General features: G+C 45.9%; 1 protein-coding gene across 1 annotated transcript; it reads right to left on the minus strand.

The window, feature by feature from the left end:
- Window positions 1-26294: 26294 nt before the first annotated feature.
- On the minus strand, window positions 26295-45412 carry HS3ST1 (heparan sulfate-glucosamine 3-sulfotransferase 1). The gene is made up of 2 exons (XM_048510217.1): window positions 45277-45412; window positions 26295-27517 (listed from the first exon to the last, which is right to left on the minus strand). Exon 2 carries the CDS (start codon window positions 27389-27391, stop codon window positions 26456-26458), a length of 936 nt encoding a protein of 311 aa, XP_048366174.1. The 5' UTR covers window positions 27392-27517; window positions 45277-45412; the 3' UTR covers window positions 26295-26455.
- Between the last annotated feature and the right edge of the window lie 26677 nt (window positions 45413-72089).

Here is a 72089-nt window from a genome sequence, read left to right on the forward strand (position 1 = left end):
GCACAAGAATTCAATTCAGAATAAGATATGATATTCCTTGGGGAAGGAACTTATTTTGTTTCCATTACTCAATAAATGACAAGACTACACAGATGATAACCCCCAACCTCTTAACCTTTTTTAAACATCCCCCTTCTACTTATAGAACAGGTAGAAAATATTTGTGGGACTCAACTGTGTTCCTTGGGGAAAATAGTAAATTAATTGAAGTAGACTATACATAATTGATTCCTCCCCCCACCACCCTTCCATCTAAAATCTTGAATACCATATATACTCGCGTATAAGTCGACTTTTTCAGCACATTTTTTGTGCCGAAAAAGCCCTCCTCGACTTAAGATTAAGCAATCTTTGTAGCACTGCCCTTTTAAGAAAATCATAGAGACATCCTGCCCGAGCAGCATGTTCCCTGAAGCCAAGCCTCAGAGCCTGTGGGGAAAGGAAAATGTGAGTGAGTGAGTGAGTGAGTGAGGGAGGGAGGGAGGGAGGGAGGGAGTGAGGGAGGGGGACAACAGGTGGCGGCGGCAGTAGGGCGGTGGGCAGGACCCTGCTGGGCACCCCACAGGCATGCGCCCGGCATCATGGGTGGCCCCGGCTCTTCCCTGCCCCTACCTGCTCTGGCGTTTCCTTGCTTGCAAGCAAGCAAATGCCAGACAGAGCAGTCATCTGCTTTTTGGGTTTCCTTGAGCAAGGAAACCCAAAAAGCAGGTGAATGCTCTGTCTGGCGTTTCCTTGCTTGCAAGCAAGGAAACGCCAGAGCAGCCAAGGGCTGGGCCTGCTGGGGGGATCTGGGAGGCAGCGGGAGGAAGAGTGATCTGGTGGGGAGTGGGCACCCTGGCTCTTCCCTGCACCTGCATGCTTTGGAGTTTCCTTGCAAGGAAACACCAGACATAGCAGTCATCTGCATTTTGGGTTTCCTTGAGCAAGGAAACATCAGACAGAGCAGTCGCCTGCAAGCAAGGAAACTCCAAAGTAGGCGGGGGCAGAGAAGAGCCAGGGTGGCCGCTCCCAGTGGCATACCTAGGCAAACTGGAGCCCTGGGCAAAACCTGAGTTTGATGCCCCCTCCTTGGGCAGCCACCCTCCAAGGGCTGGGGCTGCTGTGGGGATCCGGGAGACGGCGGGCGGGGGAAAATGATCCGGTGGGAAATGGGCACCCTGGCTCTTCCATGCCCCCGCCTGCTTTGGAGTTACCACCCTAGATTTATACACGAGTCAATACGTTTTCCCAGTTTTTGGTGGCAAAATTAGGTGCCTCGACTAATACATGGGTCGACTTTTACACGAGTATACACGGTACCTATTCTGGACACTGTTGTTTTCCGAGGCTGGTGGGACAGCTGTACAAACACAAAATAATCAAATAAATACAAAAGCTCTCCACACATCAACAGGAAGGTTTTAGGGTGGGAGCCTTGCTTTGTCTGCTGTCTCCTGATTTCGCTACCATGATGAATTCATTGTTTTGCCGTCCTGTTCGGGTGTTCTGCTGAAAAGAATCCTCTTTCCACTCTGCTCTTTCAGGAGGGCCCGTTTCATCCTGCCGGTCTGTTTTTGCTGCCCTCAGCCATTGTGGCTTTTTTTATTTGATAAACAGCCCAGAAACTGAGCACAGGATTATGGTCTTTTCCGCCCGAGTTGCTCACAATGCATCTTGCCTCCCAATGCTATTTTTTTTTGTTTTAATTCCATATGTTTTTCCCTCCATTTGGTTCCAGAAACATCTCCCTGTCATTGTTCCTCCACTCTTTTCCTGAGCACTGTTAAAAGGCAAAGGTAGTTCAGGGTACTCATTTTGCCGAGCTCAGAAGGATGGCAGGCTGAGTCAGCCTTGAAGAAGAAGAAGAAGAAGAGGAGGAGGAGGAGGAGGAGGAGGAGGAGGAGTTTGGATTTATATCCCCCTTTCTCTCCTGCAGGAGACTCAAAGGGGCTGACAATCTCCTTGCCCTTCCCCCCTCACAGCAAACACCCTGTGAGGTGAGTGGGGCTGAGAGAGCTCCAAGAAGCTGTAACTAGCCCAAGGTCAGCCAGCTGGCGTGTGTGGGAGTGCACAGGCTAATCTGAATTCCCCAGATAAGCCTCCACAGCTCAGGCGGCAGAGCTGGGAATCAAACCCGGTTCCTCCAGATTAGATACACGAGCTCTTAACCTCCTACACCACTGCTGCTTGAGTTAGCTACCTGAGACTGACTTCCATTGGGAATGAACTCAGGTTGTGAGCAGTACTGCATCTTATTATTCTGCTCCCACCAGGCTCTTCAAGCACTTTTACCGTGATTTTTTAAACATCTGTACCCAAGCCAGCTTCCCTTGAGAGTTGAAATGGTCTTTATTTCTCTGCCCCACCGAACACCTCCCCCCCTTATCCTTGCCTCTTTGTAGTTGTCCAACTTCCTCTTCAGTGATTTTCTCTTCACCCTTCTGCTCCATTTTTTTGGAAGGAATTTTAGTCTTTTTTTTCTCTTTGTCACATCACATTAGCAATGTGAAGTTAAAGTGAAGACACACTTTGGCCATTTCTGTATGGGCCAACATCACTGGTGTTGGCTCAGTAAAAACACCATGGGGGGGGGACTGTGCACAGCTGTCCCCTCCAAATTGAGGTGCTCCAAATTGAGCTGCTCTTCCCCCCCCTGGTGTTTTTTTTAGAAAACAGCGGCTTCCACCCAGTACCGAGTGAACAGCACCAGGTTGAAGGCGCCGTTTTTCGGCCCTCCGCTTTTGTTATTAAAACTTACCCCGTCTTCCTGCATCGCTCCATGGGGACAAGGGGACGTGCTTCCTGTCCTCCGGTCCCCGGGACATTACCTGGGCCACAGGGGGGGTGTTCCTTTATCCTGATGGAGCGATGCAGGAAGATGGGGTAAGTTTTAAAAACAAAAGCGGCACGCCTCATGCAGAGGTGCCAGTGCGGAAGTGCTGGGGCCGCAAGCGCACAAGTGTGCAAACAGCTCCAGGCTGGCGCCATGTCATGTACACCGGCGCTCCCGCGCTCCCAGGTCCCATGCAGAAATGGCCTTTGTATCTGCAGTTAAGAGCCAATGAGATTGACACGGGAAGTTACTTTCCAGGAGGAAATTGACAAGGGACTGCCACAGTGTAATTGTGAATTCCTTCAGGTCTCATTCGGCTGGAAAATGTGTTTCTCTTCCTTCAGGAAATGGTTCCTGAGCAGCAGTGGCGTAGGAGGCTGAGAGCTCGTGTATCTAATCTGGAGGAACTGGGTTTGATTCCCAGCTCTGCCGCCTGAGCTGTGGAGGCTTATCTGGGGAATTCAGATTAGCCTGTGCACTCCCACACACGCCAGCTGGGTGACCTTGGGCTAGTCACAGCTTCTCGGAGCTCTCTCAGCCCCACCTACCTCACAGGGTGTTTGTTGGGAGGGGGGAAGGGAAGGGAGATTGTCAGCCCCTTTGAGTCTCCTACAGGAGAGAAAGGGGGATATAAATCCAAACTCCTCCTCCTCCTCCTCCTCCTCCTCCTCCTCCTCCTCTTCTTCTTCTTCTTCTTCTTCTTCTTCTTCTTCTTCTTCTTCTTCTTCTTCTTCTTCTTCTTCTTCTTCCTACTCAAGTAGTTTTTTGTTGTTTGTTTCTCGTAGTTTTCATTGGAAAAACTGGAGGCTGAGATATTTTTGAATTGCAGATTCAAAATATAACTGCACAGTAATTCTAGAGCGTCTGCGCAGCAGGGGAGAAGATGGAGCATTGTTCCTCGTGGCATAGATTTCATCCCACCACCATTAGAAATAATATGTTTTCAGCAGGGGCACATGGAATAAATGCAGCTGAAGAGGCAAGGAGAAAATTGAAAAGAGCAAAGGAAGTGTATAGGATGACTTCACCAAAACCATTTCCAAGACACAAAGTTTTACCACTGGAGAAATCTGTGATAAGCTGCGCATGTGAAAAAGACCCATGTTTAGAAAACGGAAACATTTGAATTAAAGTCTTCCTTCTGGATTTAAATGTAAAAGGCTAAAAAAGACAGTGAAACAAATTCAAAAGACTGATTAGAACAAGAATAAAATATCCAAACAGTCAAAATTGTGGCTGGTTAATTCAAGTCAATACTTGGCATATAGAGAAGTTGAACACAAACATGATCACCAGGCAAAATTACTACATGTGCATGTAATTTAAGTTCTTTAGAAATCAAGTTCACACCTTTATCTCTTGTTTCCATTTGTTAGCCTGTTTCCGACTGCCTTACAGTATAATCTAATCTAATTTTTCTTCTCATTTCGTAATTCAGACTCGCTGTTCCTTTTAGGCATTTTAAGACTGCGCACTCCCACACATGCCAGCTGGGTGACCTTGGGCTAGTCACAGCTTTTCGGAGCTCTCTCAGCCCCACCCACCTCACAGGGTGTTTGTTGTGAGGGGGGAAGGGCAAGGAGATTGTAAGCCCCTTTGAGTCTCCTACAGGAGAGAAAGGGGGGATATAAATCCAAACTCCTCCTCCTCCTCTTCTCCTCCTCCTCTTCCTCCTCCTCCTCCTCCTCCTCCTCTCCAGAGCTGTTGACTTCATTGTTTTCTGCAGGACTAGAACTTCCCTTATCCATTATCTCACCATAATAATAGTTCGCCACATTTTTAAATCGCTGTAATAGCAAAGCCATGCAAAGATGTTTCCATTTTCATCTTTCTTTTGTTCTTCCAACCAATGGCTGGTGAATTGTATGCACATGAAAGCATATTTGTACAAGTCCACAGTAGTATTATTTTCTTCTCCCAGGAGGCTGTAAGATTAGCCACAAATATTAACATTGCCATGTTTTCACTTAAAATGCGTTAATCACGACCCTAAGTATAAGGGCTGGATTGTTTTCATTTATGGTGCTATGTTGATGGATTCCATTCAGCATAAATGTAACAGGCTGAACACATTACAAAAAGCACTTTGGAGAAGAACTTTACACTGTTCTCTCACCTAAAACAACTCCAGCACGTTCTTTTTCTTTCAACTCGGCTTTTTTGAAACTAGAGATTTTTTTTTAAAAAAAAACCCTGCTTGAAGATGCTCCCGGTGATCACAGGCAGGAGATACTTTATTTTTTCCTCCCGTCGACCAGTTTCCCCCTTACCCTCTCTTACTTTCGTTTCTATTGCTGTCCACCATGTCAGAATGATTCTGTCTACCCACCATTTTGTGCAGTTCACCCAGCACCCAGTTGTAGCCTGCTTCTCTGTCTACCTACCAGTTTACAAAGTCCCCCAACCATGGGCTTTTTCGCACACACGGTTTGTTCTTGATTTAATATATGAGGTCGTCATGGTTTCTGCCTTTTTTTCGCACACACTTGAGCCGGAATGTGGCCCGACCCCTAATCTGTTGCTCATTTCAGCCTTTGTCTCACATTTTTTCTGTCGCTCGATAATTGTGCAACTTTCTTGGATAAAACGGATTCCCCCCACAATCTGGTGCCTAGGTGCAAAACGCAACTGAAACAAGCGACTGCAAGGGATCACGCCCACTGTGTGATGCGATTTCCTCCAACCAATCTGGATGCGGTTGAGCTTGCCAGTTGCGCACGCATATTTCACTGTTTCATTTCCGTCTCACTCTCCTCCCGCCCCTCCTCGCGGTCGCTCATGAAGTGCATTGTTTCCAACACCGCCCAGATATCTCGAGATAGCGAGTTCCCAACGCAGTGGTACACTGAGATAGTGAAATCACGCTGACTCGTTAGCTCATTAGCTCGTGATGACGGGGGCCAAGTGTCACACGGAACACGCCCTTGGACGGCACAACAGCCAATTGGAACTCTCGTTTGTACTGCATTCCAGGGCAATGCAAAACATAGGGGTTTCTGAAGCAACAAGAACATCCACAACAACCTGGTGATGTGTGAATGATCTCGAGCAACGAAACAGCAACAAAAAGGTCAGGATGTCAATGCAGATTGCCTTAATTCAAGAACAAACCATGTGTGCGAAAAAGCCCCATGTTTGCTCCCCATGGCAGTGACTATTTCATATAGATCTACACTAACACATTCCTTATTGCCTGGCCATTGAATGAAAGTTCCTTTCACTCCCTATATCTTTCTTTTTTAACTTGTGTGTTGAAAATGTGAAGCTACTCAGAGGCACGTGATTGTAGCCAAGACTGTGTATTAGTTAGGTGGACAAGCCAGATTCTCGGATTCACAATCATCACATTTTATTACTGACTATATTGGAAAAGGCCAGGCAGTGGAGAATTGCTTCCATTTTGTAATAGTGGAGAAATAGAAGGGGGAGGACTTTGAAACGTATGACTCAACCCCGCTGTGAGGTCCCATGAAAACAACGGAGATCAGGAGCGTCGGATATGACCACTCAGACTGCGGATGAAAAGGAACAGCCAATCCAAATGCAGGAAAATCAACAGGGCTTCAAGGATTAGTGTCTGTATGACTTTGAAGCTACTCATACGTTGTAGGAAAAATGTGTTTTCGTGCAAAGGGTCCAAGGATTGTTTTCATGAGCTCAAATGGCTTCCTGGATGGGTAAAAGGCACACATGTGAACATAAGCAAGGGCACAGTTTCACTTGTAATTATTGCAACTCATTATAAATATGCTGTGCGAAATCCACCTTTTTCTGTTAATACAGATCAAGTTTCAAAGAAACAGGAAGCTATATTGAACAAAATAATTGTAAGCTGTCTACAGATTTCTGCTCACTTAGAAAACAAAAACCCTGTTTATTACCTTTAACTCCAAAAGAACTTGATGTCTGCTCTTTTGCAAGGGTGAGCTACACAATCTTGCAACTGATTTGCTGAGGGCATTGTTGAGTCTTTTGTGTTTTTAGCTAAACAAGGATTAGCTCTTGTGGATCTGTATCTCTGATAGATGCACTCAATTTCTTTTCTGTGGAGATGTGCCAAATCTGTCTCAAACATTTTGCTAGTTCGACTGAAATCGCTGTAACTTCCCTCACAATTTCTCCACAGCTTCATCAGGGTCAAATCTGTGAACTTCTATGGCTGCTTAAAGATGTTTGAAATTGCACCCAGTTAACAGAGATTCTTTTAGGTTTCTTTTGCACACTTTGCCTAAGCATATTCACACTGGTTTTGCTTGGGTAAAATTTGGTGGCAGCTCCATTCTTGGATTGGGGCCTGTGCTGTATTGTTGTTTGTAGAAATGAATATGAACATCTTTTAGACTCATTCAGAACTGACAGTTCTTGGCCTGTTTCGTGCCTCTTGATGATCATCTGCCAACACCAGATATTTTAGAACAGCTATTTTTGGTCGTTGGGTGCATGAGCTAGTCATGTGATTTCAGCAAATAAATAATGACTTACAAATGTGCTATTGAGCCAAATTTTTATAAACGCCTACCAATTTATATGCACGTGATCTTATTTGACATAGAGGATGCTGGAAACAGTGATGAATTTTGATTCTGTAAATGAAACATGCATATTCAGAGTTATGGAGAAGTATCTAGAATTAAAAAAACACAACAGGTTTCTGAACAGTTATAGCAATATGGGGAAGCAGAAAAATAATGATGCAAAGATGTTGTACAATTAATACAATGTACAAAATGTACCAAAAAAGGCACAGTCTTTAGGGTTACACCGTACAAAATGTACAAAAAAGGCACAGTCTTTAGGGTTACACCCTCCTGACTCTAAATCCATTGAAGAAGGGTGGTTGGTTTGTACTGTAAAGCTTCAGCACTAATTGAGGTTGGGTATAAATAAAAACCAGGTATGTCTTTTTTTTTAGAAGCGAACCATCTGCAAAAAAGGTTCTCCTTTCATATTCCCAGAACAACTGTTAAAAAATGTGAGAGGAAAAAAAGAAATAGAAGGTTAACTACTCATTTCCAAAACAGGAACCAGGCATAATCAAACTGAGTCACTATGCCCATAAATATGGATTATGGTTGTCAACTCCAGCTTGTGAGGTTCCTGGAAATATGGAGGTGGAGGCTGGGAAGGATGGGGGGTGGGAGAGGGGGTACTAGAATCAGACTAGGACCTGGTAAACCCAGGTTCGAATCCTCACTCTGCCTAGAAGCTTGCTGGGTGACACTGTTACCCACTGCCAGGGGTAACTAGAAAGTGATTTCAGAGTGATTTCAGCTTTATCAGCAATGAGCGATAGTGATTTCAGAGTGATTTCAGCTTTGGCAGCAGTGAGTGGACGCAGAGGCAGGCTGTCTTCAGAGCAGAGGTTCTTTATTGTGATTTCAAGCTCTTTCCAGGCCAGACTGCCCCGTACAGAACGAAACACAGCCCTTTTTATACAGTTTTTCACCCAATCAGAGGAGGAAGGGGGCAGTCCCCTGCCACATAATACAGACAATCTAAAACAAAGAGGAGGAAGACAGTCTTTTGTTTTTGCTGATGGGATTAAGTCCCAGAAGAAAAGGCTGCCAATGAATCTTGAGATACTAGAAGTGGAAACTTCAATAGTCCAATGGGTCTTGAGATCCTAGAAGTGAAAATTCAAATAGCCCAATGAGAAGTAGGGTGATGTCCTCCAAACGGCCAAGGCACTCCTTGTAAGTCCAAAAAGGTCTTTTGTTGAGGTTGACAAACTTATCAGATTGTAAGAAGGAGTTGTCCTTACTTTGCATTTTCTGATCTACTTCCTTGTTACCTAGCTAAAATAAAACTACTAAAATCCTAAGAGGCTTCTTCTATTAATACCATAAAGTAAGAAGAATATTTCTAATCCATTTCTCTTCTTGTCTATCACTTAAAGTAACTCTATAGAATCTCTTAACCTTATAACAACATGCTTATATATTGGGGAGAGATAACACCAGCAATACATTTTTACTACATACACGCATGGGTAACAAGCAAAACAATATCAGTATAATATCAAGGAAACTACAACATAACTTTCAAGCTATATCACACATCATAGAAATGGGATGAAAGCTCTATCTAGGATACATGCAAGGGTTTATATTCAAGAATTAACACAATCTTTATTCTAAAGGAGGTTCACAAACAGTTTGAGGGGGATAAGAAGGGGAATCATAAACTTCACACATTCTTTATTGATACCAACATATATCTCTATTTAAGGCTTAGCCAGGCATATTCCATAGGAAAATGGATTTCTGGGAATCCATGGGTAACAACCTTGGGCAGTTGCACACTCTCAGCCTTGGTCCTGATGAGTATTTGGATGAGAGGCTCCAAGGAACACCAGAGCATGACCCAAAAACACGCAATGGCAGACCTCCTCTGAACACATCTTGCCTTGAAAACTGTCGCAGGTGGCTATAAGCTTGACTTGATGGCAAAAAGGGAGGGCAACTCAGTGGAGTTGTGACCCCACGTCTTTCCCCCTTTGAAGATGTTATTTCCTCCCGGGTAACTGATCTCTGTGATCTGAACATAAGTTGTAATTCCAGGAAGAAACGCAAGCCCCACCCAAGGAGTAAAGCCCTGTCAACTTGGTCTCTGTTCCTTTCAGTGTGGGGCAGTGCACAGTTTTGCCAGGATCCAGAACAAAATATTATACACAGTGGCCTGCAGCTAGAAAATGGCACGAGGGAAAATAGGAATATGGCACCCCTAGGCTCCCCAAAAGGGCACCCTCTCCCCAACATTGCCCCTCACCAGTGGGCAGGTGGGAGAGCAAGGCAGCAGGCGGGCAAACTGGCAGGAGAGCGACGTGGTGGCTGAGAGAACAAGATGGTGGGCCAGAGAAGGGGCCAGGCAGCACTTGCTCACCTGTTGCCTCCCTCTCCCGCCTGCTGTCTCACTGTTTGGCTGGCTTGCTCACCCACAACCTGGCTGTCCCCTTGGCTTGTTTGCCCGCTGTCTCACTCTCTCACTCGCCTGCTGCTTTGGAGAGGTGGCGTGCAATGTTGGGGCAGGAGAGCAAGGTGGCAGGAGAACAAGCAGGCCGGAGGGTGAGGGGGGAAGGGAGGGGTGGGTGGGTGTCCAAATGTGCCCCCCACGTGATTGAGGCGAGGGGTGCCTGGGTCGCGAGACCCCCTGCCCCTCCCCCAGGATACACCCTTGATACATTTTGAAACTGAGTATCTCTTTTTGCAAAATGTATTTGTGTGGCGGTTATAAATCCCCAGACAATAGTTCAAAAGGGGGTGCGGGTGGAGATGCTTTTCTTAGGGAAAAAATGTTGCAACTTTCTCAGGCAAAATGGAATGCGAAGGAACCAGAGAAGCCTGGCCTACTTTCAAGCGTGATAAAATAAAAGCACATGGAATAAAGAGTGAGTTTCAAAAGTAAAAGCATGGAATTTAACCTGAAGTAGATGGTAGTAGAGAACACCCTCTGTGAACATCTGGAGGAACAATTGGCAATGGGCAAAACATCCCAGTTACTTCCCCATATATATAAATTATCTCTCCTAACTCAAGGTGTTACAGTGCAATCCTAAATCCATCAAAGCCAGGAATGTTTAGAAGGGTGTATGTCTGCTTTGAATGGCTCTGTACATGTTCAAGACACTTGTTTGCAAAAAGAGATATTTGCAAAAAGAGATATTTCCTAGGTGTTTTTTTAGAGACTGAAGCTTTATTCTGAGCTCCCACCCGGAGGGATTTTTCTTTCTTTTATTTTACCTTTGAAAGAAAGGACTTTGAGCAGAAGGCAAGAACAGGTGTGTGATTCAAGGGGCAGTTACTGCACTCCAAAATATAATTAGTAAGATACAGTGGAAGTGAAATATTTATTAGCCCATCTAGTTTGTTTGTTTTTTTGTAGATTTTAAAACTGGACCGAAATGCAAAGCCGGGGAAGGCTTCTTGGATGTTTGGGGCAAGTTCTCTCCAGTTTATTGATGGATTGTTTATACGCATCATGGACTTCAGTTTTTGCAAAACAGGCAAGCAAATGAAAATGATGATACAAGAACAATGGACACCATCCTAGCTATGAAGTCTCAAGAACGGAGAGAAAAAAATATTGATGCTGCAGTCTTGTATACACTGAACTCATTTACTTCTGGATAACATCATTAAGTCAGAGCTGTATGTATTCTAAACAGCCAAGAAGATATTTCAAAGATAGAACTGCCTACGTTTAGAGTATTATTCTTTTTCTCACTGGGCGAATCCCCACTGAAAATTAAATGCAGAGGCAAATCAGAACCTTTTTATCCAGGTTTCTCCCCCTCCTCAGCAGTGTATGTTCAGTGTTGACATGCGCGTCCATCACACATTCAAACAATGCCACCTTCCCCTCGCACACGTGTTCTGCTTGGCGGCAACATTCTGATTGTCACGTTGCGTTGGGGTGGTGACTTTTTCTTTTAATTTTTTTTTCTGTTGGATGATGTCAGCACGTCGATGCACATGTAAGGTATCCCCGCCTATTCCCTTTTCCTCTGATTGGGTGCTGTGTCTCATTGGGGCGGGAATTTTTGGTTCCAGTTGGTGCGGTAGTGCATGCAGATAACCAGAATGGACTGGGATTTGACAGTGCCAACCATTATTTAGGAGTGGGGTGGGGGGTGGGAATTTTTTCAGACAAAGAAAAGTAGGGAACTTGGAATGCACTCTTGCATATCTCTCTGCAGCAAGGCAAATCCCCTTTAAGTGACTTGATGGAATCTTCTTGGATAGCCATTGCCAATAATGATCATAAGAACATAAGAACAAGCCAGCTGGATCAGACCAGAGTCCATCTAGTCCAGCTCTCTGCTACTCGCAGTGGCCCACCAGGTGCCTTTGGGAGCTCACATGCAGGTTGTGAAAGCAATGGCCTTCTGCTGCTCCTGCTCCCGAGCACCTGTAAGATCGAGTTACTCCCTAGGGCTAAACTGCCGAAAAGCCGTCTTTACCCCATGTGTCCATCGGAAGCCCAGGCGCTCCAGGAGTTTTTGGACAAAAACCTGAAATGGGGCTTTATAAAATGGGTAACCAGTGACTTTGCCGCATCTGTCCTGTTCGTGTGGGGAAAGGATGGCTCCTTGCGCTTGTGCACCAACTACAGGGGACTGAACGCGGTTTCCGCCAGTAACAAGCATCCCCTCCCCCTAATCAAGGTCTTACTTAGTTGCTTAGGCGAGGGCAAGATATTCACTAAGTTGGACTTGCAGGAAGCCTACTACCAGGTGCGGATTGCCATGGGCTACGAGCACCTGACGGCTTTCAACACGAGACTGGGCCAGTTTGCCTACTGCGTCCTCCCGTTTGGATTATCCGGGGCTCCGGGGACTTTCATGTGTTTGATTAATGAGGTGCTCCAGGACTTTCTGTTCTAGGGGGTGGTAGTGTATTTGGACGATGTACTGATTTACTCTCAGTTGGAGGAGGAGCACGTCATAGAAAGTGGGTGTATCCAGGGGGAGTTTTTGCCCAGCAGAGCTTCTAATTCACCATTAGAGATCTGTCAGATCAGCATTCCTTAGCTAGCTTGATATGTATACATATGTTGGATGTATGCAAGAAAATATTGAAAACGATATGTTCATTTTTGTTTTAAAAAAGCATCCCGTTAACAGAGCTTCATCCTGAAAAGCTGGAGAACTAGTCAGGTTTATGTGTAACTTTAGCCCTTCACATTCTGTGGTTTGCTCCACCTCCAGCAGTTGTCTTTGTATGGTTGGGGGTCCATCCTGCAGGTGTCATTTTGTGGTTGTGTCCACCATCTGTTGTCAGTGTTCCAAAGGCGGCCAGAGGCTTTAAAAAGGAGAGTGTGTCATCCATGAAGGCTTCTGCATGAGTGCAGTTAGATTCTTAGCTTGGATAACTTTCTGCCATTCCTTGCAGGCATCAAAATTTTATGGAATATGACCCTTAAGCAACAAAACTAAGGAAAATGCACAGGTGTGCTATAGTGGTTAATGCAGATTACAATAAATGCACCATGATGCAGTTCCAGAAATATCTTCAGGAAAGTTTTTCCTGGAGTTCTACTGAAAAATGCCTCCTGATGCTGCCCATCACTGCTTTTACATAGGGACAGGATACACACACACACACACACACACACACCAGGTGTATTCTAATCTGGAGAACCGGGTTTGATTCCCCACTCCTCCAAGCCAGACTGGACAGGGATCCTGGAAGTTTTTTGCCTTTCCTTTGGACATAGAGGAGGGGTGACTGGGGAGTGGAAGGGGAGAAGTAGTTGTGAATTTCCTGTGTTGTGCAGGGGGTTGACTAGATGACCTTTTAGGTACCTTCCATCATTGTATTTCTACATTTCTTAGCACATGGACAACAAGAAGAGTTTGGATCTATAACTTACCATTCTCTCTCATTAAGGAGTCTCAAAGTGGCTTATAAACTTCTTCCTTTCCTCTCCTTGCGATAGACACCTTGTGAAGTAGATGGGGCTGAGAGAGGTCTGAAGAACTGTGATAGCCCAAGGGGACCCAGCAGGCTTCATGTGCAGGAGTGGGGAAACAAATCCAGTTTACCAAATAAAAGCTTATGAGACATGTGGAGAAGTGGGGAATCAAACCAGGTTCTCCAGATTAGCATTCTACCACTCTTAGTCACTGTATCATATGTACAACGATTGGCTACCATTCCTTCAGTTTTAAGTGTCACATCTTTTCTGAGGAATGGAAAAACCAGCTATTTTAGCTAGCATTCTTATCATGTTTTGCTTCTTCTGAAATGGTACATCTCAGCCAGATGATAACATTATTAACAGACATTCCAAATACGTCTTTCTATTTTTCTACAACGAACTTCACTGACAATCTCAGCTCTGGTGAAATTACTCCTTTCTTTAACTTCCACTTAATATTTTTGTGAGACCTGTTTTCAAGGGCATGAGATGTTTTTGGAAGGTTTTTCTGCCTCCTTGCCCTTTTATTAAGCTGGAAAGAGTGATTGAAAGGAAGGTTTTGAGTTGGGTTTTTATTTTAATAGTGTGCAATAAGCTCAACTCATTTCATTTGGCAGGTATGTGCCACTGTGGATTCCACTTAGGATAAATTGATTTGGGATTTCCAACTTGCATTGCATATCAGTCAGCCATAGGGGTTACACTAAACTTTCATGGTTTAAATTTTATATGCTTTTTATAAAAGGAACAAATGCAGTATTGAAACACCCTTTTTTTAGAGTGCATCACAGAAGTTAAGGCAGGTCCTTCAGCTTACAGGAGATGGAGTCATCTCTTGCTATTGAAGTTTATCAACCCCTTTTTAAATTTCATATCAGAATGTGCAAAGATCTCTTAGAATTAGAGTGGGAACATACAACCATGGCCCCAATGCTGTAGTGCAGGGTTGCCAAAACCTTTTGAGGTAGTAAGCACACTTGAAAGTTTGAAAAGTAGTGTTGAGAATCATCCTAAAATGGTTGCCATGGGAGGTGGAGCCATAGGCATAGCTGGGCAAGACTGTGCCCAGGACGGCCTGCCAGTTTTCCACACACACACACCCATACACCACCCATACACCAATTGGCCATGCTGGCAGGGGCTGATGAGAATTGTAGTCCATAACATCTGGAGTGCCAAAGGTTCGCCACCACTGTTCTAGGTTAATGGTGCGGCATGGGGATCCGGGGGGGGGGCAGAAAATTTGGAGGCCGCCATCCCCCCTCTGCCCCACAGAGCATGGGGCAGCGGGGGCTTCTCTGCCTGGCACTGCTGCCTCCCGCAGCGCAAGAGGTGGCAGCACTGGGCAGGCTGCAGCCGTCACCCCCCCTCAGCCCCACGGAGCAGGCGGTTGCCTGCTCCACCAGGCAGAGGGGGTTTCCCTTGCCCGGTGCCTCCGCCTCCACAGCGCCAGGGACTATCTGCCCCGGATGTCCCTGTTGGTGCAACGCTTCTGGGTGGAGCCAAACCCAAAATGGCTGCCACAAGAGGTGGAGCCAAATGGAATACTTCCCTTCTTGCTTTGCAAACAAGTCATAGAAAGGAAATAAAAAGAAATTAAGATGGGATGAAGGAGAAAGAGGGGAGAAAAAGATGGAAGTAGGGATGCCAGCCTCCAGGTAGAACCTAGGGATACTCTGGAATTATACCCAGTGGGGTACTGCCTATAGGGACATGGGGACACCCATGTCCTCAGGCACATGCCTTTTGGTCATGTGGGGGGAGCACTGGATGCAGACTGGGTCCGTGCACCTGGCCTCTCTGGCGGCGTAGTGACCTGGCGGGTGCTTGGCAGGTTCCCCCATGCTGCATTGCTGCTAGCTGGTGCCCAACGCTGGGCCCAGCCACACACTGGGGAGGCCTCTCCCCTGCTGGGGGATCACACTAGTGTGCGAGGCCGGGCTCAGCCACGCAGCCGTGAGGCCTTTCCCCACCGAAGAATCACACTGGGACCAAGGCCTTCCCACCCCAGGCCCTTGGGGGCAGGGCTCAGTGGGTTGGGGTGGCTCAGACGGGCACCCCGGCAGCAGGCCACCTGCCCCTACCTTCCTGCAGGCCAGCTTCTGCCCTCCCCAGGGCAAGAGGCAGCCTGCAGGGAGGCCTAGGGGCATTTCAGGGGGCGGCTCCAGGGGCGTAGATACCATGGGGACATGTGGGACAAATGTCTCAGGCACCCATCATTTGATCACATGGGGGCGCAGAAAAAAATGGGTTCATTTCTATTTTTTGGTATTTTTAGTGTTTTAATGTTGTTGGCCAGCAGGGGGTGCAGTTTTTAGGCTAATGGCACCAAAATTTCAGGCTATCATCTGGGAACACTCCTGATGATACCAGCCAAGTTTGATGAAGTTTGGTTCAGGGGGTCCAAAGCCCAAGTGGAAATGGAGAATGAGAACGTTTTGAAAGGCTTGTGCTGAAAGAGCCGTTGAATAAAAAAAGCCATGATCCACACCAGTCTTCCTGATCCTCCAGTAGCTACTGCTGCTAATAGAGCTGAATGAAGGCAGCCAATCACAAGCCCTGCCTTACAGTTTCTGAAGAGCTCAGTATGAGCAAGGAGAGGCACTGATGGGCAGACTTGCTGGGAATCCTGCTGTAGGATGGAACTCCAGAGAAGATGCATTGTGGCATTACCTGTGCACATTAGCTTTGGAGTTTTAGTTTTGTGATATTGTAAATCAAAAGTGAACTAGATGATTATTCTGTAAAGCTTCATTTCTCCTGCCCAAAGTATAACAGCTTTGGGCCTGATTTCTCTGCCTTAACCTTGGCTGGGTTCACACATCTCTCTACCAACACAAAGACGATTCTTCTGCTCAGCAACCCTGAGGCTGAAATAATGAAAATCATAGCCAAATTTCTTCAACGCACTTTGAAGTAGGTTCCCTTGACTTCTGTTCACGCTTTCCCCCCTGTTCTCTATTGGATTTACCTTTTCCTTGTCAGGACCAAGCCTGTCAGTGCCCAGATGTCTTGCTGTGTAAGAATTGCAAATGTTTCCTGTAAATGCTTTCCTGTTTCCCTCTCCCCTCCCTGGCAATTCCCTGGCGCCAGCTCTCCTGCAAGAAGGTACAAACGTTCCCAGGTCCCTTGAAGCTCTGTAGTGCAAATGTTATACAATTTGTAAAGCCCGTTTGGTGTGGCTCAAAGGGGGGGGGGTTTGAAGGATATAATCTCTGGATCTAAGCTGGAGAGCTTAGATTCAGCTTTCTTTTGTTACTCTACACCAGGGGTAGGGAACCTGCGGCTCTCCAGATGTTCAGGAACTACAATTCCCATCAGCCCCTACCAGCATGGCCAATTGGCCATGCTGACAGAGGCTGATGGGAATTGTAGTTCCTGAACATCTGGAGAGCCGCAGGTTCCCTACCCCTGCTCTACACGTTGTAGAAATAAACTGCTTTAGGACTTTCCTACGGTCTCTGTTATTTCCATGTTCGAGAGCCTGACATTCCTATTGTCCCTGTGCTGTATATGTTTAAGGTCTCTGAATCGAAAACGTCATTTTTTTGAAAAGTTCCTGTATTGTGTGAAGGGCAAGCATGAAGTCACTTGGTTTGGTTGTCAGCAGTGGCGTAGTGCCAAGGGGAAAGGGGGGTGCACTAAGCAACAGGCACATGTCGGTGCGGGGGCATGTCAGGGAGGGCGCTGAGCGCACGTGTGCCCCAGGCGCAGTTCCCCTTCTCTCTGACCCTGGTTGCCAGCTTTGGGTTAGGAAATTCTTGGTGATTTGAAGGTGGAGAGTGGGAAGGGTGAGATTTGGGGAGGAGCAGTTGATGCCAGCGAGTCCACCCTTGAAAGCAACCAGTTTCTCCAGGAGAACCGATTTCTGTAGTCTAGAGATCAATTTTAATCCCAGGTGATCTTCAGGCACTGCCTTGGTCACCCTAACCCCAAATGATGTTAATTCACCTGAAATCCAGGTAACCGTGCTCAACTTGTTTGTGGATAAAGCCATTACTCCTCATAAGTCTATTGTATTCATCCAGAGCGGCCTTTTCAGAGATGCAACTGAATTACCATCATAATCCCCAACGTTTTCCAGATATCAGCACTTTCTAGATGTGGCTCACAACTGTTTCAACTCAGCGATACTGGTGGGTGCCAAGCACAGATTAAAGGAAAGCAGACACTTAGGCAAGTTGCCAACCTCCTTGTGGGGGATGGAGATCACCTAGAATTACAACTGATCTCCAGCCGCTCGGGGGAGAGGGGGAGATAAAACAAACAAGCAAACATCCTGCCCAGCTCCCTCTTTTCCACAAACTGCAACCCCCCCCCCCCCAACGTAGAATAATTTTGCAACTCAGGGGTGGTGACGTCACTTGGATCCAAGTGAAGAAGGTTCCTCAGAACACGGCTCATCTAGCTGGCTGCTGTCATCCCGTGAAGCGCCGTGTGCATGCGTGGATGAAACAGCATCTCAGTTCTTAGTGGATTGACACTTCAATTTAATATTCAGTGGCTGAGGTCTGGGGAAGGACTTGAGAGTTTTTCCTTGATAAATGGATGGAAGTAGTTCAAAAGCTGTCTGCTGATTTATTCTCTTGGAAAGAGAAGCATAATATGCAGCAATGCACACGAACACATCCTTGTGTGGGTTTGGATTGTATTCTCTGTGTTCTTTAGCTTATTGCAGTACATTAATTCTTATTTTAAATGTAATCAGCCTTGTTTTCAGTGGCTTGTTTTAATGATTGTAGGAGGTTAAGAGCTCGTGTATCTAATCTGGAGGAACCGGGTTTGATTCCCCGCTCTGCCGCCTGAGCTGTAGAGGCTTATCTGGGGAATTCAGATTAGCCTGTGCACTCCCACACACGCCAGCTGGGTGACCTTGGGCTAGTCACAGCTTCTTGGAGCTCTCTCAGCCCCACCCACCTCACAGGGTGTTTGTTGTGAGGGGGGAAGGGCAAGAAGATTGTCAGCCCCTTTGAGTCTCCTGCAGGAGAGAAAGGGGGGATATAGATCCAAACTCCTCCTCCTCCTGCTCCTGCTCCTGCTCCTCCTCCTCCTCCTCCTCCTCCTCCTCCTCTTCTTCTTCTTCTTTGTTTTAACAGTTTTGCTTTTAATGGTTGTGTTTACTGCCTTCCTTGTCAGCCATCTCAAGCTGGTCTCTGGAGAAGCCTCATACATCTTTTCTAAATAAAATAAAATAAATATCTGGGCAGGAGCAACTAAATCATGCTAAACCTCACAAGCATTCCCCAGCCTGCTCTTGAACAGAAAGAGCATCACCTGCCAATCACAATAGTTTCATAAGCCATTAAATCCCTTATTCAAACATATATCCGCTGAATTTGCAAACTTCTATTTCATCCATTCCCTCCCTTTTCTGTTTGCATATTTTTGATTTTTAAGCAGCTGCAGAGGCCGGCCGGAAAAGTTCTCAGATGAGTCATGGAAGGAATGCAGCTTCATCTGTTGCTGGCTGTCAGTTACTCTCCCTCCCGAGTGTTCAGTGCCGCTGAGGCATCAGCTGAATCAAGTGATTAAATATGAAAACGTGGCGCTGGGGTGTTAGCATCACTTTAATAATTAAACCAGCCAACGGATGCCAGTGTGAGAACACATGAAATATCTGACAAGCCAACCTACAGCCATATTCAATAATAAATATCTTTTGGATGTCACACAACGGAAGCCCACAACGAAGCCGGCAGAGCTGTCGGAATTAGCTGAGGTCTTCTTTGGGTGAGACCGTCACGTGCACTAACAAGTTCATAGAAGCTTTCCAATCTCGTGTCTACAAAGCATTGCGAGAGAGCTCTCCTCTTCTTCCGTCTCTTCCTGCAAGCTAGAAATTATTTATTCATCAAAATGTTTTATGTGTCATTGATGGAGTCTGACTGGTACCCATTAGGCATTTATGGGCATGAAAAACAGATCTAGTCGTACTAGGAAGAATGAACTTTGCAAAGAGAAAGAAATCTTCAAGGGGGATAAGAGATCAGCCACAGGGGCAGGCCATCCGAAGGCATTAAAGCAATTTTCACTGCAGTGGGACTGTCTGCTACAAAAGGCATTAACTGGCCACTACTGAAGTATGGTCAACTGAATCTGTCCCTAGACATGTTGATATGAAGAAAGAAAACTCTCACCAAGAGATTAGATTTAGGCTGCTATTCTATGCCCACTTATAAAAGAGTAAGCCCATTGAGGTCAATGGGATTTTCTTCTGGGTAAACATACTTAGGATTGAACTGTAAGCAAGTTACACTGTCATTTTATTTTTTTCACCAAGGCTCCTTCCGCACATGCAGAATAATGCACTTTCAAACTGCTTCCAGTGCTCTTTGAAGCTGTGTGGAATAGCAAAATCCACTTGCAAACAGTTGTGAGAGTGGTTTGAAAATGCATTATTCTGCGTGTGCGGAAGGGGCCCAAGAACCTTAGGCACCAATCAAGTTTTTATTTACGTTATTTGTAGTTACCCTGGTGTTCCTCACTAGAACCACAGCTCAAGAAGGCATATTTGTAGGCTATTCTCCAGAGAGTAAGGCCCACAGAATTCTAAACCTAAGGACTAACAAATAACTACAAGCAGTGTGGTGCAGTTCGATCAAGGAGAAACCAGACTGTTGCAACAGAGGAACATCCAGAGGAAGGTGGCAAAAACAACCAGCCGCTGGTGTATCGCCCAGAGCCTATGGATGAAGTCACTCTACAGACACAACCAGATGCTCAACCAAAAGAGGAGGTAAAGGTGGAAATTCCTAAACTGGCAGTTGAGCCAGAGACCACCTCAGAAGTAGACGGGCCTCTGGGCCTCAGACATTTGCCACGGACCAACAAAAGAGTTCCAGCTGAGAAAGTAAGCTACCTCACACAGTCATCATTACCACATGAACCAACATCGTGGGTTGATTGACAGCGCATGCCTGAACCAGAGGCAAGCAAGTGTTCATCTATCCAAAATAAACTAGTGGAAAATAGCTTGATTTTTTTCCAGAGTCCATTTGGACAGATTTATGCTCCTAATTTCAGGCATGTTTTAGGGTCTGAACCTTTCTGTACATCTCTACCATTCACCAAACTATCATCATCATCATCATCATCATCATCATCATCATCATCATCATCATCATCATCATCATCATCATCATCATCTGGGGACCCCCCTGCTGACCCCTTTCCTTGAGAATTTACTGGAGGATTTCCTGTGACATTTTTTTGAGGATTTGCTGAGGTCTCCTAACATCCCTCGCACCTGGAAAACTGTTGTGGCAATACCCCATGTTCCGGGAACCCTGGGTAAGAAAAAGTCTTCTAAGTTCTGGAAAACTACGTACTCTAGGCTTCCTCTGAGATTCTCCTGTCACTATTGGACAGGTCAGTAGACAGGAGAACAGGGCAAGAGGAGCTATGAAATATTATAATCCAAGTCAATGAAGCACTTTGAAGCTGAGTATTAGGAGCTGCTGAATTAGAAATTTTGGTAATTCAAAATTACCACTGATAATTTTGCTGCCACTAATCTTAACCAAGAAGCCTGGGATAACCCCAACCTACGCCCAGGTTACAAAGCGTTTTTCACCCAATGGAACTGCCTTGTGTCCTTTATTTGTTCACTCTGCTTTCCTGTGAATTGAGATACGTTAGCAACTCTACTACTGTGTACCACACAAAAAAAGTATTTCAGTCATTTCAAAGATGCTCAGCTTTGATGTCCAGCAATGACATAGTGTGTCGTCCATGTGATGCCGTTGTGATTCTGTACAGCCAGTGATGCCGCTGTGATTCTGTACATTTTGATGTTCTCAAAATATTAGGTGCAGCAGGTGGGTTTCTTTGCAGTCCAGATGTTCACATACCTGTCCCTATTATCAATGGAGGGGAAGCTCTTGTATGTGTTGCGATCCATAGGATGCTTATATGATTTCATTTTCATCATCTGCTCTTGCCTTCTCAATTCTCAACTCCATGTTAACTGTATGTATTACCTTCAGGGTTAATTACACGTATTATTCCTCATAATTTCACTGATACAGGGCGAATGTTAAAGATGTACATTCTTAAACATGCAACATTAAAACAAAATGACTCAGGACTCCCAATAATTGACCTTTTTGGCTCATGAGCCAAGTCTGGTACAATCACCTGTTGTATCTAATGTTGCCAACTCTAGGTGAGGAAATTTTGTGAGATTTGGAGGTAGAGTCTTGGGCTGGTTAGGGTAGAGGGGAGGGAGGGAACTCGACAGTGCATAAAGTCCATCCGCTGAAGCAGCCATTTTTTCCAGGGTATTTGATCTGTCATATGAATAAGGCTATGAATCCCACAGGGATGGTGGATTCTCCTACCCCTCATTGCAGATCAGCTGGTTAACTAAGGCATGGGGGGGGGGGGCACTAAAGTGGCAAACTTGTCTCACTGGTAATGCAGCAACATCGTTTCCACTGTGACCAGAAGTTCTATCAGTGGGTCACTAGAGGTTCTGGGATTTGAGCAAAAACTCTATGGTGAAACCAGAGTTCTTCTCTGATATCAGACCATGCCACATCACTTTGTCACTGGCCTAGGCCACTTCCAGTAAGTCCCCCTGCTTGTTTGAAGGAGGGACCAGGCAACCCTACATCTGGAGTTCAGTTGTGATTCCAGGTGCTACCCTAATTGTACTCATTTCCTCCACCATACAACCTGTCATCAAGATTTGGATGGCCCCTTGCCCACCCTGAAAGTGGTTTTTGACAGTTGTGTGCAATAGAGATAGCCCATCCTGCAATATTACATCTTATTTTGAGTTTTGTAAGCATAGTGAGGGGTCCCACGGTGCAGAGGGGTGAAGCTGCCATCCTGCAGTCAGAGCTCTGCTCACAACCTGCTCAGTCCTGACGGAAGTTGGTTTCAGGTAATCCACTCAAGGTTGACTCAGCCGTCCATCCTTCTGAAGTCAGTAAAATGAGCACCCAGCTTGCAGGGGGTCAAGTGCAGATAACTGGATAAGACACTGGCAAATCACTTCACAAACATAGTCTGCCTATTGACCTGTGATGTCACCTCGCACGTCAGTCATGCTTGTGCAGGGAACTACTTTTACTTTCAAGCATCGAGTGCCCTGGCCAGAACATGGGCTGCTCTTTTCAGTTGACCACTTTAATGTCACCTGGGTTTGGGTGCCATTTGCAGCTCCCTCTGAAGGGAAAAGCATGGGGACCTGAGCCATGCAGTGGTTTTATTTTTATTTTTAAAAAGAAAGCAAGAATGGTGGAACAGACGTGTGCATGTAAATGGTTGGTCATGTATGCATGTAAATGCATGTAAATGGTAAGTCATTTTTTGATACAAGACAGAAGTTTGGCTGAGTTCAATGGCAGGTGCACAGTTGCACATCTGTGTAACAAACCACAGCTTTTTGGAGGTTCATGCACAAAAAAAAATACAATAAATCAAAAAATCACTCTGAGGTCCATGACCCCAAAAAACATTAATGCTGGAAAAGGGAGGATAAAGAAAATAAATAATTTTTGGACAGCCTATCAGATGCTTCCAACTCTCAACGAGGGTCTGTCTGGGTACGGTTGATGGATTTAGAGGAATATATGGTAAGAAGACAGATGAAAGGAAGACAACCAATAAAAGCACAGCTAAACAGTGATTAGGTAAATGAAATTTAGATGCGCAAGCATAGAATGATGTATTCTAGTATATTCCTAATAAAGTCTCTGAATCTGATGTATTCTAGCGAGCTGCAGTGGCGTAGTGCCGTATTCTAGCGAGCTGCAGTGGTGTAGTGCCGTATTCTAGCGAGCTGCAGTGGCGTAGTGCCAACGGGGCAGGGTGGAGCGTGACACCCCAGGTGAAGCCGCAGAGGAGGCATGACCAGGTCACAGAGGGGGCATGATGGAGTGTTACGGGGCAGGGGCAGGTGGCACCATGGCAGGGGTGCAGAGAGCACATGTGCCCTGGGTGGAATATTCACACCGCCTTTGGTGAGCTGCATACTTGCACTAGTTTTCCCGAGCATGTTCCAATAAACCGCCAGAGGTCATAACCGCAGGCTCAAGCTACAAGCACTCCATGCACGGTGGTCATGCATGTGAAACCACCACTAAGTTAGCCAAGTGTTGCTCAAGCCCTAAAAAGGGCAGGGGGACCTGGCAAAATGAAACTGTAGCACAGGGGGCACTCTGAGCCAGCTGCTGCTTGAGGTCCAGAGGGGGCAGGTGAGCACAGCTGCCAAACACCTGGAAGGGATGAGTGTGATAGTGGGAGCTGGCTTGTGTAACCCCCATGTCAGAATGAGTTGACCTAGTAAGAGGTGGAGACTCAAAGCAGCAAAAGGCTGCAGCAGACCTCATGTAGTTTGGAGGAGACGAGGCTACCAGACGTTGATTTCTATAAGCCCTTAACACCTTGTTAAGGTAACTTCAATATTGTTGGGAACTACTGGGAAGGTAGTTGTTTATTTTTGCTATGTTGTAAATGTTGGAGTTTATTGTTTCAGGGCTTCTTTTTGTGGTTGTAATGGGTGAGAGTTCTCCTGGAAACCTTCATCATGTTGAATCCTGTTCACCAAGCCCTTGGAGTCTTCAGGAGCCAACCCACTTGCAAAGAAGAATTGGACTTGGCAGTATCAGTAGACTGTAAATATAAGGACTTGAAAGTGCAACCTGAACAGGACCTTGAAATGTGATGTTAAATGTTGATGTTATATGTTAAGTAAACCATTTTGTTTTTAAGATTTGTTGTTGCAAACTCATTCCAAGTTCTGCCCCACAGAACCCACAGTTAGAGGTTACACTTGCACTTCCTCTTCTGTCCCCCTGAGCCCTGTGGCTAAGCCCTTACTGTTACAAACAGGCCTAATGTTCAAACTGGGGGACCTGTTTCTGAACAGGGTTCCACCCAAATCTTCTTACTGGCTTTATAGAAAGTGCAGGTTGAGATGGATTAGTCTTTATCTCTGGACTTTCTATTTTACCAAGAGAGGAAAATATAGGCTTTGCCTGAGGATGCTCTTACTTCTCGACAGAGAAAGATGTTATTTCACTAAACAAGGACGCCATCCTTGGATTCACACCGGTGCTCAGTCTGGATTGACCTGTCTCTTCCCCTTCTTCCCGCTCCTCCCAAATCAGTATATGGACAGCAGCTAACAAAGTCTTTCCTGAATCCTGGGCCTTTTGGCCATCTGGATAAACAAACAGCTTGGAACAGTCAACATTCAGGCTCTCCAAAAACAGGACCGTCATGCCAGTGGGATGTGGCTGGTTGTAATTTACAGCTGTAAGTCCCTTTCTTTCCTCCTTACCTACATCAGGAAACCAGATTTCAGTGCGGATTTTTAAGGGAGAAAACCCCTGGTGTAAACAGGTTTAAAAGATCCTGCAATCTGTCTTCTTGAATTGCCTGGTCTTTCTCTTTGCTAATTCCCTATCCTAAGAGGGACGGACCTTGTCATTTCAAGTAACACCACCTGCTCAGGGGCTCCCCAATTTGCCAGCCAACAGCCTCCTCCTGTTTTCCAAAGAAAAGTAACTGTAAAGTTAGTCCCCTGTGAAAGCAGTGGGTCATTACTGACCCATGGGGGGTGATGTCACATCACAGTGTTTATGAGGCAGGCTGCCTTCCCCAGTGGTCTGCCCTTTACCCCCAGCAAGCTGCGTAGTCATGTTACGAGCCTTGGAAGGATGGAACATTCAGTCAACCTTGAACTGGCTGCCTGAAACCAACTTCGGTCAGGATTGAACTCAGGTCATGAACAAAGCTTGGACTCGCCACTTTGCTCCTAGATTTTTGGCCTCTGTGTCCGATTGTGCAGGGGTATCCCATGTGCCATTTTGTTACTGGGGGGGGGGCGCCGGCCGGGTCCTTGCGCCTGGTCTCTCCTGCGGTGCAGTGACCGGCCAGCACCTGGCGGCTCTCTCCATGCCAGGGCGGCAGGTTGGCTCCTGCGCTCCCTGGCCCTGGGGAGGGTAGTAGCCAGCCTACCGCCGTGGTGACTATCTGAGCCACCCACCTGAGCCTCCCTCTGCCGAGCCCTGTGCCCTCCCTGCTGGCCGGCTCCTGCCCTCCCCAGGGAGTGCAGGGCTCAGCGACGCCTGACCTGACCAATTGAGCTGCCCGCCGCCGAGCCTGATTTCCCTGGTCTCCCTGCTGGCTGCCATAACTGCGATGCGGGGGGGATGCGGGGAGCCAGGCAGTGGGGGGTTCAGGATATGGGTGGGGGGCGCTGGGCACCAGCCGGGTCCTTACCTCCAGCCCCTCCTGTGGCGCGGTGACCTGGCCAGAACTCGGTGGCTCCCTCCATGCTGGGGCAGCAGGCCAGCCTACCGCCGTGGCGCCCACCTGAGCCTTCCGCCGCCAAGCCCTGCACCCCACGGCCCCTCTGATGGTTGCTGTAAGTGGAAAGTGGGGAGGGGAGCTGGGCGGGGGGGGGGGGAAGGTGCGGGGAGCCAGTCATTCCCCGGGGCCATTTTTGCCCAGTACACCTCTGCAAATGTGTTTGGGATTGATTCAGTCATTTCTTTCTTAAAGTAGGAAGGCAAATTATAAAAAACTTTGCAAAAAACAAACTCCTCAAAACCTTTGTTTCGTAGGAAAGTATTTTATACTTCCAGGATTATTATCAGTTTCTACCTACCAGCATGGCCAATTGGCCATGCTGGTAGGGGCTGATGGGAATTGTAGTCCATAACATCTGGAGTGCCAAAGGTTCGCCACCACTGTTCTAGGCTTTTGCAGTGCTTACAACAGACCTGTGTTTGATTATGGCAATAAGGTATCAAAATAGTGCAAAAATGGTGAAAAACTGGTTATGTTTGAATCTAAAACCTCAATCAAAGAGTGCCGCTGGAATAAACACACTCAACTGAAGACTACGTACAGCTTCAACAAAGCTTCAGCCTTTTGGTGGATGCAGAAGATGCTTCGTTAAGATTATATAATATTGTATATGTATTCTGTATATACACATACACTTAAAAGCCACAATCTCTAGAGACCTGGTTTCATTAAATATTTCGCTTCTTCATATAGACATAATGCACAATGTTAACAATCATGAAAAAACATTACAAAAGAATTTTAACAAGTAGAAAAATATTACTAGTTTATATGGAAATTATTACTCTAATACTGTACAGAAGTAATTTGTGGATTTTACAAATAAATTATAGCTTACATGCCCTCTTCCCCTAAACGCATCGTGGGCTCCTCCAAACCTTCCTGAACTTACCACCAAATTTAGTGCCAGTCAAACATTCTGCCCACAAGCTCAAAAAACCTCTGATTAGGTTCATGAAAATATCTGTGCAGTTTTTCAAGTAAAACGGGATCTACTTTGGGATGTGCTCGCCCCTTCGACTCGTGTAAACATCGATCCCTCCCGCTGTCCCTCAGGCAGTAAAAACCCTTTGTTTTATTGAAGTAAAAGTTGGAAGCGTTTATCTGAGGGGTCAACTGCAAAAACCTTTCCACCTTCACAATTTCCGGAAAGGGGTCTTTGATCAGCTTGTCCCCATCCACAATGTGAATGTGATCCAGAGGAAAATACTTCAACCAATTTTGCATGTGGACATAATACAAGCTCCGGTTGATGGCCTTGTAGTTTACGTTGAGTTCTCCGTCTTTAACGAGGAGCTCTTCGATGGAAGGATACGACTTGTGCTTCTGCACGTGGTTGAAGAACACTTGAGTATAGTCCGACAACACCCGCTCGGTCGGGTCTCGTAAAATAAGCAGCAATTTGATGAGTCTGTTCATGCTATACACTCTTTCAGGCACTTCGGGAGAGGTGAAATATGCCGGGGTTTTCTCTACAGTTATCTGGTGCGGATGAGAAAAGGGCATTTGGTTAGTATACCACTGCAATCCATTCCTGAAATGCTCCTCCCAGTCAAAAAAATGGACTTCGCTCTCTGCAGCTGCCACGTCCGGATGGAGGCTCAGCATCTCTAGAAGGGCTCTGGTTCCACCTTTCCGGACCCCGATGATGACCGTTTGAGGAAGCTGCTGGAACGTCCCATTTGGGCAGATGGTTTCTCTGAAGTCGTTTTTCCTAAAGGGCTCTTTCTGAGCCGGCTGTGCTGCAGCGTCGCCCTCAGAGCTGACAGCGGGTCTTGAAGACACCGCCTGAGGCTGAACAATAAGCAGGGCCGCTCCCAGTAAAACCACGGCCATGGCGGTGGCCCAGAGTCGTCTACCGCAGCGCCGGCACACGAGACATGAAGGGATTGCTCCAAGATCCGCCTCTGAAGTAGAAGACTTCTTGGGGAGCGAACCAGTCTTCCTTAAATAGATTATTCACTAGGAAGGTAAAAGAAATAAAACATGTCAGAAACATCACTTCAATCCACGAATTCAAATACACAGAAACACATTTTATGCTGTGTCCTCTATCGATGGATGTATTTGAATTGCCTGATGGCAGAGCGGGTGGCTTTATCATTTTACAACTGCAACATTTCAAGGGAAGATTCCACCCTTTTTATCTGCATTCCAACACCCTGATAGATATTTCCTGAGCCAGGGAGTTAAAAATAGTAGTTTTGAACAGCACCACCAACTCGGTTTCCCCTTCAACTGCTACCCAGTGGATGTATTTGTGAACGAGTTCAGGAGGTGCTTGACTAGCATCTCTCAAAATCAATGCGGGAGGGAATAGATAAAAGATTCTCAGGCACAGGGGCTGCCATCTCTGACCCAGAAAATACCTGGAGAGTTTGACAGCAGTGCTCAGCACGGATTTGATGTCACTGGGACAACATATCCTGGGTGTCACTTCCAATCAAAAGTCAACATCACTTGCTTGTCACTCTCCGAAAACCCCTCCTCTTCTTATGAGATTACTTTCTTCTTTCAAAATTCTGTATTCCGTTGCTAGTGACAAAGATTCAAAATTCTGCAAAATCACCCACATTATCCACCAAGAGAAACTCGGCTTTGAGACGTACTGTCAGGGGAAGCTATCTTCTAGGGGATTGAGATACATTCCCGAAATCATGCAACTGCTTAAAGTAACAAATTGCTGCTGCTATAAAGATATATGTAACCAGCCTGTTATATGTATCCACTGCCATTTGTGCATTCTTTCCTTGATCTCTACTTTATGGCTTCACATGCTTGTAGACAACTAGGCTTCCCCTGGCCCTCTTGTCTCATGGGAACAATGCTACATCCATTATCTCGTGGGGCAGGAAGCCAGGTGGCTCTCTTTTGCTACCTGACACCGATCTTTGGGCACCTTAGCTCCAAAGGCTGTTTTTTTTACAGACTCTTGGAAAACAGGAAGAGGGCACTCTAGGGGGTACAGCGGTTTATTAAATCAAATATATAAATAAAATAAAATAAATAAAGGGGGCTGTGAATGCCAGCTTTGTCAGAACTGGATTTACCTGCGTGGTGATTTGATGCCTCATCAATAAACGCTACTGATTAATACTACAGCGTCCGTTTATTGGCTTAGGGGTCAGAGATCTAACACATACACAGTAAACATATTTTCACATCCACCCCTTATTTGTGCAAGGGAACTTTTTTTTTAAAGGAAAAGTACAAGTTAACTGCTGCTTTTGCTGGAAAGAGCAACAGCAACAGACCAAACCCTTCTCTCATTCTGCAACTCTAGCCTCTCGAATCGTTCACACAGGAATCATCCACACAGTGGGAAGCATCTTTTCTCAGGAATCCAAGTTCTGGGTCCAAAATGAGCAGGAGTCTTGTGGTACCTTGAAGACTAGCACAATTTTATCCCCATATAAGTATTTGTGGACTAGACTAAATGAAGAAAACTTGAGTAGAATGTTTTTGTTACCCTTTAGGTAAACCACTGCGTTTCTGGTATTCAGTCCTGCACCTGGAGCTATGCTTTAAATATCTGGAATGAGGGCAAAAGTTGTTCATGCCTCTCCCCAAATTCATCCACAGAGGAAAAGTATTGCACCCTCCAAGTCAAAGAATTGGCAATAGGAGAAGGTTTTGGGTTTTTTTAAAATGTAGCTGGATTGGTGACCTAAAATTCCCTGCATGTAGAAAGCTAGCATTTCAGGTGCACTCCCCCCCCCCCCAATCCCTCACAGACAGTTTAAAAAGCTTCTTTATGCACAATTAGGGGTTTCTAGGGTCAGGGAAACATTTGTCTTCCTCGTTCTTATGCAAGCCAGAAGCAGAAGTTGCTACAGAAAACTAACATCTTGGAACCTGAACTCTCCTGTTGATCTGATAATCCTGCCAACATTAAATGCCTTTACTTCATCTAAATCCAACACCTGTTTTAATTTGTAATAGTGTCTTAAATAATGCTTAACTCTCTTCAACTGAAATGAATGGGAAATAAGTGCCCGATTTTGTGTCTTGAGGATAATCCACAATTTTAGAAGCCATCCAAAGTTGACTTAAGAAAATGGGTAAATGGAGAGTTCCGCAGGGCCTGTAAGACCGAGTTGTTCCACCGGGCCTTCGGGGAGGCCGGCCGCTGATGGTGTGCGCCCTTCCTGTCCCTCCCTTTAACATTCTGGGAGTTTGTGACATCTATACCATCTCCCTCTCCGGGAGGGGTTTTTACTGATAGTTTTAATGCTGGACGCCAAGTGATTCATATGGAATGCTGTGATTTTAAATTTTAATGATGTCAATTATTTTAATTTTATTTTTATTGTCATATTGTTTGTAATACTTGTTCACCGCCCAGAGCCCTTAGGGGATGGGGTGGTTTATAAATGCAATAATAAATAAATAAAATAAATAACATTTCTATGGTACAGATCTTATTTCACACGTTCACTGGATGTCCTGTTTTATTGCATTGACTTACTCTGTGTAACCTGCCTTGAGTCCCAGGAAGAAAAGTGGATTATAAATAATATTAAAAAGCAGCATCTTTACCTAACACAATGAGTTCTAGAAATCCTAAAAAAAGCTTTAAATGATACAAACCAGAAACCTCCTGACATTTGCATGTATTTTTCGTGACACTTCAGGCCATCGTAATAAAATCTCCTCAACTGTTTGGCTACTATCCACTCCTGAAATAAGGTGCATATCATGGAGTGTGGCTGGCTGGTCTAGACACCACAGGGATCCTGAATTTACTACATTTTTGCCTAAAGTTGACCCCATTTTTCTACAAGAAACTTGGAGTCCCAGTCTTATCTCCCTAAGAGGATTCACAACACATACTTTCTGCCACAAGAGACAGTAACACGGGATGCTACAGAGCCAGATTATGTTGTTTCACCTCAAAGAAAAAAAACCTCCAGACTGATCCCACTTCAAGCCTGCCCTCTGTATGCACAGGCTTTTTAGTACAGTACAACTCAATTTCAACTTCTTTTAGTAAATGAATATTTATCACCAATAGTGATAGCATAAAATACACATCACAGTAAGAGACAGTGATAGCTCGCTGTTGGCTGCCAAAGGCTGTGCTGGCAGAAGACCAAAGTGGAAGACTATAGTAGAAGAATTAAAGTTGTCTTTAGGCTGGAAGGTGAGTTATGGCAGTAAGATAAGAAAAATACAGCTCACAGAGATAAGACTCACTTTTACTTTGCCACCATCTATGGGAGGAATACTTATTGACCACATGGACCTTTCCTAGAGAAACTTTCATAGAGGATATCAAGCTTAACTATATAGGATTTTATCAAGTACACAGAAGAAGGAAATACCTTGCTATCTTTATTGTTACTCCCAAGCTACAGACTTCTTTGTGACTCACATACCAGGCTACTCTATTCAGAGGGCCTCACCTTTTGACCTCACGGTATATATACTCCACTTGCTTTCCATTCCTACTATCAGATCCTCTGAAGATGCCAGCCACAGATGCAGGCGAAACGTCAGGAGAGAATGCTGCTAGAACACGGCCAGACAGCCCAGAAACCACACAGCACCCCAATACGATAAGTGTTTGTCCAAATTTCTACTGAAACCTACTACCCTGTATTATTGGTAAGATACCACGCATAGAGCAAGACCTAGATATCTGCAATGAATCTCAGTGTACTTAAATGCCTGATGGATAACTAAAATTTCAGTATGGACATCCGTTTTTCATCTTGCTGGCCTCCTTATTCTTTTTCTACACACAGTAGTCCTGACCGGGATGGCCCAGGCTGGCCTCATCTTATCAGATATCAGAAGCTAAGCAGGGGGAATCACCAAGAAGACCAGGATCACCATGCAAAGGCCAGCAATGGCAAAGCGCTTCTGCTCATCTCTTGCCTTGAAAACCCCATGAAGTCACCATAACTCTGCTGCAACTTTGTAGCACTCTCCACCACCACATTAAAACTACTAGTAGTATCAGAGGATTGGATCTCATTAAGAACATAAGAACATAAGAACAAGCCGGCTGGATCAGACCAGAGTCCACCTAGCCCAGCACTCCGCTACTCGCAGTGGCCCACCAGGTGCCTTTGGGAGCTCACGTGCAGGAGGTGAAAGCAATGGCCTTCTGCGGCTGCTGCTCCCAATCACCTGGACTGTTAAGGCATTTGCAATCTCAGATCAAAGAGGATCAAGATTGGTAGCCATAGATCGACTCCTCCTCCATAAATCTGTCCAAGCCCCTTTTAAAGCTATCCAGGTGAGTGGCCATCACCACCTCCTGTGGCAGCATATTCCAAACACCAATCACACGTTGCGTGAAGAAGTGTTTTCTTTTATTAGTCCTAATTCTTCCCCCCAGCATTTTCAATGGATGCCCCCTGGTTCTAGTATTGTGAGAAAGAGAGAAAAATTTCTCTCTGTCAACATTTTCTACCCCATGCATAATTTTATAGACTTCAATATAGTCAATTTTATAGACTACCCCTCAGACGTCTCCTCTCCAAACTAAAGAGTCCCAGACGCTGCAGCCTCTCCTCATAAGGAAGGTGCTCCAGTCCCTCAATCATCCTCGTTGCCCTTCTCTGCACTTTTCCTATCTCTTCAATATCCTTTTTGAGATCTCTTCCACCAAAAGTGGGACTTATTCTGGTCTAAGAGGCCTTCTCTTGGTGCTTCATGCTGATCCAAGACTCCACCATTAACAGATCCAATTTATTAGATCTTTATTCTCTGCAATAAATTAGCAAATGGGGAGAAGAATTACGCTCAGGTTAAGACGCAGCATGAGATACGAGTCATTTGCAACCTAAGTGACTACATTTTCTTAATTGGTTCTTTGGCTTCCTCAAATTAATTAGTAAAATAATGGCTATTATTTATTCAGTGCAATTCATTGCAGTTCATGCCACTATGAGTCAAACTGTCTTCACCAATGATAATTAACCCTGCAAAAAGGTTTCAGCTAAGAAATACAATTCTCTTGTGAAAGGGACCCCAAAGAAGCACCATGGAGCTTTCATACAATTTTAAAAGCATAAAATAGCAGTTTAAATCCAGTTTGATCTGCACAATACCGATTTCCTTCTTTCTTCTTTTTTTGATACTGTAGGACTGCTTTGTGGCAGGATCCTTAATCTCCGTCAATAAAAGTAAGAAACAAGAAAAAGCAAGAAACAAAGGCTAGCTAGAATCATGTAAGTGTGGCTGGGGGGGGAAGGCTGGCGGGGGAGTGGGTGACAGTGTAGTACAATCTGCAGACACCTCTTGTAGTTGTGGCTGGATCCCCAGTTATCAGGGACTAGACACAGGACTTGCTCTCAGCACAAAGGTGACCCCAAATATAACACTTCGCAAGTCCTTCATGGAAATGAGTAGCAGTCATTTATTAAGATGAAGAAGAGGCATTGTATGGAGAGGGAATACCCTTGGTAACTAGAGTAATTTGGAGGACAGAAACACCAGTTTGACTCTACTCAAAAGTGTTGACAATTGCAACCCATACAATTTGCCCCACACTAGGAATGCAGCCAACCTCTGTCTGCCAAGTCTCATCCTACAAATGTTTTATGGTCATGTCCCAAAGTGATAACACAGTAAATATCACCTGATATGTAAGAGTTTATAAGGTAGCAACTTCCTCTCTTGTGAAGCACCTTCCTCAGTGCAAAAAAGCAGAAGAACCTCTAAGGCCGTGGTGGCGGACCTTTGGCACTCCAGATGTTATGGACTACAATTCCCATCAGCCCCTGCCAGCATGACCAATTGACAGTGGCTGATGGGAATTGTAGTCCATAACATCTGGAGTGCCAAAGGTCCGCCACCACTGCTCTAAGGTCCGCCACCACTGCTCACCACTGCTCTAAGGCCAATTGGCCATGCTGACAGAGGCTGATGGGAATTGTAGTTCCTGAACATCTGGAGAGCCGCAGGTTCCCTACCCCTGCACTAGAACAAGAAAACCATGTACATAACGGGGGGGGGGGACTCAGAAAAAACAGGAACTTACAAGTGAAGAAAATGGGAATGTGGAAAAGCCTGATAGTGACTGGAACCGAAGGAAAGGGCTACCATAAGAACAGACCCATGGGATGCAACCATCAATCTACCATTGGGTTAAAAGAAAGTTCTGGGGTTTAACTCTAGAATATCAATGGCTCAAAATCAGTGCAAGCAAATAAAAAGCTGGGTTGTAAATCATGCTAATGTTGGAGTTTTTTTCCTTTTCTTTCTTTTACAACAACAGGGGGTGGGGAAACACATGGGGGGAAATCAAGAAACTAAATAAGATGCTTTCTAAAAAGAAAAAAATATACATAAATATGCAGGAAATATGGTGTGTGTGCGCGCACGCACGCACAAGGGAGGCATGTTCGCATGTTTTAACTACCTAGAATCTCATGGTTCACTAAATGCATGTTAAATAAGTACGACAAGAGTTCATACTCTGGATATTGTAACGCTTAGGGAATAGCTGACCTGATTTACAACTGCAGACAGTCCACCCTGCCACTTTTGGAAGGGGAACATAACTATTCAATACAAAGACAGGGGGACCTTTCTGAATCTCCAGGTAGAGCTGACATCTGTTTCTGATTGACACAACTTAAACTTTTGTTTTATTAACTTCCTTTGAAAAATCAGCAGTCATCATGGGGAAGGTGAATGCCGGTTTATTACACAACTACAGGGGAAAAAAACCAAAATATAAAAGCATTTATAAAGAATATGCAATTTATTGCTGCTGTTTAGCTTACAAATTCCCACAAGAGATGGTTTCCTGCTTAGAAACACAGGGTTGGATCCAGTGGATGTGTTCCACTAACATGGGCACCTCCCAAAGGCATATAGTGACTCCCTGAAACACAAGACATTCCTCCACCAGGGTCAGCTGAAGGCGGTGTTTGATTATGGGAGACACGGCATTGAGCAGAAAAGTGCCAGAGGAGTCAGTCCGCAGATTCTTAGGAGTTATGATTCCCCACCCATCTAGAACCAAATTAATATCTAGCCAGGAATTGTTGACATAGCCTGTTCTATTCAAAAATGTGTAATTTCTAAATTTAAAAAATTCAAGAGTGCACTTACAGATTGGAAGCTATTTGCAGCTTTAAAAACCTGCCAGGAAAGAAACAGAACTTGCAGTACAGCCAATAGCATAAAAAAAATTCTCTCACTCTCTCTCCCTGTGCGTGTAAAGAGAATGAAGTGCCAATATTTTATACTAAAAATTATCATAAAATTTTGCCACTGATATGTTTGTAACTCTGCCTCTGAGAAGGCTTTTGCTATGCATTTGTACTTCTAGAAGTGCCTTGTGCAGTCATGTGCAAAGTTCAGCCAATTTTCCCAGAGGCGTTCCTCCCATTGGGCAAAATGGGCAGTTGCCAGGGCGCCCCAAAAACTGCAGGTTCGTTTGTGGGATTTTTTGGTATGTTCAGTGTTTTTCAATTTTTGCCCTGTAGAGGGTGCAGTTTTTAGGCTAGCAGCACCAAATTTTCAGGGATTTTTTGGGAGACTCTCCTGATGATATCACCCAGGTTTGGTGAGGTTTGGTTTAGGGAGCCCAAAGTTATGGACTCCTAAATGGAGTGTCCCCATCCCCCATTGTTTCCAATAGGAGCTAATAGGAGATGGGGGCGACACTTTTGAGGGTCCATAACTTTGGACACCCTGAACCAAACTTCACCAAACCTGGGTGGTATCATCAGTAGGGTCACATGAAGGTACTCCGAAATTTTGGTGCTGCTATCTTAATAACTGCACCCCTGACAGCAGGCACCCCCTAAATTTCCCCAGATTTTCCTTTTAAATCCATACCCTTCCTGCCAATGCTTGTTTTCTTTCTTTCTTTTATTCTCTCAATGCCTAATAAAGGTTATATTATTATTACCATCATCCTCATCATCCTCATCATCCTCATCATCATCATCTGGGGAGCCCAGATTCTCCTTTAAAATCCACCTTAAAGGGAGAATCTGGGGTCCCCAGTTTAAATAACATTGAAAGTGATGCTGTTTCCCCCAATTGGGGGGACTGGATACAACATCATAAAATGTTTTCATAGCAGTAATAAAACATTTTGAAAGCATTTTGAAAATGTTTTCAAAAAAATATTTCTGCTGTGTGGCATGGCTCATTGCTGTGTTCAGATTTGTGAGTTGGGACATATTCTATGATGTGATGGTGACTTTGAAATGACCTGGTGGAAAAAATCATTGTTTGGTCACGGTGGGGGAGGGTGGTCGCCCATGGGGGGGGGCATCAAACTCAGGTTTTGCCAGGGATCCAGTTTGCCTAGGTACGCCACTGAATTTTCCCTTTTCTACACTAAGCAGCAAGATGGTTCTAGAAAGCCCTCAAGAATGAATGCAGGTAAAATTGTCCCCTCGCACACGCAGTGGCGTAGGAGGTTAAGAGCTCATGTATCTAATCTGGAGGAACCGGGTTTGATTCCCAGCTCTGCCGCCTGAGCTGTGGAGGTTTATCTGGGGAATTCAGATTAGCCTGTACACTCCCACACACGCCAGCTGGGTGACCTTGGGCTAGTCACAGCTTCTCGGAGCTCTCTCAGCCCCACCTACCTCCCAGGGTGTTTGTTATGAGGGGGGAAGGGCAAGGAGATTGTAAGCCCCTTTGAGTCTCCTGCAGGAGAGAAAGGGGGGATATAAATCCAAACTCCTCTTCTTCTTCTTCCATCCCAGCAAGTGGCACTCCAGGGTATACAGTCCATGAATGTATAGGTTCCTCCCAACACAGCTAGCCTATATGATTAAGGGACTGTGTTCAAGATGTTTGCATTGTGGAGAACAGGGAGCATACTACATCCACATGTGCATAAAATGTAAAGAGGTTAAAAAGTTTTGGGAATTTTTTTTGAAGTATATAGAAAAATTAGTAAAAGTGAAAATTGATACAAATAATGATTTACTACTGGTTGGAATAATTGAAGATAAAAAGGTGAATAGAAGTTTCGGACCAACGTATAAAATTATTATTAGAGCTGCACATGCGGTGATTGCATTGGGTTGGAAAGATAATAAGAAATGGACAATCTCAAAACGGTTGGAATATGTATGGGAACAAATACAGTTAGAAATTTTTGAGATGTCAAAAAATATGCTATGGCAAGAAAAATTAAGAGACATTATGAAGATATGGACAATGTTCAAGAACTGGATGAGAGAAGCCGGATTTAACGAAGACATTTGGGAGAAGAGAATACAATGAACTTTCTGCTGCTTGCTTGAATAACTGAGAAAGAAGAAGGGGGAAGGGAGGAAGAAAAAGGGGGAAAATGTATAGTTTGATTAAATATATTGTATGTAACTGCTATATAAATACTCTATACAATAAAAAACATTTTAAAAATGAATTTATAGGTTCCATTTGGCTACCATGGCTAAATATGATTAAGGGTTTTAATGTCCATTCCCTCCTCTTCCAGAATTGCTATTCAGTATGTGTATGGGGGTGGGGGAACATCATAGATTTTTAACATAGTTATCAACATCCTCACCAAACTATCGCTCCTAACATTCCTTTGGTAAAACCGTGAAAACTAAACTGGTGTAAAACTGCTACAGATTTGTAGCCTCATTGTATTTATTTGTTTAAAAAAATGGAGCTGAGGTCAGTTCCAATTTATTTCAGCAGGAATATCCTCAACATTAAACTGTGTTCTAAAGTTTACAGCTGTGTCAATAATATCCACTGCAATGAATGTTACTTATGCCTTGCAGTGCGGTACTCGCATTTATCACATGTTCTCTGTTTTGATGAATGAGGAATGGCTCTGTGCCAGAGCGAATGCCTTTTAAGTCTGTTATGGTAAAATAAAATAAAAATATAGTAAAACGGCCCTCTGAAGACTAATATTATGACATGAAACTCTTGTCCACAAAAGCTTATATCACAACAAATGAGGCAGTCAAAGGAACTGCAAAACTCACTGTCATGTTTTACATGCACTTCTGAACACATGAAATGCGGCCAGCAGAATACAGAAAGGACAGCAGGGCTGGCCACAGCTTGCACCAGGTATGGGTTTCTAGCTAATGAAACAATGTTGAGAGTATGGATTCCTGTTTGGGAGTTGTTCCAACCCCAGGTTTCTGTGTATTTGCATATATTATTAGTGAGGCAAACATGAGACATTTTAAAGCAACTCTTTTAAAAACACTGAAAATAAATATGCTTCAGATCATAGTCCCCCTCAGTATTTTTGACTACAGCCTGGCAAAGCAGCATGGCTCCTCCTGACCTAATAAAGTCCCCTGTTGCAAGCACTGGGTCAGTAATGGCCATTACTGGGTCACTGGGTCATTACTGACCCATGAGGTAACACCCAGTGGTGGGATCCAAAAATTTTAGTAACAGGTTCCCATGGTGGTGGGGTTCAAACTGTGGCATAGCGCCAATGGGGATGGGCGGGGCACGGCGGGGGCGTGGCTGGACATTTCAGGGGTGTGGCATTCCTAAGTGGGGCTGTGGCAAGGACGCAGCCGCTGTGCCAGTCCTTGGGCGGGAAACGAATGCGCGCAGGCTGCCACGCACGCCGGTGCACCTCCTGCTAGACTGCTTCAAGTTCTGCGCGCTACTGCTGAGAGGAGGGGCGTAACTAAGGCAAAAATCACGTGGCAAAATCACCAATTAGTAACCCCCTCTCGGCACACACAAATAGCTAGTAACCTACTCTCGGGAACCTGTGAGAACCTGCTGGATCCCACCTCTGGTAACACCACATCACAATGTTAACTAGCCAGACTATGTTTATGGGGTGCTTTGCCATCACCTCCTGACCAAAAGCAGATAACCTCTTCTGTGCAAAAGTATATCAAGGGTAGACATTCCAATCTCGTTTAAGAATGAACGTGAATTTGTGTTATTGATAGTCTGCCTTTCTTACAGAGACTCAAAGTGGATTATGTAATGTAAAGCAATGCAATCAATACCATGATATGTCTAATAAGCTACTTAAAGGATCCAGAGATTATCAAAATTTGACACAGAGCTTTTGTCTGAACAAAGAAGAAGAAGAAGAAGAGTTTGGATTTATATCCCCCCTTTCTCTCCTGCAGGAGACTCAAAGGGACTTTCAATCTCCTGGCCCTTCCCCCCTCACAACAAACACCCTGTGAGGTAGGTGGGGCTGAGAGAGCTCCGAGAAGCTGTGACTAGCCCAAGGTCACACAGTTGGCGTGTGTGGGAGTGTCCAGGCTAATCTGAATTCCCCAGATAAGCCTCCACAGCTCAGGCGGCAGAGCTGGGAATCAAACCCAGTTCCTCCAGATTAGATACACGAGCTCTTAACCTCCTACGCCACTGCATGTAAGTATTAAATATGACATGTTAAACAATGCAGAACACAGTATTGTGGGCCCAGTCAGTCGTGAGGTAGTTCTGTTTCCTTTACAAAAATGCTCCCCTGAGCCATTCTGCTTTACATAGTTTGCAAAATGCCAGGAGTGTGGGCGTCTTCCTGACTTTTGCAGGTTGGCTGCTCCACAGGTCAGGGGCCACTGCAGAGAAGGCTACGGCTATGAGAAGTTGTAGCTTCCCTTCAGTTTCCAAGAACCCTTTTCTCATTTATTTGAGTCCTTCAATGAGAAAGAAAAGCCACACTCATCTCTATTTCTGCCTTGCTGGACTCCAACAAAATTGAGGGTGATTTATTAGTGTTATTTTCATGTTTAAACAGCACATAAAGGTCCAGCCTGATCTGCAAATGAATGCTAAATACAACATTAACATCTTAATCTTAAATAGTCTATTTACGCTTGTCTTGCTGATTTACACTGAACGCTCCTCTAAGTGTCCTCTAGTCTAACAGCTCAGCATTACAGGAAAAAAGACAAACGAACACTTTTTGGAGCTCAGAAAGACAATGAGGGAACTGGATTGTAGAGATGTTAGGAGTGAGAAGAGAGAAACAACTACGAGACTACTTTGCTCTGCTTCACTGACTGGGTGGCAAAATAAGCATTAAAGGCAGTGGTGGGATCCAAAATTTTTAGTAACAGGTTCCCATGGTGGTGGGATTCAAACAGTGGCGTAGCGCCAATGGGGCTGGACAGGGCACGATGGGGGCGTGGCTGGGCATTCCGGGGGCGCGGCATTAATAATTTCTCTGTTACTGTAAAAAAACTCTTACTGTAAAAAAAAAGTTCCTAATTTCCAGCTGGTATCTTTCTGTCCATAATTTATATTATAGCAAGTCCTATCGTCTACTGCCAACAGAAACTACTTCTCCTCTAATTGACTGCCTGTCAAATACTTAATATTTTCAAATACTTAATTTTGTTTCTAGAAATCAGAAGAAGGAGACTTTCCTTAAAAAAGGAACTTTACCATATTTCTAAAACATGTTTTTAAAACAGCCCAACAACAGGGAGAATTATCCCATTTTCTACCTTCGCTAACCATCCACATAGGAAACAACAGGACTTTGTGATTTTTGGACCTAATGGAATTTCTAACGGAAAAGCAGACCCAATTAGTAACCCCCTCTCGGCACACACAAATAATTAGTAACCCACTCTCAGGAATTGGTGAGAACCTGCTGGATCCCACCTCTGATTAAAGAGAACCATGTTTTCATCCCCCCTGTCAAATGAGAACCTGACCAATCCTATGTGTCCTAAAGCCATGTTTTACTAAGTCAGACCACTGGTCCTCTAGCCTATTTTAGTGGGCAGCATCTTTCCCACCTCTAGTACCCGAAATTCCTTAACAAGCAATGCCAGCCACTGAATGTTGGCAAAGGTTACCTGCCCCCAGGTAGGGCCTGGGGATCTCCTAGCACTCCAAATCATCTCCATACCAGGGTCGGAGTGAGAGGAAACCATGGCTGGGGTATGCATGCACCCGGTGCCCCCGCTGTACCCCTGCCCCAGGGCGTGCCCAGAGCATCATCCCCCCCCATCCCCTTGGTGCTACACCACTGCTCCAAACTGCATTACCAAAATCAGTTCTCCTGGAGAAAATGGCAGCCTTGAGGGTGGACTGCATGGGAATATATCTCCCCTCTCCAAACCCGTCCCTCCCCAGGCCCCACCCCCAACCTCCAGGAATTTTCCACCCCAGAGCTGGTAACCCTAACGTGGGCCTTCCCAAAAGAAACAGACCGGAGAGAGCAGAACTGCATGTTGTACAACAAGATCGGAGTTTCCAAGCCAGCATGAGCCCATTTCCCTTCCACATGGCAGCTTCCTACTTGCGCAGTGGTCTATGAGGCTCTGCCCTCAGGCATCACAGGAGGCTGTTGACGGAATGGAGGGAGAGGCCAGCTCTGCCACAGCTACGACAGCAGGATACAATCGCTGGAAAGCAAAATGACCCTAATTGCACAGTGTATCCGGTGTATCAGCAACATATTTGTCCAAAGCAGCAGGTCACAACCACAACTTCCAGGAGCCAAGAGAACCTTCTCTGTCCCGAGGCTCCACCTGACCGGCTGCGTGACCCAACCAAGCCTGATCAGGTGGCAGTTTCCTGCCTTGAATGACAATTGACAAATCCATTCCCAGCTCCTCCAGTTTAGTGCCAAACAGATTTTCTTTAGAGTTCCAACCAACTTTGAATTCAGCGAAGGCCGCACCCCACAGGGCTCCGTGATGGCAAAAAGAAACTATCAAACTAAGCCAAGTGCAGCAATATATTGTGAGTGGGGGCCTCATCCTGGCCTCTTACTGGCATTGGTTTCCTTAGCACTTTATTGGCATTTGTGGCCACTATGCCAGCCAAGCTTCTCCACAATAACAGCTTATTGCTCTGTGCTAGTACATCAGTAAGCCCATCCAATTCTTCTTTGTTTGATGCTGCAAACTTTACAAAGAAGCCCCGGGGGTCTTAGGAGGCCATTTCTCTTTGTAAGCGCAGAACGACTCTAGTGCAAAGGACGTCACCCAGACAGAGGACCAGAGTACGACTAATGACCACAGTGATGTGATCGTGGCCAAACGGGAAAGGTTCCTCTATTGTCCGCCGGAGCACCAACCACATATTTGTCCATTCATATGCAAGTCGCGTTGTCTCACAGCCAGGTCAACAAAATGCTCCACTGCGAAGTGATATTCTCTTGCGCATTTAGCAATACAATCTGCCAAGTGCTCATGGAGCCGACTTCTCCGCTTCAGTTCAGTTTTGACAACATACGGAAGACTCAAAACACCCTGCTGCACTAGCTGCTTTCTACTTTACAATACAACAACCTTTATTAGGCATATTAAAATAGGCTCCAGAGCATTACAGACATTTCCGAGGTACAAATCAAAAGTACATTCAAAACACAGTCAGATCAACTGTATCTAGCATTGGACGTTACTTAGAAAATTCTGTCACTTGTAAAAGAAATTTTGCTACTTTTTCCAAGAGCACAGCCTCTGTGTTATTTAACAAAAGCTCCACAACAGAGTTGTCAGAGTCTCCTTCAGGTTTGTCTAAGACTCGCCCAGGAGAGAAATTCCTGATACCCACATATCTCGGACAGTCAAGTATAATGTGAGCAAGAGTCTCCACTTGGTTCTTACAGTGTGGACAGACCCGATCCTGGAGACGGATAGATAGGTAGCGACCCTTTGTAATGGCCGATGGGAAAGTATTGCATCTGGCTTTCTACTTAATCATCATTAGAAAGCTAAGCCAGCATTGGCGGCAACGTGATTTGGGGATCCCAGTTACCACATTTTCCATACATGGCTGAGAGCTGTCTGGAGTCGTGAAGAAGCGTTTGGGGTGGCTTCCATTTCATTTCACCCATGTGTGGAGGGGACCCAAGTCCAGTGGGTTAAGACCAAGTCATGTTCCTCTGCAACTGCTTTATACAGCCCAATCACACCCGAACAAGCTCCCCATTAGCAGACAAAGCTCAGACCAAGCAACCTCTCCTGATTCTGGAAGACTTTGTGGGTTGTTGTGATTCAAACAGTCGTGGTATTATCCTTTCTGCTTGGCATTGTCTGACCTCAACTGCTTTCATTCACGACCTTTTTCTGTGATTTTAGTTTATGAATTTTTTTTATTAGCCACTCTCAAGATTTGTAATTAAGGGAGACAGAACTTTCCAAAGGAAGAGCGGGATGGAAATAGGCATCACAATAAAGGTGGGGCAAAATGGTTACTATTCAGCAGTGTTCCCAAAGGGGGCAGTAGTGCCCACTGGGGGCAGTGGTGGGATGACCTGGGGGAGAACTCAGAGGCAAGGGGGCTGGGACCTTCAATCGTTCACTTATTCACAAGAGACTGAGTTATGGAACCATGCTGGCAAATCTGGTGGAAACTATCAGAATTTTTTCCCCGACTTTGAAAAGTTGGCATCACTGGGTCAAATCCATCAATTTTGTTGAATAAATTAAACTGGAAACTTGTAACTGGATTTTGAATAGATGTGCAATTAATTGTTACTGCTTTTAATTTAATTCTTATTATCTTCCTTAGTAAGTCCTGCAAGCCACTGTTTTGAATGCGGCGTTTTATAAGGTAGAGCGGGGCCCAGCGACCAAGGGGACAGTGGCCCAAGAAATTCGGGAATCTCCATTTTAGAATATCCTGTTTCAGACAAAGTTTTGCAAAGCAAGCAGGAGCTGCTTTTAACTGAAAGGTAGAATAAATCTCCTCTCTCCACCAGCTTTTCGGCCAACTCTGGAGTATTCATATAAGTTTCATGTTCTTTCTCCAAGTCTTAATTCTGAGTTTTCTTAAAGGCTTTATTCCCTATTTCAAAATATTATTCTTGAAAGATACAAAATCTGAACAATCATCCATTTTTCAGAGTATTATCTGGTCATGTTACGGGTAAGAATCAAGAGCAACAGGGGGCACCAAAAAAGGACACAGTTTCACACTGCGGGAAATGAAGACAATAATATTGAATCTGTTGGACTGCTTTAAATTTTCTGCCTACGACGGCCTTCCAGGCTTAATGAAAGGATGGAAGGAAGGACCGAATGACCTGCCAGCTCATCCATTTGGAGAGTAGATTGCCAGTCGGAGTGGGGATTAGTTTTATTAAAAATGTCATTAAAATACATTAAAAGCCATGCTTCATGCATTTTTCAGTCCATCTTACTTGCATGGAAAAGTCTTACTCGACTTCCCTGGGCTGGCCAGAGAGCCCGGAGGGTTTCGCTGCCTTTGGCTATTGAGCCTCCAGGTTCCCTTTTTCCAGGATCCAAATGTAAATTTACAAGAAAACCCTGAAGTTGTCTTTTGCCCCATTCCCTGCTCAGAATAGTGTCTCCCTCCTGCAGGGCACACAAGGGGTGAAAAACCCATCTGGGCATCCGATGAAGCTTCAAGGCACCCTCTTGCCCAAGAGAGCCAAGCGTGGAGGTACTCAAATTGAAAACTGCTCCGCTTGAAACTTTTCTGAACTGAAAGGGGCTGAATGAGGCATGATCCCAAAAGACGCCCATTTCACACAGTTGCTTTTTAAAAAGTGAACCTACCCTGTTTCCCCGAATATAAGACATCCCCTGAAAATAAGACGTAGTCGAGGTTTTGCTGAAGTGCGAAATACAAGGCATCCCCCGAAAGTAAGACGTAGCAAAGTTTTTGTTTGGCAGCATGCCCGACGAACAGAACACAGGAAAATAAGACATCCCCTGAAAATAAGACATAGCGCATCTTTGGGAGCAAAAATTAATATAAGACACTGTCTTATTTTCGGGGAAACATGGTAGTAGCTGACTGGGGTGGGATTCTGGAGGAGACCCAAAACAGTTCTTGATCACTTTTTTTTTAAAGCTATAGGGATAGTTTACATAGAGTAGTGTGGTGCCAGTGGACGAACAGCATCTCCATGGAAGCTGGAAAAAGGCTTTGGTGGTGGGGGGGGGGGGTTGGTGGGGGGGTCACCTCCAGCCCCTGCAGCCCCTCTGGATCTATTCACATTGTTTTTATTTTTCAAAAGCCAGAAATCAGTTGGTGGATCTCCTTCCTTCTGCTGACCTCACATCTGCCAGGGGCAGACTCGCCAAAGGCAGCCCCTCTCTCGGGGCAGATGTTGGGCTGGTCCCCCCAAAGTGCGCAGCTGGAACGAGGTCTGGGCGGGCGAAGGGCTCGACTCGGCTGCATTGGGAGAGCAGGGAACCCCGCAGAGGTTTCCTTCCTTGGCAGCGGCGGGGCGATCGGAGGGGCGGCCAAGCCTGGGCTGAGGAGGGGAGGCCTCGAGGGGGAAGGACCCCAAGAGCTGAAAGGCGGACTAAATCTAGGGGGCGCGGAAGGGAGGTTTGAAACCAGCGACCCCCCCGCCCCGCCCCGGCCGGTCCGGAGTCCCCATTCTCCCCGTGATCCCCGGCCCCACGGGGCTGGGCTGCTCAGTCCACGGGGGCAGGGCAAGTCTCGAGACCCCCCCCCCCCCGCGGGGGTGCCCCGCTTCCAACCCTCCAGGGCCGCGTTCGGGGCCAGATGTGGGGCGGAATCCCAGGCTGCCCGGCGCAACAGTCAGAGAAGCCGCTCGGGGGTCTCGGCTCCGGACCTGCCCCCGAAAAGCCAGCGCGGGCGGAGGGGCGGCTGACAAGGGGGCCAAGCGGCGGGAGAGAGAGCGAGAGAGCCGCACAGCCGGGCGCGCTCCGGACGGCTCTTTCTCTGCGACCCGCGGCGCCCATCCGGACGTGCGCCAGGAGTTCCGTGTCTGCCGCCTCCGAGACTGCAGGCGCAGCTTGGCACCCCCGCGGTCGCGGAACTGCCAGAGCAGGACGACGGACGCCCCCCCCCCCCTCCCCGGCCGGCCTTACCTGCACCCCGCCTGGCCCGGGGCTGCTCCGGCGGGCGGGACGGAGCGGCGGCTCCGCTTGTGCCATCCCCGGCGCGGAGGAAGGCGCGGCGGCAGCGGAGGAGGAGGAGGAGGAGAGGCAAGCCCAGAGGGGGGCGGGTTCCGGGCTCCGGGAGGGCCAATCAGCGCCCGCCGCCGCTCAAGGTAGGCGCACCGGCCGGCTCCGCCCAGCCCAGCCCAGCCCAGCCGGGGAGGCGGTGTAGCCCGACCGGCCTGGGCGAGAAGCCTCGGCGGCGCCCGCCTGCAGCCCGGGTGGGTGGGTGGGTGGGCGGGGGCGGGGGCGGGGGCGGTGCTCAGCCTGGCATGCGTCACCCCTGGAGCCGGGCTACCCATTAACAGGCGAGTGGGCGCTTGAGGCTGAAGGTGGGCGCCGCCTGGCATGGGCCGGCGGCGGCCGGGGGGGGGGGGGAACCTGTGACACCACCCCTGTCCAAGGGGACCGGCCTGCCGCCACCACGCGTGGGTCGCGCTCGCCACGCCAGCCCGCACTGGCGCCCGATCAGAGCTGCTCTCCCTGGGTGGATTCCGCACAGACAGAAATGTCACATCCTGCAGACAGTTTAGCACAGTGGTGGCGAACCTGTGGCAGGGGTGCCAGAGGTGGCACTCAGAACCCTCTCCGTGGGCACGCGCGAACAGAGTTCGTCGTGGGGGGAAATCCCCCCCCCCCCCACACACATCTAGGCTGGCTTGATTATTAGCCTTAAACCGAAGACCTAGTTTTGGGGAAGCAGTGTAGGTAGGTAACCCTGTTAAGCGCTGTTAAACCCCACTGATTTTCACCTGAAGAACTAAAGCTCGAGCTTTTATCTGGGAGTCAGCTCGGTTGCTGGCAATGGGGCTTGCTTCTGAGTAAACCCTCCCAGGGTTGTGATTCACCCGTTCGAAGAGTTGCACGGGTGCTTCAAAGCAAAGCCACCGACTACCACCAAGCTTACTCCTGAGTTATGCACGCCTCGGAGCCAACTGTTTTGTCTAAACCAGGGGTAGGGAACCTTTAACATCCAAAGAGCCAGTTGGACCCGTTTTCCACGGGAAAAGAAAACACTTGGAGCCGCAAATAATTTTTGAGATTTAAAATAAAGATATAGGGGTTTTTTTAACCTTTTACTCCGCTCATTCTGAGAAGCGCATGGATGTGCCCGCCCTGCTGCCTGCAGGGCGGGCAAGGAAACTGTCCTTATGGTACCCCCAAAGTTTGGTGCAGTTTGGTTTAGGGGATCCAAAGTTATGGACCCTCAAAGGGGGTGCCCCATCCCCCATTCTTTGCTAAGGAGATGGGGGCTACCCTTTGAGGGTCCATAACTTTGGACCCCCTGAACCAAACTGCACCAAACTTGGGGGGTGCCATCATCTCCAGATGATACCCTGAAATTTTGATGCCGATACATCCAAAAATGCACCCCCTGCAGGAACATCCTAGAAATTTGCCCAAGAATCTTTGTTCTGCATTGAGTTTTCTGCATTGCTGTCAATGGGGGTTGCAGGCTGGTGGGGGGGGGCACAGGGTCTCATCAGGAGACTGCCCTGATGATACCCCCAAGTTTGGTGCAGTTTGGCTCAGGGGGGCCAAAGTTATGGACCCTCAAAACTGTAGCCCCCATCTCCTATTAGCTCCCATTGGAAACAGTGGCCAAAGACTAATAGACAGTCTTTTAACATAAAATTAACATGGAAGGAAGGAAGGAAGGAAGGAAGGAAGGAAGGAAGGAAGGAAGGAAGGAAGGAAGGAAGGAAGGAAGGAAGGAAGGAGACTTCCCCAAATGCAGGTTGCAAGGAAAGAACAAGGAAACAGCAGGCAGTCAAAATGGCAGATTTGTTCAGTTAGAGACATTTCGCAGTGGGTAAATCCCTGTGTAAACAAACAAACAGGAAAAAAACAGCAGGAAAAACCCACAGTGAAGCAAACAGCCTCCAGGTAAGTAATGCATACATAAATTCTTACAGTCTCCTTACGAAGTACGTTTCAGTGTGGAGAGTTAGGAACTGCCAGAATTCTTTCTGACTGGCAAATCTGCCAGTGTTTCCCTTTGATTAAATTTTGGATACATACATATAGATAGGTATAGATTCATAAAAGAGGGGCAAGTTTAATTCCATTTTTCCTTTTATTACTCATGAATTTGCCAGGTTTCTCTCAATTATTTATATTACACTTTATCTCTGTATACATTTTTATCCTACCCTCTTCCCAGGGAGTTTGCCACAATATACAATATAGCTTAAAAAGGGGCTTGGACAGATTTATGGAGGAGAAGTCGATTTATGGCTACCAATCTTGATCCTCCTTGATCTGAGATTGCAAATGCCTTAGCAGACCAGGTGCTCGGGAGCAGCAGCAGAAGGCCATTGCTTTCACCTCCTGCACGTGAGCTCCCAAAGGCACCTGGTGGGCCACTGCGAATAGCAGAGAGCTGGACTAGATGGACTCTGGTCTGATCCAGCTGGCTTGTTCTTATGTTCTTATACACAGTCCTTCCTCTTTCCGCCACAGCAGGAGAGGCACAGATACAGTGACTGGACTCTGTACACGGCAGGGCAGGAACTGCAGCCAGAGCCTCATTCTAGCTGCTGTACAATTCTGTCTATTAGCCTTTGGCCGCCAAGACAGACAAGCATCTGAAATGGAACAGCATTACACTCCAGGCCTGTAGCTGTCATACATTCATTTTCAATTCACCCGCTGTGATGTTCTACCCACCTGCTCCCCATCATCTACTTCAAATGAAAAATTAAATGAAAGGACACATTGCAGCCATCAGAGATTGTCGTTCTATTTTAAAATCATCATTATCTGGTTATGATGTGGGAATCCACATCTTTATCTACCATTGGTGTCCCATGGAGCTGTGATTAAGATTCAAAGAGCTATGTCAGGTATGCTGTGTACACAGTCAACCTGGAGCTGGTAACCTTGTGTTCAGGAGCAGCAGTGGCGAAGTGGTTAAGAGCAGGTGCACTCTGATCTGGAGGAACTGGGTTTGATTCCCAGCTCTGCCGCCTGAGCTGTGGAGGCTTTTCCGGGGAATTCAGATTAGCCTGTGCACTCCCACACACACCAGCTGGGTGACCTTGGGCTAGTCACAGCTTCTCGGAGCTCTCTCAGCCCCACCTACCTCACAGGGTGTTTGTTGTGAGGGGGGAAGGGCAAGGAGATTGTAAGCCCCTTTGAGTCTCCTGCAGGAGAGAAAGGGGGATATAAATCCAAACTCCTCCTCCTCCTCTTCTTCTTCTTCTTCTTCTTCTTCTTCTTCTTCTTCTTCTTCTTCTTCTTCTTCTTCTTCTTCTTCTTCTTCTTCTTCTTCTTCTTCTTCTTCTTCTTCTTCTTCTTCTACACACCCACACCCACACACACACACACATTATTATCAATGGAGTTGCCCCGAGCAGCGGTGGATGCTCTTCAAGCGGAAGAAGTCCCGTCCCATCCTCTACGCAGCTCTTTCCATCAAGTCCTGATCCTGTACTAATACAGAACTTGAGGTAGGAGGGAGCTGACCCCTTCTCCACTATCAAGAGGCCTGCCTTACTTGATGGAGAATTAGCTGAGCTGGAGAAAAGTGAAGTGTGTCTGAACACAAGGTTGCCTGCTCCAGGTTGGGAAATTTTTGGAAATCTGGGGGTAGAGCAGTGGTGGGATTCAACTAATTTAACAACTGGTTGTTTACAAGCACCATTTTAACAACTGGTTCTGCCGAACTGGTGAGAACCTGCTGAGTCCCATCACTGGGGTAGAGCCACAGTCAGGGGAAGGCAGAGTTTGGGGACAGGAAGAACCCTCATCGGGGTATAATGTCAAAGAGCAGCCATTTTCTGTGGGGGAACTGATTTATGTATCCTGGAGATCAGTTGAAATTCCAAGAGATCCAACCTCCACCACCTGGAGGTTGGCAACACTAGCTTCTAGTATTGCCTTGCTACGAAGTTTGAAATTCTGTGTCGGGTGATCCCTCCACTCTGGATCCAATGTGAAATCTAGATCAGATTTTTGGACTTTCAGAAAATTTGAATACTTCTGGATGGGGCGGGGGGGGGGGGGCAGCGGCAGCGGTTCTTGCTCATCTGTACCTCAACCTATTATGTTCAGTTGCCTTTCCTCCTAGGCCAGTGGTGGCGAACCTTTGGCACTCCAGATGTTATGGGCTACAATTCCCATCAGCCCTTGCCAGCATAGCCAATTGGCCATGCTGGCAGGGGCTGATGGGAATTGTAGTCCATAACATCTGGAGTGCCAAAGGTTCGCCACCACTGGCCTAGGCAAACCAGATAAATAACCTTCTCCTCGCCCTGCTGTGTTTGATGTCTTCAGGAGATGGGCTGTCCATGAAGAAATACCCATCGGTTATGATCAAGTCGCATTAAGGCAAAAAGGAAGACTCTGGAAAATGAGGCAGCCCGGCTCAGAACTGGCGGCTCCCTCACTTCTGACACTCCCTGACTTGTAAAATGCCAACGTTGCTGGCAGTCTGGAAACCAAAGGAATCAAAGGAACATAACTGGGGGAACGTTGAAAAGATGTTTACCATGTGAGTGATGTAGAAACAAATATGTCATGCTGCAGTAACATCATAAAGAATTAAGCGTGTTAGAATAATTCATCCTAACAAACATCCTGCTTGATTACTGTGGAAATAATGAGCGGGAGCAGAGAAAGGGAGGCATGCTAAATTGATTGGGGGGGGGGGGGGAGAGACACACACGAATTCAAAGAGCCACGAGCCACAGCTCATAAAGAGAAGAAAAGCGGCAGGTTTCGGGGATGACCGTTCTGTTCCAAGAAACATAGGCAAGGTCGTGGTGGCAAATGCGTGATTTTGCATAGAAGAAGGGGAAATGGACGTTTTATCCCAGCAAGGGCTGCAACAATTTGTACTTCTGTTCTTAAATGGATGGAGCCTGGGGAGGACCATGGCATAGAGTTCATCCTCCAAAGAGGCCATTTCTTCTCCAAAATTCTACCCCCTTGGCGCAATCATCACCAGTCTCAGGGGATTTGGCGGTATAGAAATTGAATTAATAATAATAATAATAATAATAATAATAATAATAATAATAATAATAATAATACAGTGCCGTCTCTGCAAAGAGGGTGATGAAACCGTGGAGCACATCATCTGCTGCTGTAAGAAAATAGCCCAAACTGACTATCTCGAACGTCACGATAGGCTAGCAGCAATGGTGCACTGGAACCTTTGCAAAAAGTACGGCCTGCCCTGTAGCAAGACCTGGTACGAGCACAAGCCAGAGAAAACCACAGAAAGTGAAGAAGCAAAAATACTCTGGGACTTTAGAAGACAGACAGGCACCTGGCACACAACACCCCGGACAGTGGTAGAGAAAAAAACATGTTTGGATCATAGATGTTGCTGTGCCAGTTGACAGCAGGGTAGAGGACAAAGAGCTGGAAAAGATCACAAAATACAAGGACCTACAAATTGAAGTTGAACGATTGTGGAAAACACCAACCACAGTAATCCAACTAGTAGCCGGTGCTCTAGGAGGAACAAAAAGAAATCTTGAAAAAACACCTCGAAAGCCTAACCCTGGAAAGAACATCAGTCCACATGCTTGAAAGCAGCACTTCTAGGAACTGCACAAATTCTACGCAAATACCTCTAATATCCTAGGTCCTTGGGAAGGACTCGATATTCAGAGATGAATTCCAGACACTTGTGCTGTGTTGTTATGTGTATAATAATAATAATAATAATAATAATAATAATAATAATAATAATAATAATAATTTTGGAAGGAGCAAATTTCCTGCAGCTATGCTGGAAATTTGGTGACTCTGCCTCAAACCCCCCCCCCCCCGCCCCCCGGGCACTGAAAAATCTGAAAAAATCTAGGGGAAAATGCTTTTTTTGTGATTTGCTTTTTTGACTCCATTAAAATGGTGTCTCTTTTGGCCGGCTTCAGTATATCAGAATGCAGGAACCTGTTGTGCAACCTGATGTATGTTTGTTCAGGAGTAAGTTCCATGTTATTCAGTGGGGCTTATGTAACCTCTCTCTGTGGGTTCTGTGGGGCAGAACTTGGAATGAGTTTGCAACAACAAATTAAAAACAAAACAAAATGGTTTACTTTCTTATAACATCAAACATCAACATTTAACATCACACTTCAAGGTCCTGTTCAGGTTGCATTTTCAAGTCCTTATACTTACAGTCTACTGATACTGCCAAGTCCAATTCTTCTTTGCAAGGGGGTTGGCTCCTGAAGACTCCAAGGGCTTGATGAACAGGATTCAACATGATGAAGGTTTCCAGGAGAATTCTCACCCATTACAAACATAGAAAAACCCTTAACAAGGTGTTAAGGGCTTATACAAACCAAGGTTCGAGTCTGGTAGCCTCGTCTCCTCCAAACTACATGAGCTCTGCAGCCTCTTGCTGCTTTTAGTCTCCACCCCTTTCTGGGTAAACCCATTCTGAGCATGGGGGTTACACTTACTCCTAGGGTGCATGTTCATCGGCTCACAGTCTTATTGTTTTCAAGAAGAATTAAGAGATCACAAAGCTAAGAGGATGATGCCATGATCAGTTCTCCCTTCCCTGTAACATGTAATAGAAAGTATCTCAAGCCACATTCATTTCCCGTCCTTTGCTTCTGGCCACTAACTTCGGCTGTCATTGTGTCACAGCTGGAATATCATGCAGGAGTTACTTTACTATTGTCACATCCATAACATATATCTCATGGCTAGAAGGATTATCATCTCAGAACTGTATGAAATATATTTGCCCCCCAAACAAGTGTCTGAGCTCTCTGGGGAAGAAACGTTGAACTTTGGGGATTTCTGGGTTCAAATGGAAGAGGAGGGCTTGTGAAAGTCTTGGTGTATTGTCTGCTATTTGAAACACATGAATAATAACCGCAAATCGCACATATCTTAGAATGGGATAAGAAAAACACTTTGCATATTAAAATTGGTTATTTAACAATCCCTGCACCTGAAATGTAACGGACTGAGTTAAGCAAGCTTTCGTTGGTCCCTTCTCAACATATATTAATTTGCAATTTCTAAATGAATTTCCTTACAGTTCATTTGTTCATGTTGAATGGCACATCTGTCGGGCCTGCGCTGCGCAGTCTGGGGCGGGGGGAAAAGTTAATAATCATGGGCAAGAACTAATTTACACGTCCTAATTGAAACAGTCAGATTCTCGGTTTCTTTGTTTAGTTGACTTCTAGTGCTAATGTACACTACAAAACGGGAGTTAGAATACTTTTATAATATACTTTATCACTTTTCAACTACAACAAGGATTATTCATATGCAAAAAGAAAATTCATACACAAAGATTGAAAAAAATAGAAACAAGAATACAAGTTACATAATCATGAATACCATATAACTCCTAATGTTCACATGTTGTATTTATGTCTATTTCCCCTCCCTACCCCCCACCCCTGTCTCTCCATGGGCCTTTCCCCACTTTTCCCTCTACTACCATCGCTGCGCGCTACTCACTGCACACGTCATTTCTGGCGTGCACCCTGGCTTCCCCGCAACCCCGCACTCTGCGCGGGGTCGTCAAAAGGCGCTGTTTTCTCCAGTGCCAGGAATGATGTGCGCTGAGGGGGCGCGACAGCGGCAGCGTCGGGGCAGCTGCATTGTCGCCGCCCCTTTAGTGGGGAGTGCCCCGGGACCCCGCGCTACTTAGCCCGAGTAGCGCGCAGCAGAAGGTAAGTGGGGAAAGGCCCCATGACTTCTCCGTCAGTACCTATTACTTTGATCTATTATATTCTGACAGACATAAACAAAATGTTTCTAAAATCCTCAGAACTAATTTATTTATTTTCTGCTTTTCTATTCACTTACAAATCTCATTTACAAAAATTTAAATTACAGCAGTTCTGTCGTTATGATATAGTCCAACTTATAAAGAAAAAAAGAAAAGAAAAAAACATTAACATGAATGTAACAGTTATAGTTCAAAATTCCACTGGTGCAATATTTAGATCATAACCTGCTGAAATATGTTTAGACCATGGTTGCCAATTCTGGTCATATTTTCTGGTGACATTTTTTTCTGGTATGCTAGTCTGACCATTATATACAAATGTTGCACTTTGTCTTGCCATTCTTCCACAGTTGGGAGTTGTTCATTTTTCCAGTCTTTTGCTAGTACAATTCTGCCCGCTGAAAGTAGGTGAAATAATAAATGCATATATATTTTTAGATACTGTTTCGGCAACAAAAGGAAGGCTCAAAAGGTAAGTAGTTGCTGTGTTTTTGAACTTAAGACTTAATTTTTTTTCTATTTGTATGTGTATATTATTCCAATAACCTTTTGTTTTCTTAGAGGCCCCTTCTGCACATGCGAAATAATGCATTTTCAAACCACTTTCACAACTGTTTGCAAGTGGATTTTGCTATTTCACACAGCTTCAAAGAGCACTGCAAGCAGTTTGAAAGTGCATTATTCTGCATGTGCGGAAGGAGCCAGAGGTCCACCAGAGGTGAAAAAAGTTACCCTGTTCAGCTTTATATTTCCAGCTTAAGGATGAGGTTTTTGGATCCATCTTGGACAGAGTCACTGGCGTTAGGTAAGTTCTATAAAACCTTTTTATGTTATTCTCCCATAATTCTGCGCTCAGTGTATATTTATATATCCCCTTATAGAACTTACTCCATTGTTCCAGAGTTATTGCAGACTTTTTCTCCACCCATTTAATCGTATTATTTTAGACAGTTTTGTTGGAGTGATGATCCACCCTTTTGCATTTCCAGGCAGATGTCAAATCGGGAGGTCTCCTAGTGTTCCAGAGAGCACCTCTGAGGGAATCATGTTCTGGCCTTCGGAAAAACATCCGTTGTCAGGCCAGCTTTTACTAGTGTCATGCCTGCTTGAATTGGGCCCAAATACCCTGTTTCCCCGAATATAAGACATCCCCTGAAAATAAGACGTAGTAGAGGTTTTGCTGAAGTGCGACATATAAGGCATCCCCCGAAAGTAAGGCGTAGAAAAGTTTTTGTTTGGAAGCATGCCCGACGAACAGAACACAGAAAAATAAGACATCCCCTGAAAATAAGACATAGTGCATCTTTGGGAGCAAAAATTAATATAAGACACTGTCTTATATTTGGGGAAACACGGTAGCACCTGCACCCAGTGGTTTAATATGGCGTGAATAAAGAGAAGCAACCTTAGAAGGTAGGTGGAAGCATTTTTAAAAAAACTAGGGCCCTTTCCGCACGGGCCTAATACAGCGCCCTGGGGACAGCAAAAACGCTGTCCTCAGGGAGCTGTTTGCATGGGAGGCACAGCTGCTTCGCAGCCGCCCTTGCGCCTCCCGAGCGGCGTGAAGCCACCGTTTTCCTACCTTGCTTCCCGAGCAAGGTTTACGGAAAACGGCGGCTTCCAGCCGCTGCCGTGCGAACGGCAGCGGCTGGAAGGCGCCATCCCTCCGCCCGTGCCCGGTCGACCTACCTTCTCTGCGACCGTCCGGTGCATCGCCGAGGCCTGGGGACACGCCCCCCACCTTGCGACGCCGGAGCGGTCGCGCAGGGCAGGGGGGGCATGTCCCCCGGCCTCGGCGACGTGCCGGACAGTCGCAGAGAAGGTAGGTCAACCTGGCGACAACGCAGCGCGGCACCGTCGTTCCGGTAGTTTCTGGGACCGTTCGTGCGTCATGTACGCTGACCCAACCCCCACCGTGACCGTGCGGAAACGGCCTAGGGGACAGTTAATCCACTCAGTCCTTCCTAACTGAGAGGGAAGAGTCAAGTTTCTCTGGGACAGGAGGGGTGGCTTGGAGTAGGGTAGTGAGTTCTCTTTCCTACATGAAATGGGATTTGGGGCGAGTTTTCCCAGTTCTCTCCATAAACATCTAATGCCATATATTTCCCTGAACTGCTGTTACTAAATGAAGATTTTTGCTCACGTGCTTTTCTTGAACAGACCAGGGGTTCGGATACTGATCCAAGAAGAAGATCGATTCTAAGATGGACATGATGGTGTTTTGGGAGAGCAGCAGCCTTTGTCTACTGGAATATCTCTCCTTGATTGCAAACATTTACTCTCTCCAGGAGCTATCCAACCATTACCCAAACTTATCCCTTTTAGTTGGGGGAATTTGGTGTAAACAGACCTGCAATGTCAGAGACAGGTAGGGAAATCTCCACCAGTGAATGCAGAGATCCATGCCCCCCTCCCCCCAAATCTGCTCCAAACTGGGATTAAGACGAAGAATGTTACAATTTTATTGAGGGATTTTAAAATAATAAAAAATACACTTGAAAATTGCGAACACACACACGCAGATTTTTTTCAACCCCCCAGGTGGGGCCTTGTCAAATGTTCCTGTGCAGAGAATGTGACACCTAGCTGATGTGTCTACCTTTGCTTTGCTTAGTTTTGCCTGAGGCTCTGTTTGTTATGTGGGGTAACTGAACTCCAGCCTTGGAGACACAGCAGCACGGTTTGGGAAAGGGAACGGTTTTGCTGTTTGGGGAGGGGGCAAAGAGTGGGGTTTCAGACAGCAAGGACATTTAAATTTCATTTACAGCAACGCTTGAGTACAGCCTGTTCCTTACTCTGATACAACAAACCAATTTTGTTGGACTCTAGTCTGGTTATTGGGAGGTGGTCGATGGCTGTGACGATTTAAAGAAGCCCAGGAAATGGAGAAATGATCAACAGTGAGAATAGGGTGTTGAGGGGATGGTGATATTTAGCAAAGGTGGCTCAGCTGAATCTCTGGCCCACCAATTATTACGCTGTCCCAGATTTAAGGAAATCAGATCCAAGTATGTGAATCTTACTCCTTTATACTCACCCGATCTCCCCGATTTATTTACATTACATGAGTTGCTGGACAATCCTGATCCTTCTCTCTGTATGATGGTAGCAGACTTTCTCCTAGAAATTACTAAATGCCAGTAGATTTCCTTTCACGTAACATTTATTTCCTGTATTGTATATGTGTTTTTAATCAGTTCTTTACTATTGTTGTATTGTTGTCTATGCCAATAAAAGCTTGCTTGCTTAAAATAAAATTCAAGAATGCACTTCTTTCCCATGGGTAAGCATCCTCCTGACCCCCCCCCCCCCCCCGCTTCCCTTCAAATGTTATAAGTATGGATAAATAAGGGAATATTTATGCATCAGAGGTCTACAAACAAGACTGGAAGAGAAGAAAGGCAGAGATATAAAATATTGTATTGATAAAATATATCTATAATAATAAAACCTGAACATAATGTGTATATGGCATTGTCTAAATATAAACATATATCAAAATATCAACTGGAGAATAAATAGCAAGAATATCAATTGGAGAAATAAACAATCAATCTTGTTAAGTTATACATCTGAGAAGAAAAATGGGTTTTACACCCTGCATTTCTTTATCTTTAAGGAGTCTCAAAATGGCTTACAATCCTCTTCCCTTCCCCTCCCCACAACAGACACCTTGTGAGGCAGTGGGGCTGAGAGAGTTGGGAAAGAACTGTGACTAGCCCAAGGTCACCCAGCAGGCTTCACACGTAGGAACAGAGAAACAAACCCAGTTCACCAGATAAGAGTCTCCTGCTCTTGTGGAGGAGTAGGGAATCAAAATCAGTTCTTCATATTAAAGTCTGCCACTCTTTTTTTTTATATATATAATATTTATTAGTTTTACAAATTTATACATCAGCATCAGCAATTGCAATATTGTTTAAAATAAACAGTTAAGAAAACTTATTGTAATATATTCCCCTACTTGGGAATTATCTCAATCTATGATCTTTACTTACAACCTTTGGACTTGAACTTCGTCCGATCGTTGAATAACTTCTCTAAATTAAATCGTATGCTCAATACTAGCCTATCTTATCATAATTTGTTAATTCTTGTAACTAATTAAATTTTTACTTTATTTACATATCTTATACCAAGTTATTAATGCAGGAAAGGAATAAACATATATACACACAGCAAATCCATTTAACGCTAATCTTCTAGTTTTCTTGGAAGATTGTCTCAAAAAAGTCCTTCACTGGTTTCCAATGGTTTTGAGTGTCTTTATGTTGCAGTTGTCCAGTTAGTATATCTAAGTCCATATAGGTCCATAGTTTTACTTCACAATCCATGAAGAAAATTAAAGTTAGGGTGTTTTAAAAGCTTAGCCAAGGTTAGTCTTGGGCAGGGCGAAGCTATATATGTTAATAATTTTGAATGACAAAGAAGTTTCTCATTATACAACCCCAGCAGGTAAATATCCGGTGTCATTACAAATTCTAATTTCAATATCTGCTGTGTTTTCTTATGTACTTTTTCCCAGAACTTTTGTATTTTTTCGCAGGACCACCAAGAGTGATAGAATGATAGAAGTCTGCCACTCTTAACCACGACACTACTTTGGCGGAGAATCTTAATTCATGTATAAATGGAATAAATGACCTGCCTTTAATACTGATTAGAAATATTAACTGGATTTTTTTCTGTTCCAGATCTGTTGTCTTGGAACAAATACTTATGTAACCCCTTTTTGTCCAATGACTGGGTTCCATAGTCTAAAGCAGAGGTGGGCAATTATTTTTTCCATGGGGCCGCATAAGAAACAGAAAATATTGTGGAGGGCCGGGTGCTCCTCCCATTCAGAGGGGGCGTGCTCAGGTCAGCCCTTCCCGCTCCTTGCCCTTTGGTGGCAGTTCGCATAGCAACAGTCACTCTCTCTCGCCACCCTCGCCACCTTTTCCTCTCACGGCGCTTGCACAATGTGGCGGAGCTCCAAGGGTGGGGAGAGAACTACAGCTTTGCGATCCTCCCCATCTGTTCCTGACACCTGTGTAAGAAGGCGAGGCTCACAAGAAGGGGAAGTGCGCACGCGCGTGTGAGAGACTGAGAGAAGCTTTTTTAATAATCCCAGTCTCGCGCCGCTTCTCCTGGCCGCCATTTTGACGACAGGTTCTTCTAAAGCAGGGGCCAGTCAGGGTCATCGGCGGGCCAGATGTGGCCCGCGGGCTGTATAATGCCCAGGTCTGGCTAAAGTGAGGCTTACCTTCAGAGTTTCAGAGAGTCTAAGGCCTGTTTTTTACGGTGAAATTGCTCCTCTGTCAGCATAAGAAATGCCCTGGTGCAATGTAGAGTTCTTCACTGCCCCCGTTGCTGCAGCGTGTCTGCCACACTGTTGCCCCGGTGCCACCCGGAGGTTCTTTTTTAATGCCCCCGAGGGGGAAGCTGACGATTCTCTTCCACACGAGGAGTTTGAGGGGGAAGCTGGCGATTCTCTCAACCTTGAGGCACTAGTGAGAATTTTAGACCAGGCCGGGGGGGGGGGGGGGGCAAGGGTGCCTCTGCATAGCTACCCCAAACTTCCTTGGGGGCCCGGCATCCAGAGGCGTATCTAGGCAAACTGGAGCCCAGGGACAAAACCTGAGTTTGGCGCACCCCCATTGGCCACACAAACCCTCCCCCACCACAACCAAACAATTATTTTTGCACCAGCTCACAAAACACCTCCCATCCCCAGCAAAACATACATGGCTCTCTCCCCACCAACTCTCTTTCCTAATTTTGTGCTCACATCAACCCTATGAGGTAGGTTATTAGCCTGAGAAACAGCTCCAAGCCAGTGCAAGTGGGTATTAAGCATGTAAATCTCTCAAAAATCACCCCCAGAAAAACATTTACCAAACAAATGTCAGCATCATCTCTCACAAAACACCTCCAGTGGAATCCACCCCCAAACAGCATCACTTTCAAGGGAGTTCTTTTTTTAAACCCACCTTCTTTTAAACCCACCTTAAAGGGAAAATGTGGGGTCCCCAGTTAAAACAACATTGAAAATGATGCTATTTTGGGGTGGATTCTCCCCCACCCTGAAACAGCATCACTTTCAATGTTTAAACTGTGGACCCCACATTCTCCCTTTAAGTCCATGCCGAAGGGGGTGGACTCAAAAGGAGAATCTGGGGAAATTTGGAGTGTGCCTGCTATCAGGGGTGAAATTGTTAAGCTAACAGCACCAAAATTTCAGGTATCTTTAGGAGGTTTGGTGAAGTTTGGTCCAGGTTTGGTGAAGTTTGGTCCAGGAGGTCCAAAGTTATGGACCCACAAATGTGTAGCCCCATCTCCTATTGACTCTCATTGGAAACAATGAGGGATGGGGGCACCCCTTTTGGGAGTCCATAACTTTGGATCCCCTGAACCAAACCTCACCTAACTTGGGTGGTTTCATCAGGAGAGTCTCCTGAAAAATCCCTGAAATTTTGGTGCTGCTAGCCAAAAAACTGCACCCCCTGTGGGCCATAAACTAAAAAATACAAAAAACACACAAACCTGACATTTCTGTGCCCTCCACTAGGAGGGTGCCCAGGGACATGGGGTACCCCATTTCCCCTAGGCAAATACGCCACTGTATGCAGGAACACAGAGCAAGAAGTCAGCTTCAAAAATGGAAACTTTTTGTAGAAGCATCTGCGATGGGAACAAACTTGCTAGATCTCCCACTGTGGCTGGTTGTTGCCAGTAAGAGGAAAACGGGGGAAATATAGGTTTCTGTGCCAACATCATTTCCAGCACACATTAGAAATGATGTCATGACGTTTGGGTGGGGGAGATTCTCTAGGATTTACTGAAAACTCTGTGATTTTACCATTGATTTTTTTGCAAGTCCTAGAGCACCTCATCTCCTCCCATGTCATGATGTTACTTCTGGTGAAACTTGCCAATGCACCAATGTGATGCTGGTATTCCTGTCCCCACCCCTGATGCTTCGAGGGATTGCAGGCTATGCCCTGGCAAAGTCATGGGGGTGAAAAACTAGAGACAAACGGGGCAAATGTCTAGTAATGAAAATTTTCAGGCATCAACAAACCAGGTGACTTCAGCACCACTCATGGGAAAATGTGGTAGCTTATTGTTCCTCGGCTTAGATCAGCAGAACCTCAGCAAAGCAGGAGGAGTTCTGGAGAAATGTTGAAATGGCTTCAACAGCTAGAATTGAAGGTCAGTGTTCTAAACAGCCCCATAAAGATTTCAGCTGGTGCCTCACAGTCTGGCTGGGGTGGGGTGCTTTTAAAGAAAAGAAAAGGAGACTGTTGCCACCCAGTGCCATCTACAGCTGGATCAACATCTACTGAGGAAACTAGACATCCATAGGTTCTGGGTAGATTGTTTTGTCCTGAAAAATGTATTCGATATAGTTATGAGGAAACAGTAGCTGTGGAAACAGACATCAAGGTGTCTGTGTATTGCTTAGCAACTCCATTTAATTACTAAGAGAGCCGGTGACGACCAAACTATGAAGATATGATTTGTAGGTGACATATTCACCGGGCAAACTTTGCATCCTGTTAATGTGGTTTTGCAAACAGAAGAGGCCTTGGTGACTGACATGCAAGCTCATGTTGCTTCAATGATAACATACTGGCCTATTGGACTTTTAGACACCAAGGTCTTTTCTGCAGGCTCGACTTATTCCTGATTTTCTTGGTAGTTGATCCTCAAGCACTGGAACTGTCTCAGGCGTGGTTCTTCTGCACTGCATTGTCATAGTTGGGGAATCAGTTTGTTCTGCATGAGCTTTAAATAATCAGGATTGTCAAGGGAGCGATTTGCCATTGTGGGAGGTCGTCATCAGGAGACGCAAACACTAGGCAGGGCCTTGAATCAGCAGTTCCGATGGGGAGGCCTGCAGCTATTGGCCCTCTGAGTCATTTTAAAAATTGATCAGCTGCTGATCAGAAGAAAGAAGCCTGAGAAACCCCTTCTGAGAGTCAAGAGAGAAGCACATCATCCAGTGGAAACTCAAGATGCCCTAAAGCAGTGAGGGCAAACCTTTTTGAGACCGAGTGCCCAAATTGCAACCCAAACCCCACTTATTTATCACAAAGTGCCAACACGGCAATTTAACCTGAATGCTGAGGTTTTAGTTTAGAAAAACCCGATTGGCTCCCTCTTCCTCCGCCCCACCCGCTCAAGCAGGGGCCAGCCTGCTCTAGCCTCCAGCAAGTCCCGCGCACACCGCTCTGTGCCTCTCTAGCATCTCTGCCTCCTCTGCGCCCCCCCCCCGGGGCAGCAGCCACCTGGAGCACAGGCACCAGGCCCGCCAGCCGAGTCCTCCCGTGGTGCGCACGTGTCGTTCTCAGTGGCCCAAGCCAGCCTAGATGTGTCGGGGGGATGGTTTTCTGCCCCCCCCCATAATGAACTCTGTGTGTGCGTGCCCACAGAGAGGGCTCCGAGTGCCACCTCTGGCACCCGTGCCATAGGTTCGCCATCACTGCCCTAAAGGGCCAAATCAGAGTGCAGATCGTGGGTCAGTGGGGCTATTCCACTGTATCAACAGACTGCATATAAACTGGGTATTTTTGTAGGCCTTTGTCCCCACTCCTGATACCAGGAAAAGATATTGCATGAGAAATTATTACATTCATGAAGAAGAGTTTGGATTTATACCCCACCCCCTTTCTAGGAGACTCAAGGGGGCTTACACGCTTCTTTCCCTTCCTGTCCCCATAATAGACATCTTGTGAGGTAGGTGGGGCTGAGAGAGTTCCGAGAGAGCTATGACTGGCCTTAAATCACCCAGCAGGAATGTCGGAGTGGAGAAACAAATCCAGTTCACCATGTAAGAGTCTGCCGCTCACGTGGAGCCCAATTTTGTTCAGTCTCAGATAAATTGTGGGACAAGTAGGTGCAAAGATTCAACTGCCCATTCTCCCCCTCTGGAGGAGAGCACCTCCCATGGACACATCACTGGCGTCCACCTGCACAACAAAAGGTTTGGAAGAGTCAGCATGCCACAATATGGGCCACAATATGGGCTCCAAAGTAGAAAGCTTTTTTAGTGCCTCAAAAACTCAGGAGACCAATCCAAGCAGCTCCCAGGCCAGGTGACTTGAGAAGATTGCAAGAAAACGGAATTCATGTATTTCATGCGTATCTTATTGTATTTAGGGCATACAAACAGAGAATGGTCAAGTGTTTCAACCGTAATCAGATCACATGAACAAACTCTTTTAGAACGTTCCATATTCTTGAATCTTCCCTCCAGCAGAGCTGATGGCAGCACATTACATCTTGCAGTAGCCAAGGCTCTCCTCTGGGTGGGATTAATCAGCAGACGAAGATATGCTGCCATAATTCCACGCTCGCATGGGATTAATAATGTAGTCGGGGAACAGGTTGTCTTGGCTGCAAGAGTCAAATTATGAAAATCAAGATCCAAGAGTCTATTCTTAACTAGTCTGAAGGCTTCCACCTTTGTGAGCATAAGGAGTGATTCCTTCTTAAATGTATTGTTGAAGGCTTTCACGGCCGGATTCAACTGGTTCTGGAGGGTTTTCCACGGCCACACAGGGACCACAGCCACACAGCCCGGAAAACCCTCCAGAACCATCCTTCTTAAAGTTTAGAATGCGTGTCTGACTAGACTTGGCATCCCCTTTTCATAGTATAACAAACTCCAGGAGAACATGGTCACTCCCACCTAAGGACCCTACCACTTCCTACCTACTGCTTCCTACCTTCCGGGACCCTACCACTTTCTTTCAAACCACCGGCTGAGATGCAGGTGTGGAACTTCACTTGGTTGACTTCGGCAGCATTTGCTTCTTTCTCTGGCCTTTGCACCTCTCACCTCCCCCCCCCCCTTCACAGGGATCCCTGCATGACTAGGGCTGCTGGGTGTCCCTTGATGGTGTCCCTTGGGTGTCCCTTGATCATTCCACAGCCTGCAGGCCCCCTTCTGCATCACTCGGCAGGTGGATCCATCCCATCCGGGGTTCCCCGTACCCATGACCATTGCAGGCTTCTTCTTCATCCAGCCCATCCTCAAAGGAATTTACTAAGGCAGATTCAGGCCAGGTATGGATACAGCTGTCAAATGCTGGGACTCAGAGGCATACTCCACAATCGATTGGGTTCCCTGATGCAGACCATAATTGCAATGTTTTGTGCTAAGGATGCAGCAGTGGTGTAGGAGGTTAAGAGCTCGTGTATCTAATCTGGAGGAACCGGGTTTGATTCCCCGCTCTGCCGCCTGAGCTGTGGAGGCTTATCCGGGGAATTCAGATTAGCCTGTGCACTCCCACACATGCCAGCTGGGTGACCTTGGGCTAGTCACAGCTTCTCGGAGCTCTCTCAGCCCCACCTACCTCACAGGGTGTTTGTTGTGAGGGGGGAAGGGCAAGGAGATTGTAAGCCCCTTTGAGTCTCCTGCAGGAGAGAAAGGGGGCATATAAATCCAAACTCCTCCTCCTCCTCCTCCTCCTCCTCCTCCTCCTCCTCCTTCTTCTTCTTCTTCTTCTTCTTCTTCTTCTTCTTCTTCTTCTTCTGTTTGATGGAATGTCCTTATTAAGTTGAAGATGTATTTTTATGTAGCAACATCCATCCGGTGCAAATAATTAAATTAAATTATTCATGGTTTTGAAACTGGAGGATTTGAAGTCCAGGTTCATGCTTTTAATCCCTGTGGGAGCCATCTTAAACAGTTCTATTGAAAAGTAGGGCCACGTAATGATTATTTAGCGAAGCAAACTCCCAAGAAAGAGTCCTTAGGGTTCCACTGTAGACTCCATTCTGGCCAGAAAAGCAAGTGATCACAAAGTGCTATCATTGAGGCCACTGTAAGGTTGCTGTTTAACCTTGGAAGATTCCTCTGCCAGGGTTGGCGCGCAGCCCAGAATTGGGGAGTAGTTTCAGTATCTGGGTTCATACTTTTGTATCTTCTGTTTCTCTTGCCTGTCTGTGTGAAACTGTCTCACTGTAGTTTTCGGATGGGAACTACAGGTGTGTTTATCTAACTTTGGCGGGAACTGGGAGGGGAGCCCGTAAAAGCGGCTGCTTGAACACTGGGAGGCCCGTTCCCACATTTTGTGTGATTGGCTTAGATTGCCAGATCACAAAAGAACTTAAATGTTACTTTTGTCCTGGACTTTGCAAGTTCCTTACAGCCACTCTGGGCCAGCAAACACTTGCTTAATACTCTTTTTAGTTCTTGACCGCTTGATTTCAAGTGACTGAAAGATCAACAAAAAGGTATATTACTCCCTGCTATACCCAAGAAAAATCAAGTGCTTGACCAGGGAGGAATCTTCAACCTCACTGTAAACCTTCACTGCTGCCTTCCTATTTGGAATGGTTCTTGTGTTTCCCACGTTCTCCAGACAGATCTACTGCACGTTGTTTTCAATTCATTCCCAGTCTTTCAGTGCAGCCAACATGCCAAACTGGAAACATGTCCTGCATTTGCTGCGCATCGTGGCTTTGTGCCTCTAATATCTTTTTTCTCTGCTGCCGGAGATACATTTTTGTCAGTGCCCAAATGGACACCCTGTGCTCTCTTCAGCATTTCTTTCAAACGACACAAAGGCCTTTGGGCCCGCTAGGTATGGGGGTATTTTTCTTTCAAATCACAGAACCTGATATTTATGAAATTTCCATTCCTGCCTTGTTTGTGCATTGCTATTTGGATTTTAGCCGCGAGTGTCCTAAGGTTATAAAAAGCTAGGCTGTTTTTATTTGCTGTAGTTAAAGATCATTCCTTTTGCTGCAGTTAAAGATCATTCGTTGTTTTGGTCCCTTTAGAGAAGAAAAGTCAGACATGCTCAATTTAAAAAGTACACTTATTTTGTTTTGCTCTCACAAGTCACCTCTCCACCAATATGTACAGGAATCAATCGGCAAGATAAAAGGTAGCTCAGAGAGAGAGAGAGAGAGAGAGAGAGAGAGAGAGAGAGAGAGAGAGAGCATGCATAGTGTGTGTGTGTGCAAATCACATCTCTTCCAGCACCTCACCTTCTCTCCATTATATCATTCAAAAGCACAGCTGCTGTATTCTCATGGGTAACAGAATGAATCAACGTCACATTCTCAGAATCAGTCTGGAGGTGCAAAATGGGAGAATAGGGGCCGTTTACTTCCAGGGCCCCGGTGGCACTGCATTCAAAGTTTCTCCATGTCCTTTGGGATTATGATGTGTGTTCACGAGGGGCAGGAGCTTTTCAGCGATTGCTTCCTCACTTTGGAATCCTGCTTCCCTTTCCTGACCCTTGTTCCTTTTCTGGACATTTATAAGTGCTGAACTTCCAGATACAACTTCCAGGGTACAATTAATCTGTACCCAGGTTTTTAAATAGAAAGATTTTATTTATTTATTTATTTATTTTATTAGACTTTTATACCGCCCCATCCCCGAAGGGCTCTGGGCGGTGCACAACATACAAAATACAATATAAAATGATAGCATATAAAAGCAGCGGTAAAAATTCCAATTCTTGTTCCAAATTTAAAAGTTCAGAAGGTCGAATTTAAGTTTAAATATAAAATATATATAGATGAGTGTACACGCTCTCTATACAAGAAGAAGAAAAAGATAGGGGAAAGAGTGCAGTTCTAAATGAATGGGTTGTTCTGAGGGTCTGTGAACTCCTGCACAAAAATTGCACTTACAGAAAATGTAAAGTAGCAGCCCCAGTTGGGGGGGGGGGGCGGAATTGCATCACTTCCACATGGCAGCAGATGTATATCAGTCGCATATATCTTATTTCTCTGTCCATCCTTTATTGGCATTTAAATAATACACAATGAACAAGATCGAAGGAAAAACAGTAGTCTACTTTCTAGCTTTAACAACTTCTGCAGTAATCTCTGGAGAAAGTTCATTTAACAAAAATTAGATAATGCTATCAAGGGTCCATTCCACACAGCCTAAATAAGACATCCTGGGGATGCTAAAAAAAGTGTCCTGGGAAGGCGCTCCACACAGCTTTTTTTCCAAGACATCCTCAGGACACCTTACTTTAGTTCAAGGAGCAGCAGTGGCGTAGGAGGTTAAGAGCTCGTGTATCTAATCTGGAGGAACCGGGTTTGATTCCCCGCTCTGCCGCCTGAGCTGTGGAGGCTTATCTGGGGAACTCAGATTAGCCTATTCACTCCCACACATGCCAGCTGGGTGACCTTGGGCTAGCCACAGCTTCTCGGAGCTCTCTCAGCCCCACCCACCTCACAGGGTGTTTATTGTGAGGGGGGAAGGGAAAGGAGATTGTAAGCCCCTTTGAGTCTCCTGCAGGAGAGAAAGGGGGGATATAAATCCAAACTCCTCCTCCTCCTCCTCCTCCTCCTCCTCCTCCTTCTTCTTCTCCTCCTCCTCCTCCTCCTCCTTCTTGGGAGAACACTTTGAAGTGCGCCTTTTTCCCTTAAGGCCCCTACAAGATGGCCGGTGTCTGGCTGTGCGGAATGCAGAGCTCAAGAGGCGTCTTATTTTTCTTGCCCAACAGTTTCGCTCTCTGGTCAGTTTCACCCTCCACTTGCACCCACTATTTTGTGCAGCTAATGGGATTTGCCCAGTTGCCATTTGTGGAAGGTTGCCCCAGGACGTTTGCTCTGCAGGCTCTGATCCTGGTCTCCTTTTCAGCCCCAAAAGTACACCGTTGTATTCAGCTGGTCCTGCCTATTATGACAATATATAGTTTTCCTCTTTTTAAATTTTTGGATGAGCTGCCTCCATATCTGTGCAGACACAAATATGGAGAAAGCACTTTAAAAAACAAACAAACCACTATATGTTGCCAAAATTGGCAGGCCCAGGTGAGTACAACTACCGTGTTTCCCCGAAAATAAGATAGTGTCTTATATTAATTTTTGCTCCCAAAGATGTGCTATGTCGTATTTTCAGGGGATGTCTTATTTTTCTGTGTTCTGTTCGTCGGGCATGCTTCCAAACAAAAACTTTGCTACGTCATACTTTCGGGGGATGCCTTATATTTCGCACTTCAGCAAAACCTCTACTATGTCTTATTTTCAGGGGATGTCTTATATTCGGGGAAACAGGGTATGTACTTTTGGGGCTGAAAAGGCACCCAGGATGGGAGCCTGCAGAGCAAACCTCCTGGGGCAGCCTTCAGCAAATGGTGGCAGGAAGAACCTCTTCAGCTGCAAACAAAATGTTGGGCACAAGCAGAGGGTGAAACTGACCAGAGAGCAGTAGGTGGAAAACAGCCTCTCTCCCCCCTCTGACACCACTGCTGTCTGCACCCGAAGCCGCCTCTATTTAAGACATTCCCTGGACATCTCGTTTTGAACGTGCTGTGTGGAAAGAGGCAGTTGCCTCTTTTTAAGACATCCCACAGGCACCTTTTTGTGCTGTGCGGAATAGACCTTTGGTGGCTTCCCCAATTCAAGCACAGCCCCAGTTGTGTGCCTTAGGGCGTTTTCCCACTTACCTTTTGCTGCGCGCAAGTCGCGCGGGGTCCCCTGTGCCTCCCCACTACAGGGGCGGCGACAATGCAGCCGCCCCAACGCTGCTGCTGTCGCGCCCCCATAGCACGTGTCATTGCAGGCGCTCTTTGCAACGGCGCCTTTTGATGACCCCGCGCAGAGCACGGGATCGTGGGGAAGCCGGGGGGCGCGCCACAAATGACGCACACTGAGAGAAGCGCGCAGCAAGGCGGAGGCGAGGTAAGTGGGAAAACGCCCTAAGTCAGGTATCCATGTTATCCACCCATGGACAAGTGAGGCTGCTTTAAACTGAATCGGTCTCTTGGTTCATCCAGGTCGGCCCTGTCTACTCCGACTGGCAGCAGTTCTCCAGGATCTTAAGCACCTGCTTTCTGACCATTTTAGCTGGAAGTGGTGGGGTATGGAACCAGGCATCTCCTGCACGCCAAGCAGATGTGTACCACTGAGCCACAACCACAGCCCCTACCCACTGGCCGTGTGGTTTATTCCTCAGACTTTGGCACGAAGCAGACGGGTGGGGGATGTTTGCTAAGATCTTAGGCAGAGAAAAGAAGAATCCAGAATGTCTCTTCTTTTCACAAACGTCAACCCTTGGCATGGACGGTATAAACAAATACGCTTCAAAGCACTCATTGTACAATAGGCGGCTGCAAGACAGATTTTTGTCTTTTTGTCACATGCCGTAAGCAAAGATGTTCAGGAAATGAATGGTTCCTGCTGTGATGTATGGCATCATGGCTTTGACCTCAAAATAAAAGGAGCCAAGGTAACAAAGGCATGCCACTTTGCAAGATATAAAAACACTGCAGACAACTGCAGAATCTTGCACTGGATGCTGGAGATTGAGAGAGAGAAAAGCATCCCCTTTAGGGCATTATCTCCTGTCAATTGCATAATTCAGTAAGTCCTGTTCAACAGCTACAGATATTAAAATTGGTTATTTTAACGGGGGAAACAAATAGATAATGCTTATCAAGCGAAAGTGTAACCTCAGCTTGTGGGTTCTGTGGGGCAGAACTTGGAATGAGTTTGCAACAACAAATTTTTAAAAACAAAATGGTTTACTTTCTTAACATATACCATCAACATTTAACATCACATTTCAAGGTCCTATTCAGGTTGCATTTTCAAGTCCTTATATTTACAGTCTACTGAATCTGCCAAGTCCAATTCTTCCTTGCAAGTGGGTTGGCTCCTGAAGACTCCAAGGGCTTGATGAACAGGATTCAACATGATGAAGGTTTCCAGGAGAACTCTCACCCATTACAACCATAAAAAACCCTGAAACAATAAACTCCAACATTTACAACATAGCAAAAATAAACAACTACCTTCCCAGTAGTTCCCAACAATATTGCAGTTACCTTAACAAGGTGTTAAGGGCTTATACAAACTGAGGTCCGAGTCTGGTAGCCTTGTCTCCTCCAAACCACATGAGCTCTGCAGCCTCTTGCTGCTTTGAGTCTCCACCCCTTTCTGGGTCAACCTATTCTGAGCATGGGGGTTACAAAAGCACTTCTGTGAATATTTCTAAGAGTCCAGTTCTTCACATTGTTTTCCTTTTACTGTCAAAACTTCCTCAAACTTTTTTTCATGTATAACCATGTCTCTCTTATTCTGCAGCTCTGACATTTGATTGGAGGATCACAGCCCAATATTGGGTTGCAGCCCACCTGCAGCAGGTCATACCAGTGCACACCACCATTTTCTTTTACAGCTTCAGGCAGAATGAAGGAGAAAGGCAATGCCATCATCATGCTCAGCCAAGTTGGAAGCCTTCTGGCCAAAGGGTACTGGGAGTATCTCAAACAAGTTGGAAGCCTTCTTCTGGCCTAAAGGGGACTTCAGTTGAAGTGTTTTTCCCTCTGGTGGAAAAAAACCCTTCTTAGGTTGGAGGAAGTCTTCAGAGTGGGCTGAATGAAGTGGTTGGGTGCAAGACAAGAAAGAAGAAAAACAGACAGTTATAAGCATAAGCATTTTATTGTCATTGTGCACGCACAACGGAATTTACAGCAGCATTCCTCGATGCACACAATTTCAGACTCATACCCCATCCTCACTTTCCCCTTCCTCCACCCATCCCTACACAGCCCCAAACACATCAACACGAAGCCGCGGAGTTCAGCATAGCCACAGCTCTAGAGTAGAAGCTGTCTCTAAGCCTCTTTGTCCTAGTTTTGATAGACCTGTATCATCTGCCAGATGGTAACAGTTCAAAAAGAGAGTGTGCTGGATGAGACGGGTCTCTCAGAATATTTTGGGCTTTTTTAAGGCTTCGGGAATTATAGAGTTCTTCCAAGGAGGGGAGAGGGCAGCCGATAATCCTCTGTGCAGTAGTGATCACCCTTTGGAGCGCCTTCCTATCTGCCACTGTGCAACTGGAGAACCATACACAGATGCAGTAAGTTAAGACACTCTCTATAGCACAGCGGTAAAAGTTTTCCATTTAGTTGTTGTTTCCTTAAAAGTCTCAGATAGTACAGTCTTTGCTGGGGTGGAGTGATAGGGTGATAGGGGAATTTACAGCCAGGTAGTTAAAGAGGAAAGAGCCATCTTGCAATCCCCAGAGAAGTTCTGGAAGATTCTACCTTTGCAAGCACGGGGGCAACTCTGTGAACTTCACAAAGACCATACAAAGGGAGGTGGGGAGAGGTTGTTTATGTGTCCTCCACTTCTGTAGGATCTGAGCAGTCGAGCCAAGTACAGCCAGAAACGGAACAGAAATGCTCAGCAATTGTCAGCTTCAGCCAATCCTGCCCTCCACCTCTGTGACATCAATGAAATCCAGCCAATTATTGCCAGAGCTCTGTTCCAAGATGCTCCAAGTCTAGATGCATCATTATCACTTACTTTCCAAATTGCACTTGAGCAAGTCCCTCGTTCCTTATATGAGTGTGAAGCTGGGACGTGTTTCCACATGCTTCAGTGTGATGGCAGTAATTAAACTGTCTCATTGCTTATTAATAGAGCCCAGGCGGCACTGCAGCAAAGCCCGTCCCTTCAGACAGAGCACACCCTTCATCAAGCCAGCAGCAAAGCACAAAGTGGCCTTAAAATGACTCACTTTCACTGAGCCTTCATTTCATTAACAAAGGATGCCAGTTTTATTTGCTGAGCTCCAGATCTTCTTTGTCTTCATTGCTTGTGCTTTACGTCTCACTACTTGATGCAGGGCAAGAAACTAGTGCAGTTCTGATTGGCCCATAACTCTTCAGATTTGGAAAGCAGGAATCATCCTGCAGCTGCATTCCACAATGCAGGTGAACCTGAGGACATAAATCAAACTAAGTCCAAGTTAGCAGAGCTGATTTGTCGGTTTGAGTTTCTGATCCAGTTTATTCTAAATTTGGTTTTTCTTCACAGCATTTTATTTCAGCATGGCGTAATGATTAAGAGTAGGTGGACTCTAACCTGGAAAACCAGATTTGATTCCCTACTCTTCCATAGGAACAAGGGACTCTAATCTGGTGAACTGGGTTTGATTCCCTGCTCCTCCACATGAAGCCTGATGGGTGACCTAGGACTAGTCCCAGAACTCTCTCAGCCCCACCTACCTCACAAGGTGTCTGTTTTTGGGAGAGGAAGGGAAAGAGTTTGTAAGCCACTTTGATACTCCTTATGGTTGATAAATAACAGCACTAGATTCACCTAGGCTGTAATTTAAGGTGACCAGATGGTCACCTTTGTTAACCGGGACGGGGGTAGGCGGCCGTGCGCTCCTGCGGCCGCGCGCGTGGGAGGCTGCCGCACTGCCTTGCGCCCCAGAAGGCAGTGTGGCAGCCTCCCAAAAATCGGGACAATTTAAATAACCCACTGGAAGCGGGACAAGTTGTTTGAAGGTGGGACTGTCCGCTCCCTGTATATTAGGCAGCACGTGGTTCCTCCGGCCTTCTTTGATGCCTGGAGCAAACTGACCCACCCACCCTCCCTCCCTGTTTTGAAAGGGTTGGGTTGGCTGCTTTATTTGTTGCAGCCCTGGTGGTTTGGGCAGAGGTGCGCATCCTTATGGGGAGGCTGAGCTTGCACGCCGGACCTCCCCGTGGTTGAGGGCCTCCATAAGAGGCTTGGGGTGGGGTGGGCTCATGGTGCATGCCCCAGAGGCCTCTGTAATTGAGCCCGACACCCCAGCAGGAAGGGGGGCACAAAGGGCAGGCACCCAGGTGGCCCAGTACCTTCGCTGTCCTTCCCAATATGGATTGGGGTTGTGCCGGGGTTCAGCCAGGGGTGCTGACCGGCTGCTCGGATGTGCTCCTCTTGCTCGCCCAGCTTCTGCCTCAATAAAAAGCGCTGCGGCCCATTTTAATTCCAAGACGTGTCCTGTGGTTATTCACCAGATGAAACCTCTGCATTGTCAGGCTCTCGAACGTGGAAATAACAGAGACCGTAGGAAAGTCCTAAAGCAGTTTATTTTAACAACACGTAGAGTAACAAAGAAAGCTGAATCTAAGCTCTCCAGCTTAGATCCAGAGATTATATCCTTCAATCCCTCCCCCCATTTGACTCACACCAAATGTGCTTTACAAACTCTACAACATTTGCACTACAGAGCTTCAAAGAACCTGGGGACCGTTCGCACCTTCTTGCAGGAGGGCTGGCGCCA

The sequence above is a fragment of the Sphaerodactylus townsendi genome, linkage group LG10 (genome assembly GCF_021028975.2).
Source record: "Sphaerodactylus townsendi isolate TG3544 linkage group LG10, MPM_Stown_v2.3, whole genome shotgun sequence".
NCBI lineage: Eukaryota > Metazoa > Chordata > Lepidosauria > Squamata > Sphaerodactylidae > Sphaerodactylus > Sphaerodactylus townsendi.

Bases quoted from the DNA above. Each gene is read 5' to 3' on its own strand.
- HS3ST1 (XM_048510217.1), bottom strand. From the start codon at position 27,391: ATGGCCGTGGTTTTACTGGGAGCGGCCCTGCTTATTGTTCAGCCTCAG.